The sequence below is a fragment of the Strix aluco genome, chromosome 4 (assembly GCF_031877795.1).
Source record: "Strix aluco isolate bStrAlu1 chromosome 4, bStrAlu1.hap1, whole genome shotgun sequence".
Taxonomy (NCBI): Eukaryota; Metazoa; Chordata; class Aves; order Strigiformes; family Strigidae; genus Strix; species Strix aluco.
Window position 1 is genome coordinate 90,672,423 of NC_133934.1, and position 71,893 is coordinate 90,744,315.

Genomic DNA, 71,893 nt, shown 5'->3' on the forward strand with positions numbered 1-71,893 from the left:
CTAAAAGTTTTGTTCTGGAAGGATAAATGCAAAGTGAAGAAGAACTGAGAGCCAGAACCTGTCCATAATCCACAAGAAATATCTTCTGAGAATCTACCCTGGACAAACTATACTATTAAAGCTATAACTTTTCAGCAGTACAGAAATAAAAGCATGACTATATCCAGAGAGCTCCCTTACAGGAACAAGGCAGGCATTCCACAGACACCTCTCCCATCCACTGACACTCCTCCTCCCCTGTATTTTAAAATAGGGAGCTGCATAGAGCACTTTTGTCCTTGTCTGGCTTGTCATTACAGAAACACTGTGTCCTGCTCCCTCTACCAGGCTCTGATGATGCTATTTAAAGCTTCAGAGTGACATGACTCAGCCAAACACACTGTGGGTACCTTTATCTACTCATTAGGAAAGTAGAGATAAAATCCTGCACTGAGCCTTGAAATGTGGCTGGAAGCCACAGAGGCCACCCCGGCAACGCCTCACCTTGCTACCAAAACCTCACTGTACAAACCCAGTCTGGATTCCTGTACACCAGGCACAAATATAAACTGGGAGAGGAGTGGCTGGAGAGCAGCCCTGCAGAAGGGGTCTGGGGGTGCTGGTGGGCAGCGGGCTCACTGGGAGGCAGCCGTGTGCCCTGGCAGCCACGAGGACAACCCGCACCCTGGGGTGCATCACACACAGTAAGTAGAACCAGCCGGTCCCCAGCAGGGATTATCCCGCTGGATTCAGCGGCGGTGCGGCCTCCCCTGGAGCGCTGTGTGCAGTGCTGGGCCCCACAGTTCAAGAAGGATGTGAAGGGCCTCAAATGGCTCCAGAGGAGGGCAACAAAGCTGGCGAAAGGGCTGGAAGGAATGTCCTATGAGGAGTGGCTAAGGACTTTGGGCTTGCCTAGCTGGGAGAAAAGGAGGCTGAGGGGCGACCTCATGGCTCTCTACAGTCTCCTGAGGACGGAAAGTGGAGGGTGAGGTGCTGAGCTCTTCTCCCTGGGATCCAGTGGTAGGACACACGGGAATGGTTCAAAGGTTTGGACTGGACATTAGGAAGCATTTCTTTACCGAGATGGTGGCCAAACACTGGAACAGGCTTTCTAGAGAGGTGGTCGATGCCTCAAGCCTGTCAGCATTTAAGAGGCATTTGGACAATGCTGTTAATACCGTGCTTTAACTTGGTCAGCCCTGAAGTGGTCAGGCAGTTGGACTAGATGATCATTGTAGGTCCCTTACAACTGAAATGTTCTGTTCTATTCTATTCTATTCTATTCTATTCTATTCTATTCTATTCTATTCTATTCTATTCCTTCTGCAGTCCAAATAATTTTAACATTGAAATGTAACCACAGGTGGTTTTAGTAGGCTACAAATTGTAGATGCTGTAATATTACATACACTGAGAAACTCAACACAACCTAAACTTCATCTTCCAACCTAACCTTCTAAAAGTACTACAGCATTAAAAAAAAAGAAATGCATGCATATGTTGAGTAGGTGTTATTTTTGAGATATTTTTGAGATAGTCACATCCTGTAAAAATAGGATGGTCCTATTTTTATTATTGCTTTCAATATTACTTTGGTTAATAACATAGATACCTATGAAGAATTAGGGTATTTCAACTGTCTATTAGTAACTAAGAAGTGAATGCTCTGGGAGAAACCTGAAATAACTCAATTGGTTCGCAAAGTATTACTGTGTTTTGTGTTATTAATTCAACCTAGAGCATGGGTTACCTGCAATGAACTTAATCAAAATAATCTGTTTGTGTGTTTGGAAAGAAATACCCTTGTGTACTCTATTCTCTTTTATATTCTCTCTAGAGGCTATTTCTCTACTGCTTTTTTTTTTTTTCCAATGACAAGTAAAGCATCTTAACCCTAAGGAAAAAATCAGGCAGTGAGACACATGCAAGAGGAGCTGGAGGATCTTCGCTGTGGGTGCAAGCAAAGTGCCCCTCTGTCTCCTCCCTCCTGGGAACAGTGACAGAAGCCTAGGTTGGACCACCTCTCATCATGGCACATTTGGCCCAAATGGGGAAATTATGCCATGTATGTGCATGTCTGTGCTGGATTTGGTGCAGAGCCAGTCCAAGAGAAATTATAGCTCAGGAGGCACAGATCCTCCTGCAACATCTTGCCATGCAGAAGGATGTACTTGCTATAGCAAAGCTTCCCAGAGATTCCAAGGATCTCTATAGGTCAGCACTTTCTTGTCTTCATAGCTGGCACAAGGCTCACATAAACACTCTAATTGAAACAATTTTTTTGCTATATCAAGAGGGGAAAAATAACATTCCTGGAGCAGGATATCCTCTTTAGATGCCCTACTGCAAACCACAAAATCTTCCTTCTTGCACCAAGACCATGTAAAGTCCTTTCTCCCCCATTGTCCATGCCTTTTAATTCTTCAGGTGCCGACCTCATGCAAGACCAACAGCAAGGTCAGGTGGAGCTAATAAATTCAAGGGCCTGCACATCCTTGCTCTTGTTTTGCGGGGGTTTAAAGCCAGCAGAGTGTTATTCTGTCTGGCTTGTATTTCTAGCTACTACACTACTACCGCTCACACCAGGGGTGGGAAGGGGGTTGGGTAGCCAGGAACCAGTGAGGAAGTGCACAGAGGAGCTTTGTGGTCAAGCAGTGGAGCACTTTATCAACAGTCTTGTGCCTTCTCAGTTGATCTGGTACCCATGACCTGTGCCTCCTCTGCCTCTGACCAAAGCCTCCCTTGGAGGTGATATGGGCCCACAGGATGCCATATGACGTGTGCCTTTCTTTCTTTAAACACTTGCCTACAATGTGCCATGGTCCAGTCACAAACCCAGCCCACCGGCTGCTGCTTGCCTCACCACCACCTCACAAACACAAAACACAAGCTGAGTTAATAAAATATGCTTTTAATGTGGTCTGTCCTGAACATGTTAGACTTAAATATTTCATACTCTTTCTCAAGGCAACTAGCACCATGCTCATCTTAGCACCTTCTTTGTGGCTGCTCATCCTCTGTACCATACAATGACTTGTAATCCACTGTTGTAGCTGAACTGTAATAAAAAAGTTTCTCTTCAGTCTCTTCTTCGTTCATCTGAGATTGCCATTTAGTGGGGTTGAGCAGGAATACTTTGAAGTCTGCTGGCTGATCTTAAAAGAGCTTCAGTCTCTTGGCAGGTTAAGGGACACAAAAGCATCCTCCCTTGTCTATCATTATTTCTTTTTCTGTCTTTTCCTTGCCACAGCTTTGTGCAAGGCCTGCATAATGAGGTCTTTGTTATTTAGGATGTTGTATTCACCCAGCTGAACCAGACGGTCATACACCTTCTCAGTGTATTGAATTGAATATGTTGAATAAGGGGAACAGCAACCATAGAGATCAACTTCACCATCTTCCATCTCTGACTCTAAGCGCTTCTGACCTAGGAGGAAGGGGTGACAAATCACTGCTGATAGATGGGAGTTACTCTGGTCATAAGCAAGCAAACAACATAACAGGGAAAGGAGATGTCTCTCCACAGAGAGAATTCATAATCTAAATTACTCTTGTGAGTTTAAAAAAAAAATTAAAACAAATAATTATTTTTCAAACTAACAGCTCAGTGCCTGGCTCAGGTGGATATCAGCTGCTTCACATCATGAGGGGAGAAAAATGATGATAATTCCTCTTACATGGGTCTACTCTGCAGTCTGAGCTCACGTAGATACATCAAAGTCACCTGCAAACTAACTAGTTTAAGGATTGAAACAGCACAGCCATGGCATCAAACCTGACATAGTAAAAAAAGTAACATTAAACAACAGAGAGGTTTGATGTATTAAAATGAGCCAACATTGAAGTTCAAGAGTTGGAGTATTAAATATACCTCCTTTAATAGGCTCTCTGTGATGTCATCCTTTTTTAACATGTTTGATTACTTACCTGGTGCTTTGTATTTTTGGAAGGTATCATTAATTAGTGGGAAAAATAGCAGTACTGGCGCTCCTGGAGTCTCAGCACCGTCAAAGAGGTAACACTCCTTCAGGTTTTTCCTGTCTTCTTCACTCAAGTCCACCCTGGGAAAAAGGATTCCCTGCTCTGAGCAGTACTTGCAGGTCTGGTCCAGAGCCTGGATCAATGAACAGAACACTAAGAACAATGAACAGAACTACTAAGACTTAAAGAGGATTTCAGTGCTCAGGATTTCGAGTCCAGTAACAAACGGGACATTTTCCAAGCTATCTGTGTGAAAGCACTGAAATCCCTGTTGGAAAGCACTGCATCATTTGAGAGAAGGTTTTTGTTTTCCTCAAGTTCTTAGCACAAAACAGTTGTATCGTACAAGAAAAACAAATGGGAATATGTACAGCCTATAAATGAAGTATCACACTGCAGCATTAAGCTAAAAATGCTAGTGGTTAAGACTTTTAGTAGGAGCAATGTAGAAAGCACCTAAGTGTTAAAAACTTCCAGGTATACAGTTGTTGAAGAAGAAGTAGAGACTGCTTCAATTTCTCTCACCTGTATCTGGGATCCTGCACTGTAATTTAAATGCAGGATGACATCCACCTTTCTCTCTGGTTTTAAAAGTGGCATGATGCTTGTATTGATGAAAAATCCCGTATCTATCAGAGTCAGGAATTCCTCTGATTGTGTCAGCTGGTTGGGAAATGTGTCTAACACAGTATCTAAAAGGAAAGATTTTTCCTGCTGTAATTGCAACAGTGCAAAACTGATTAGCCTGTTTTCCGCTCTTACACAATGACCACAGAGCCCTAACTGGTTAATGTCTTTGTGGAAGGGAGATTCGCCATATCCCTTTTCTGCTCTCCCAACTCCAGCCACATGCAGTTTTGGACCTGCGGTGGCAACATTCATGAAAGGGGTTTCTCGTGCCTCCCCACCAAGTTCAAACAGAGAAAGGGAGATCCACCATCAGGACCTGGTGCCCCTGCCTCAGGAGGTGTGTGCCACCAGCAAACCATTGGCATGGAGATAACACCATGCCATGCTACATCCTGGTGTGCCACAACTGGTTGATCTAATAGTGATTCTGCCCAAACCTCTGGCCTCTAACCTTGGAGAATGGGTTTAATATCAAATCTGGGTTTTTGGTTTTTTCTGATTGTTTATTCTCTCCTCAGGCAGACAGGTCTTCTGTTACCTTTCCATCTGCAGAAGTGCTTGTTCTCCAGGTAGTCATTATGCACCTGGAAACCCTTTAGGAAGTTGTGCTCCTGGGCAACGCAGAAGCGGTCGGTGAGAGCACTGCGCAGAGCGCTGCCAAGGGGGCCGGGGGGGGTGAACAGGCGAGTCCTCAGCTCATGCAGCTTCAACGGTAGGAGGGGTTCCTCCTCTGCACAGGAAAAGACTGTTAAATTCTACCTGCCTAGAGCAAGGCAATCCCCCAAGATGTCAAGGTAAGTAACAAAAATCAGCATTTTCTTTATTTAAAAGGCCTAGGATGAAGAGGCTCGATGAGCACAAGTGGCCAAATGAAAAAGAAAACAAAATGCTAGTCTTCCCAGCAAAATACCATTTCCTTACACAGTCCAGACTTGGATAAAACACAAGACCCTGTATCAGGCAGCAATAAAAATCTACACCAGGCATACACACATTTGTGGAACAGACTGAATGCAGGCTTTGGAAAAGGATAACTGTCGTATTTATTTGCGTTTCAGTAGCTACTACTTAATGTAGTCAAAATATTTTGCTTTATTAATAATTTACAGATCAGTCTTATTATTCCTGAACATTTTACTCATCTACCAACATCAGTGTTGAGCCCTTAGTGAGCATATAGATCACAGGACTGAAGATTTTTAAATTATCCAATTATGCTCTGCAGTATGTGATTTTGAATCCAATACCTTTCAGAAAGGCAATGTAGCCTTTGAAGAAAGACTCCAAAAAATGCCAAATGTACTGTGCACATGTCACATACCAGATGGGTGTGATGTTTATCTAACATTAACCCTATCTAACAATAAATACACAGTAAGAAAGATGATTAAAATATGATATTTACCTATATTGTCGATTTTGTCACGGGTCCACCTGTGCCAGAAATCTTCTGAGGAATGGGACAAATTCCAGATGTATAACACATTCAGTGAGAATAAACTACTCCACATGCCTGTAAAAGGAAAGAGCTTTCTAACTCAAATATTCACACATCATGAATCGCAAAACTCTTATCATGAGATGAAATCTGCAAGGTTCATGCTTTTTCTTAGTTTGTTTTAAATGGATGATATGTCATTTTTATTTGGCTGATGGCTTTTAAACCTTATTTTGGTCTTCAGTTTTTGTCTTATAGTACTTAGGGCTGGATATGTATTTTAACAAATGGTGCGATTTTTGTGAATTAATATGATTTAAGGAACTTGAGTTTTCGGAAAAAAACCAAGTATCACAAGGCTTGTATAAAAAGAAAGAAGGAACGTTTGCAATCTGAGAGATTTGATGGGGAATTATATTGATAAAGGTCTAACTACAACATGATCTTACAACTTCTGCTTTTGTAGGCTTCCCTTTTTGAGAATAAGCCTGTTAACACATGGAGAGATCAGTTTTGACTATACATTTTTGCGCTTGAGAAACAATTTCTTTGGTTATCCCATAGGGCACAAGTTCTCAGTGTTTTTTTGTTCAGGAAGTGCAAATGTATGAACATCCAGCATAGGCTTAGGCTAAAACAGTACAGTGTCTCCCTCACTCTAAGTGAAGTGGCCAGTCGAAGAGAAGTTTGCACCTCGAACTAGTCACAAGTTGACAGCTTGCCTCTTTGTCTGGAGAACACATATCCATGCTTCACTTCAGTCAGTAGCAAAAATTCTTCTGGATATGACTATGCTGTTTTCCACCCAGGCTTGTCCAGGCAATGTGGAAACTGGAGCCAATGATGTGTGGCCAAAGTAGACTGCCTGGAGCAAGGGGGACCTAGCATGCTCAAACACACCTCGATGCAGTGAGGAATCAGCATGAAGGCTCACATTAACTGTCTATAGGAAGCACACAAATTACTGACTACCCACGAGACAGGCAAGAGGCTCTGAAGTTCACCCCTCTGGAGTCACATGAGCAGAACCGTGGACTCCCAGGGACCTGAATTTTATTGTTGGACTGGAAGCAATACTATATTTCTATTCAAAATTAGTTTTAAAAATGAAACTAACTGTGTGTCTGTCACTTTGAATTTTCTTTTTTACAGTAAACTGAATCCATTATAGTAAGAATTAATTTAGCAATGAGATATTTATCCTCTCTGGTGAAACTGCCCTGTCAGTCATGCACTAGTGCTTTATTAGTGCTTAGTTTATATAGCTCACAATTTAAAAAAAATAAAATCATTCAGACGTTTCTAAGAGCTTACCTTCTAAGAAGCAGATCCGGGATTCAGGGACCTTCTTCATCAACCGACCCATGAAAAACTCACTGCCAAAATCCTCAGCACGAACAAAAGCTCCATATTTCTGCAATCCCACCTCATAAGGGGTGAACTCCACCCATTCTGTGAAAAGGAACACAAAAAAGAGAACAATGTTTTACTACAGCCACTTAACTGTAGATAAAAATGATGTTGCTATCATGGGAATGAAAGGAGTTGAAAATCAAAATAGTTTCTGCAGTTAAGTCTAGTGTTTCAGACCAATAACAATGAGTTAGAAGCACGGTACAAAATGAAAACTCATGAACGTGAAAAGTCTTTGAAATATTTTTGAGTCTGTTGCATTGACAGTCAAACCTTTCCCTGGCCACAAGGACATTATTCAAATACACATCTGCTGAGGTTCTGATCTTTAAATGAGAGGGGGTTTTTTAGAGTATCTAAAAAGACTGTCCCAGGATTTACCAGCTTAAATATAAAGACAAATAACCCTCAGAAGTGTCATAATTACCTTTGAAATCCAGAGTGCTATAGTTGTTCTTGACATTGACTGCAGTATAGATAGGCAATGGATTCTGACCACGATCAATGGCCCGTTGCTGATCAGAGAGTCTATGGTTGTCTTTCTGTGATTCCAGAAATACGGTTACACAGACGAAAATTAGCACAGGAACGGTTTCCCTGCATCTAAGCTTGTAGAGCAGAAAAATTTCTGCCACTAATGTATAATGCGTGCTGGGCTTAAATTCTGAATATTCCATATTTTTCAAAATTCCTGTAAGTGATCTGTTACTGAAATATCTGCAGGCATCCAATCTGATGCCAGATTATTTGATGACCCATTAGGATGAAAATGGAAGAAAACGATGAAGAGCAGAAAACAATGCTTTTGGTATAAGTCAGCTTAACATGTTTATGTACAACATATTTCAAAAGTCTGCAGGTCCACTAGTAAATACCTCTCAGAGGCATTAAGATAATGTCTGTAATTTTGCTATTTCTAAGTGAAATACTTGCAGAATAAGCAAAAAAATCTTAAAATATAATATTTTTTCAAAACATTTATCTTGGAGTTTTCTCAGAAGAACATATCCAAAATCTAACAAACAAGAATGCTGATTTCCACCATGGTTGGATATCTAAAAGACTGCTACCAAATACTTTGGAAACAGCTGTACATTTGCAGTCTCATAACAAATTACTTCTCTCAGAACAAACAGGAAAATATCTTCTCCAGAAATTAATTTTCAGAAAATTATAAGCCACTGTAAATGCTGCTTTATGACATACTGTACCCCATCATGCAACAAAGATTCCAGGACAAGCCCCCAGAGATCTATAAAAGATGTTTTGCGGCCCTCTGTCTTCCGTTGACACAGCTGCTTTTTGTAATACTTTAAATACTCCAAGGAAAGGGAATTTATTTTGCACTTTGTCATATGTTTTCGAGCCTCATTGATTTGCTTGTCGAGATCCTTTTGTGACCAGTCAGCATCTCTGTACAAGTTTGACATGGTCCTAGGAAGAAGAAATATATATTGAAGAGAGAAAAAAACCACACCAAAGTTTGAAATAGGCAATGGCTACATTTTGTGTTTCTATTTTAAGTTCTTGATTTGAAATTAAGTAAAGGTTTCCTGTCTTCAGCTCCCTAAGAAACTAACATGTTCCCTTAGAAGTCATAGTCATTATCCCTGTCAAAATGGCTTGAGAAATTCTCCATAAGATGTTCTTAGAATAACACTTGTTTTCATGCTGTTGCAAATTATGTGACTTGCCCCCATGTAAAGACTTTAATCTGCCAATTTTGGAAGAAGATCAAAAAAACTGGACTACTGAGAAGGTATTATAGGTAGACTACTGCATGTCAGCCCCAGCCTGCTTCAGTGCATCGGTGTCATCAGGGAGACTCCAGCCAAGAGCTGCCCGGTCCTACTTACCATGTAGTACCAGATAAGCCAGTCAGGTATGTGGCACAGTCCAAGATATTGAGTTTCTTGAGCCCCCGCAGACTGCCATACAGCGCGGTCAAAGATCTCATCCCTCCTCCCGTAGTCATGATGGCCACCACTGGGGTCTGTGCAACACACAAACAGAAAGGGCTGGTGTCGAGCAGCGGGCTGCAGCTGACTGTGGCAGAGACTTCCTACTGACACCACCACATGTGCCCAGGCACAGACTTCTTTCCAAATTATTCCTGTTGAAACATAAGCTACCACTGATTTCATAAAGAAGAAGAGGAGTAAAAGTAATGACAATTTTTGCTTAGATAACTGACAATTGTCTCCAACGTGTTCAACACAGACGTTTGGTAAAAAACAAATGAAAATGCGTTATTCAAAAGAGACAGTAAGAGAGAAAAAACCAGTTGTAAAGGCAGGAATTAAACAGAAACCTTCCAGGTCAAAGAGAGGAGGAAGGATTATCAACAAAGATAACAATCATAGGGTAAAGACTGTGGAAGAAGCCATTTCTATATAAGGAATATCTAGTTGGCTGGCAATAATGGTGTAGCAGGAGAAGAGTTAAACTCAGGATAGCAGCTGCAAAAGACACAAACAGCAGGGTGAGATTAGAGGTATGGGGCAGTATTAGAAGTGTACTTAAGTTTAAAGATGAGGAAGGACCAGAAAAAAAAATTAACTGGGAAGGAAAAGAGGTCATATTATGCTGTTATTCCCCCATTGCTAAGCTGAATCTACAGACCTCATGGTCCAGCAGATCCTGTTCCAGCTGCAGGACCTTCTTCAGAGCAGGAGCAACATAATTCTGCCTTTTGCGTAGAAAGTCTTGCTCCTGCACACAGAGGTCAAACCCTAAACGCACATCAAGGTGGTCTGGGCTGGAGAAGAGATCAGGAAAAAAGAATATTCCACTTTATTATTGGTAGACAAGCTGAGTTTCAAATATAAGGAAACACTACCACATTTACAGGAGGAGCCATTCCTACACTCCCAAGCAGATATACAATGCTGCATGAAAGAATGACAGAAAAAATGACCACTAAATTCCTAAGCAGTTATCAAAATAAAACCTAAGGAAAGACATTCCTGCAGATAATTTCTGAGAAATCTGCTGTCTGGATTCTCTCATACTTAAGCCTGCACCGAGAGCTATAGTAAAAATTTCTCATGTTTGTCTTGAATTTGGCAGCAAAGTTTACCTACTTCATGACCAACAGCACCAGGTGATCAGCTGCACTCTTACACAGTGTTAAAAAGATGTTAAAAACTGTGCTGAGCATAACACTGACTAGCATAATCGGCTTGTCATATTATTTCTTCTATTCTATGCATCTTTTCATTATTCATGTCTCAGTATGGATTATCTACACATATTGTTAATTTTGCACATATAGTTTGCTTTCAGCTCATGTGAATTCCACATCACTTGATCACACAACCTACTGTCCTACTGTGAGTGCCCCTTCCCTGGTAAAGCGCCAAGGGTGAGACAAGTTCATCTAAGGACTAGTTAGTCTCCAAGAGTGGCCAAGTCTCTTACCAGTCTTCTGCCTTCGCATGTAAATCAAATCCTTTATCCTGAAAAGCAAGAATGGAAGGTGTGTGACAACCTGCTTTAGCACCCCTCCCCTGCAGTCCCAGGAGGAATTTTAGCTTGTGCCATCCTAGCAATGCAGGTACAAATCGGGAGCTCTGAATAATCCAGCAGCGTGTGTGAATTGACTGCAGTGGTTTATTGTCAGGTAAGTGGTTCAGTAATTCCTAATGTTTTCTAGTGAATGTAACGTCTGAGGGCAACTGCTGTTTACAGAGGAAAGTAATGACAATGTATACCTTACCCACCTCTACCAACATTACCTCTCGCAGGCAGGCAGCCGGGCTGCAGCCACATTACTATTCTACAGAGCAGCATTTGCTCTTCCCTTTCTGTGGCTTGTACACCACAACAGCCATGACCCTTTCATTCTATATGGGAATTTTTAGCCATGAATCTAAAAGTGCTTTTCAAAGCATGGTCAGCATCACCACGAGACTGGTGCTACCTCAGTTAGTTCAGGTGACCCACTGGTGCGTGAGAAGGAGAAAAGCAAAGCCTCAAAATTTAGCATGAAGTAAGATCAGGATTGAGTTAGGAAGATCCCACACCCCTTCAAACAGAACAAGGCACAACCTAGCCTTATCACCTAAAGACCTACCACTGTTAGACTGTGGCATTTTTGCCTGCAGGCTTTCATCATCAGAAGGTACCCTGGTAATCATCAGGAGGATGCAGACTTCCACACCCAGGCTTCTCAACCTCTCCACGAAAGAGGAGGCACTCACCTCTGCTAAGATCATGTTTTTTCCACTTGGAAGGGAATGAAGTTCCATGTTTGGGGAGCCTGTATCATACACATGGGAACACTGAAAAAATACAAATATATCCAAGTTTATATTGTAAGAAATATTACTGTTTTTCCACCATGCAAATTTATGTTACTATTTATGGTGCATGTTACTTTACATGCCATTATTGTGTTTTATAAAGTCCTATTATAACATACAAAGGAGGGCTGTCGTTTCTTCCCTGGTAGTGTAACATCCAGTGTTGGCTGCTTGTATCTTGCATAGTGGAATTTGGCAGGAGCAGAGAAGCCGAAGACCAGATCAGATCCCAGCATAATGTCTTGGGTGCCCTCGTAAGAGCCTTGCACTTTAAAGGAGAATTCTTTCTCTAAGGAACCAACACAAAAGCAGACACAGAGTAGTTTTCTCATCAAAATTGGAAACAAAGGTTCTTACAGAGTCTACCACAAGGCTGTTCTCATGTTTTGGGTTTGTTGTTTGGTTGGGTTTTTTTTCCATTCTTACATTAAGCTAATTGCCTTCACAATATTAACACATCTTGATTTAAAAATAGCTGATGGAGAAATAACCTCACTTGATAAAGTTTTCTTCTGCTTTTTCTTCTTCTTCTTCTCAACCACCTGAACTTCCAAGCAGCAGATTTTGCGAGACTGTTAAGAGACACAAACAATAAAATACCTCATGGTAGGGAATTTTCCCAGTCTGAGATTCAGTCTAAGCTCCCACTGATGATGATACAAATGCTATACAGGCAGTGCACTTTGTCCTGAGGAAAACATTTTCTCTTAACCACAACCTCAATTTCAGATGCTGGCTGGAACAGGAGGGGACTCTGAGAAACTGGATGCAGGCAGGGCAAGGCTGGGGATGCAGCATGGATGAACAGGGCTTGAAGAAAGGAGAAGGTGAGGGCAAAGTGAAAAACAGCACTCCCAGGATCCTGACAGAGATGCAGAGGACTGATTTAAACAAAAATAATGAGGAAACAAAACTAATAAATGAGCATATGTCATGGTCAGAATGTCTCTGTGTAAAAAGCGTGGTTATGAATGCAGGAAATGATGTATGCTTGGGACAGGACAAACCTCGTCACTTTGGCAGGACGGAAATTCAGAAGCAGTGATGTCCAAGGGAGACTTCACTGCTGCATCAGTGTCTCAGACCTAAGCCACTTCCATGTGTTGCCTTTGCGACACCAGAGGAATGCTAGCACGGGACATCTCCCTGCTGCTCCAGCAACAGCCTCTCCACAGGTACCATCCACAAGGATGTGTTGTGAGGCAGATGACGAAGTGGGAAATTGTGGTGTTTCAGTGCTGTCTTTGCTCAGTCAAAGGGCATGTTGGCCTGATGACTGTGAGTCAAGTAAAACAAGTGTGGCAACAGGACAAGAAAGGTGACAAAGCATAACACTCACCACTAGTACTCCATTAGTAATGATGGTTTCAGGAGGGCCTGAACTAGGAAATAGAAAGAAAAATACATTTTTAATAACTCGGTATAATTACAGTATAATTCATGAGCCACACCCTTCTCCTGATTTTCCTCTTGCTTATTTTTAGTTGCGTATTGGATTTGAAAGAAAAGTCCCAGGAGACTTGTGGTACAAGTTTCCTCATGCTACTCTGTCAAGGCACAATCGTCATCCTACCGGCTCATCCAGTCCTGGAGGTCAGCAAAAAACAAAGGTACTGCGGGGTCAAACAGTGCAGTGATTTTATGCTGAGTCCCAAGGCGTGGCTGCAGATGATTTAATGGAATCCAGTTTTTTAAAAATTGCAGTCTGTTGGAGAGTGGAACAGAAAGGGCTCTAGACTGGAAATCTAGTGCATTATTCCATGTCGTGCTTTGAAGGGAGGTGAACTCCCCTGCTGATCTCAAAGATGAACACGTGACAAAACAGTAGTATTCTGGTCTTAAATAGTATTTATTACGTTAGGCAAAGAAAAGGTTTGACAGTGTTGTCCCTGTCTGCCTGAAGTTCATGGGAGGTCATCCTGGCATGCACCAATTCATCACCCAGCTCATAGCACAGATTCCTTGGGAAACCATGTTCATCATCAGCATCATCAAGGAATGATGCACTCTGGACAATTAAGCTAGATCATTTCATGCCTCTGAATTGCTGTTTCTTTTTGCTGCAGATTATGTTGCATTTCATGTTTACTCACATATTATCCAATGCAAATCCCACCTCTAGCTCCTCTTGTCTCTGGAAAATAAAAAAAGGAAAACAGTTTTGGCACTGTCTACTGGCAGTTCTCATAATGCAAGTTCTCAGTCTCACAATATAGGTACACATGCACTATTTGTGACTGGCAGAGCATTTAAAATAGAGGCACCCACCACCTCACATCAGCGAGTCTTGAGCCTCAAGATTCTTTATTGATAGCAAGTTTCTGGATGGCTGTAATAGCAGTTTTTAACAAAGAAAGTAGTTGGCTTGCCTGCTTCTGCTGGGACACAAGGGACAGACCCAGGCGGAGATGCTGTCTCATACCGAGTCTGTCAGCAAAGAGAAAGAAGGTCTGCTGAGGGGAGCAGCCAAAGCCTTCTGATGTAAGGAGGGGAAACGGTGGCATGCAAAGCAACCACTTTGGCAATGTGTTGAGGGCATTGGGGCAGAGGTAAATCTGACATTAAGGCCTGGTCTGTAGGGTGGTGGAGAAGACTGTAATCCCTAGGAGGAAGAAAGCACAGGAGAGAGGAAAACAAAGGTGGAGACAGAAGGGATGATGAACAGAGAAGTGAGATCACGCTGTAGGTTACTTAGTTGCTCAAATTACCTATTGCATTAATGACATCAAAAAGTTATTAATATAAGACCAAAAAAAATTACAAAGGCCTGAAGAATATGAACTCTAACTACTGTAGCTTTGCAAATGCAGTAATGAAAGGCTTGGATATGGCACCTATAACCACCCAGACAGTAATGAGCTGGGTTACAACTAGCCAGATGTTTCTATTTTACCAAGGGCTAGTAGAAGTCCACACACTGATCCTCTGGTATTTTGCAGAGAAAGAAATAGTCAAATAAGGCATTTAAAGATAATGAATTGCAGAGCGGAGTTTGGGTGTATGTAGATAATCAGCTGAATTGTGCATGATAGATGCACAAGAGACTGAGAGGGAACTGGAAAAGGAGAGGGATGGACAGAACATACTGGGAGGTGGGATGTACGACTTTCAGAGTCTTTCAGAGCCATTCATATTTTGAATGTGGACATTCAAAATAGGAATATTTCTTGTTGCCAAGCTGAGTGGCATGACTTAGACACCTTTTTTAAACACCCATGCCACAGTTCATAATTAGCAACTAGTCTGGTTCAACACTTGGTTCTGATCACAAAGTTATTACTTCCTAAGTATTAGGTTAAGTGACAAGTTATGACAAAAAGAATCATGGACTGGAGTGGACACACTCCTCAGTGGGGGCAGGCTCAGCAAAGTGACAATTTTGCAGAGATGCCTGAAGTCTGTGAGCTTCTATGGCCAACACCAAAACCTTCAGTGTGTCTACAGATCCAGATGTGAACAGGCTTTTCCATGTCAGAGTGAAAACCAACTCCCTTTTATGTGGCTGGGCAGTCCATACACAAGAAAGAAAAAAATGAAAGATTTTGCAAATAACATTTTAGACAGAAAAGCAGACAAACACATTCATGCCGACCTATTCCATTTCTTATTTCATATCTCACCTGTGAATCACACTTGAAGTGCATGAAGACTTGCTCTCCCAGGGAAAGTTTGGCTATATCGAAGTACACCGTGAAGAGGTGGTCATCTTGAGTAACCACATCCTTATCATAGAGTGCCAGTTCCAGCACATTCTGGGAAGAGAATGGAAAGACTTTAGAAATTTGTCAGGTTTCATTCAAAGCAGGAGATCCTGGGGACAGCTGTTTAGAGTCAGCTGTGAGGAGTGGGAGGACGTAAAGACAAAGAGCAGGAAGGGAGGGAGGTGGAGGGGAAATCACCACCATCTGGCATCTGCCTATGAGGAGGAATGAGAGGAAATCACAGACATCTCAAAGATCACATTCTACCCATGGCTGAGAGAGATACTTGTCTTTCATGGCATGGAAAACCATCATAAGGATATATGTTATTCTCATACCTTTCTGCATATTCCTTGCCTCTTGAGAAAATTACTTATGTCCCCTTTTCAAAAGGATAAAACCTGGCAGTTGCTCCCTAGGTCATGGTTAACAGGGAAGTCCCAGCTCAGTACCTTGACCTGACTCTGGATCCTGAAGTAGAAGGTTTCATTCCAGACTGGATCTTTGCAATTCTTGATGGTTTTAGTCTGAAATTTGTCAGTCGAAGCAGTTGGCAGCCATAGGCTCACATAGCAATCAGTCTGGCTTACTGTATGTTAAAAAAACACAAACGCATCTAAAATAAGGATTTGCTCTAGAAGAAAGAATGAATTGAACAACATGAAGCTTTGCTTTCAAAGAGATACACTATGAAACATGATAACATATTTGTCCAACATAAACATTACAATTTAGTATTATGAATGGAGAAAAAGGAAGAGGGACATGATTCTTCTCTGAATGAATGTGATTAGGGACATAACAAATGCATTAAACCCAAAGGGTTTTCTCCTCCTTTTGTCCTGGGCAATCAATTTAACCCAGGATAAAGTAATTCAGGACAACCACAGCACCCTATATCTGCAAGGGTTAAGGAAACAAAGTGATAGCTTCTATTTTAGCCAGACAGTTCATTTAAATAAAGCCCAAAACATTAAAAAAAAAAAAAAGCCTCTTGATTTCTGCATAAGTAAAACTATAATATTCTATTATATTTCAGTTGCAGGCCATCAGAAGTGAGCCTAGAAAATGTCAAAACATCTAATGGGGTTTTATCGTGAAAACTGGTACACAGGGAATCGGGGTATGGTAATTCGGATTACTTAGGTTTGAGTAAGGTTTGAGTTCAAGCTGAATTTGAGATAAGGTTACTCCATTTTCAGTATTTGCTCCATTATCCCAACTAGTTTGTGTCCTTTGTTACATAAATATTTTCCAGAGGAAAACACAGGATATCTTTCCACATTTTTTACTTTCAACAGACTGCAGAGTTTTCCCTGCTCCCTTTGGGGATGCAGAGAAATATGGGCAATAGGTACAGCTGTGACCTTATAGAGTTCCCATTGCACAGAACAGGACTGATGCAAAGAGCAACACACTGTGTTCACTGCTGGAACCAGTACGACAATGAGAGGACTTTCTCCATCCATGGAAGAACTCTAGAAAGCACTTTTGCTTTGAGCAGGACTAGCTAGTACCCCATAAAGGTTAAGAGGACTGTACAGAGCACTACAGATACTTACAGACATCTGTCTGGTGGATATTTCTTGCTCTTATGACTCTTATAGTCAGTAAGTAACACACAGATGATTCTATCTGCAGGGAAAAAAAAACCAAAACAAAACAAAACAACCAAAAAACATTCAAAAGACAGGAAGGAATGCTAAAGGTAGATAGCATATTGAGAAAATAGATATGATCAAGAGAGAGAAATACCTAAATCATGAACAACTTAGTTGACTTTGTTACATAAATATATTCCAGAGGAAAACACAGGATATCTTTCCACATTTTTTACTTTCAACAGACTGCAGAGTTTTCCCTGCTCCCTTTGGGGATGCAGAGAAATATGTGCAATAGGTACCGCTGTGACCTTATAGAGCTCCCGTTGCACAGAACAGGGCAATGTGACTATGAAATGGCCAATACATTTATTTTCCTACTAATATCTAAATCAAGTACTAGACTGAAAGACTTCTCTACTTTTATAGCATGGTATGTGGAATTGTATTATTATAGAGCATTTATTTGCTTTCTAGCTGCACAAAGTGGTAAGGTTCAGACTCAGCTTGAGAGAAGATTTACTTGTTAAATTTTCAAGGCAGAAAATGAAAAGTTGCCTTAGGCTTTTTACAAGTGATAAAACCATCATTGTGGGAATCACCTCCCAAGAAGTCATTACACATGTTCAGTCTCCTGGGCTATGGAATATGATTTTCTCATATTCCTGCTCTTTTAAATGTACAGTACTCCCCAGAATTAAATGTTTACCTCTGATCCCTACACTGCTTTTAATGTCAGAGATCGCTGCTTTGCCCTTTCACCATGCTACTCACTATGCATGTGTTTTTCATTTACAGGGTCATAACTGCCCCCCCTGAGCTGAGCTCACCTCTAAGTTTTTCTTGTGAGAAGTTTTTCTCTAGTTTTGAACCATGTAAACTCTTCGTGACCAGAGTTTCTTTGCACTGTTTTGCATAAGAAGTGAAAACAGTGTTCTACACCTGATGAGAAACTCTTGTTTGTTCCCTTTGGCTTTCCTCTTTCATACTAGCCCATGTCTCCAACATTAAGGCCTCATGCTTGAGTTCTTAGCTGCTCATATTGCTGTTCTGGTCTCATGTTAGAGTCCAAACATGAGTCCATATCCCTCCTTCTTTTACCATAAAATAAAGAAATACATACCATTGATCTCCATTTTCACCTAACCTTTAATTTCTCCAGTCACGGAAAGGGGGAAAAGACACAAGATGTTGGAATATAAATCAGGAGGAAAATTTTGCTCAAAAAGTTCTAAAATGCAAAAGGCATTTAGTGCAAGTACAGGGCCACAAACTGGTAGTGACACCACCTGCTCATTCCACCTACACTGCAAAAGGACTATAAAAAGACCATTGCCAGTCCTGAAGTAGCATTAGATGACACTGACCTCATTAGTCCCACAGAGAAGGATGTGTGACACAGGTACCATGGGAAAGGAGAGCGGGACTTTTGCTCTAGTTGGCCTGTCTGAGCAAGACAATTTTATATGTGCCACGCTTACCATCTGTAAAAAGTGATCAGTATTCATAGGCTCGATGGAATGTATGTCCATGTGTGATGTCTCTCATAATATTTAACCTGAGTGTATTCATGCATGCAGCCAGGGCTAATGAATATACGTTGTTGAGATTGGGGACAGTTAACAAGTAGGCTAATGAAGAAACAGGTAACATTAGCCACCAGGTAACCAAAGCACCCTATTCTAGGAAAAGGCATCAACGACATTTGTGCTGTTCAGCTGCACAGCAGGTGACCACGTGTGCAAATCAAGGATGTCAAACCACTGCTAAGAGTCCAAAGAGTAGCTGTGGATAAGCCTATCAAAGGCACTTCTATTCATGTCTAAACCCCAACTCCTAAGACACAGAAATGAGGCAGGTACAGGTGGAAAGTGTTCAGTAATTACAGAGCCAGTAACTGGTGCTGCCAGTGGCTGGCTTTGGAGAAGGCTCTTTCCTGGAAGGGCTCAACTGAGTTTCAGGGATCGGGTCCCCTGGAACCACCTTCGTGGTTTGTGGTCATCCCAAATCACCAGGGAGGGAGTACAGATTAACAAAGTACTCAGGCATGTGGCTGTCCCTGTCATAACCAGCTAGCTTTGGCTTAAACGTCACAGAGGTATAAAGCAAATGGCCAAAACCCGTCAGCTGTGTGAGTTTTGCCTAAAAAATTTGTGAGGTCTGGTTTGTTCTTCTGAACCTGCTGTGATCCCTGCAGTGTAGAGAGCTGCATTTTAGGGAATATTTTCTCATCTTTGGGCATTGTATTCAACTAATCAACAGAAAGGTTTGGCTATGCCTTAAAGTGTAAGCACAACACTTGTTTTTCAGCAGCTTAACTCAGCTCAAAACAGAACAAGGGAGAGATCCAAACTACTACTAAATGGCCTCAAACTAGAGAGAACAAGGTTAAAAAATCTTTTTTGGCACATCTGATCCTCTCATTTCCTAAATTTCCTATAATGTGTCTGAAGTCTTCTGGAAAAGTATTAGTTTTTTGTAAAGACCAAAGGAAGGATTAATCCAGGAGATCAGGTGTTGAAAATCCACTTCAAGATTGTGCCACTCTTTGTGGGAGTAAGTGGCACAATTTCACATCTACACCGACAGTAAATTTGCCCTTGTACTTTAGCAAGATATATGCAGCAGAAAGCCTATTCAAACCCATCCTTTTCAAGATACTGGTCTTGTTAAAACAGGGTTCATTTCCCATGTGCCAAGGATAAAAAACAGCAGTAGGACTTTAACGTGAAGCAAGACTGCCTAAGTGAAGTGATCAAAATGATAAGCGGGACAGTGTTTCACAGAGGAAGCTGGATGGGTTATGGCAAGTAATTAGACTGTTTGGCAGATGATGAACCCTATCTGTTCTCACCCAAGCTCCACCCAGCAGGAAAGTCTCTTTTACAGTTTTCTTTTGAAATTCTCTTGTGCAGTACCTTTGTAACAGGAGTCCGCTGTTCCCTGTCAGGATCCAGCTGCATAATTCCTTCTCCTAGCCAAGTGGTTGGAGTGATCAGCTCCTGCAACAAGAAGGGCCAACGTTACCCCTGGAAAAACCATTCTGTCTCTTAAAAGCAATCCTCATTGGGAACTGAGAACTGCAGGACAGGAGTAAAGGGTGGCCCCTGGTCAGTGCTGGCCACAGAGCCTCGGCAGGTACAGGTGTCTCCTGCTGTGCTCAGTGCCACTGCCTGCACCAGGCTTGCCCCAGTAAGCCTGAGCAGAGGCATAGCAGCCAGGAAGGTCCACCCTTTGCATGACACACAGGGGGAAGGCAGATCCTGTCCCTGGCTGTTAAAGGAACAGCAAACCTGTCTCCTGTAAACACACCCTGACAGTAATCTTTCACCTTGAAGCACATCTCCATGCTATTTAATACTTATTCTAAGGTTACATACATCTCTAAAAGAAAGAAAAAACCCTAAATATACAAAATGCTCCCTTTTTAAATAAAGTCTTACTCCCCAAGTAGTTTTCAATTCCTTCCTACAGCTTGCTACCATTTTTTAAATTTCAATAATGAGTTCCTGAAGCACTGACTTTCTTCACCCCATGCAGAGACATTTATAGCCAATGGTAGTTCAAGAAAGCAGTACCATCTTTGCACTATGTGCAGCATAACCAGCTCAGATCCCAGATGCCTTGCCTTGCTCTGCACCCTTCTTACCTGAGACAAAACGCCATCTTGCTCCATTGTGGTCACTGTCACATACACGTCCAGTGTTATCTGTGGCAATGCAATTTCACATCTCCCAACTTTCACAGACACCGATAGTTTAAATGTCTTATATGCAGGTGAGCAGCTATTTATAAACTGACTCAGAGCCCCACCTCTGCCTGATTTCTTAAACCGAGTTATTCCCCTCCCATTTTCTTACGCTAGGAAGTTGAATCCTATGGTCGAATAAGTAGGAAAAAATACCTTTGCCTGTACAGTAGGTGGAAGTATGCTGTTTGAGTCACTTTGCCAAATATTGGCCAATGGCAGCTTTATAACTAATGGTAAGAGAAGGATGTCCTTTTATCTGAGTACTGAACTATCCACTTAGCAAGACCTCAAAGCTTACAGAAATACATACTCTGCAATAAGATGCATCAACAGTACATTAATTTGATTTAGGTTATCTGTGGCAGTAAGCAGACAGGATGAAACAGCTAATGAAAGAAAAGAGGGACAACACTATTGCTCTCAGACTAAACTGGTTCTTGCAGAAGCCATTTTAAGGCTTTCTGTACCACATGTCCCTGCAATCTTAGGTCTAGGTGTGCAGAGTAGACACACTCATATGGTGGTTTATATCTGCTCAGCCTTGGTCCAGCAGGCTTGAGTCTTTGCTCAAGTCATTGTATTTTTTGTCTCTTCTTTCCTATGCCTTGTTACTATTATTTTTGTTTAGACGAAGAATCCTGAAGCAATGACTTTCCTTAGCTTAGCTCCACCCCCTGTAAATACTTCTGCTCCGCTTTCCAGCTCGGACTGACTCTGCCTGTAATCTAGCTGCATTTAAGTACCCGTGACTGACCCAATGAACCATGCCAGCCAGAGGCAAAGCTCAGCACCAACTGCCCACTGCCCTCTGCACCATCCCTGGCACACCTGTGAAGCCACCACCTCAGCAGGACAGCCACACCTGCCCCTGTGAGCACCGAGCTGACCCCTATGCCATTGAAACCAGCATGGCTCCCAGCTCACTGGAACGGGGTTAGAAAGGGCAGCCAAAGACATGTATCCTCATCAGGTCATAACAGGTCAAAATCCCTTGGCTCCCCTGCTCTCCTTGTATATTGCCTATGACCAAAAAGCTACCCCTTCCCTGAACGTTCTTGAGATTACTGGTTAAATGTTGCTACCAGCCAGCACAGTTCCCCTTTGCACATTCCCATGCAAAATAATACCAACAGTCATCACGATCAACTTGGTAGAATAAATTTTTGCCATAGGCTATGTTATTTCACAACACCATGAAGAGTTGTGACTACACACATGACATGTTTCCTCCATGTGCCAGCTACAATGATGTAGCTTGATGAAATGCATTTTTCATTAGGTCACAGAAAACCTTGACAACATTGGCATCTTTCAGTCATAGTTAAAGGCAGTGCTTTATTACGACATCTCCTTGGAGGGCTAAGCTATAAACCAGACTGTCCACCAGGACTGGGGCTCTGAGACTGTTGCTCCCACAGTGCCAGTGGCCAAAAAGCTCTCATTTTCACGAATAACAATTGCAAGCCACATCAGAGACAGCCCTTGAGGGAGGGGGGACCATGGCTTGCTTTGTACCCCTGCAATCTGTCTCTGAGACATTCCTTTATCCACAAAGCTCACAGCAAGTATTTGGTATGCTCTTATGCTCTTTGCAGAGATAACAACAGTTTTGTTTTTCTGAAACAAGGAACGCACTGTGAACCTGGAGCATATTACTGAAATGCCTGAATATGTGGAGCAAGGCAGAATTTTAATTTTGTGAACAAGCCTTTATTGTCCAACATTGTATACACGAAATATTTGCATGTAAATAACATTTCTTCAGAGCTAGAGGTGGAACGGGTTTATGGCCAAAAACTGTGTTTGATTTTTCACACCAGGGATTTCAGGTTCAAACAGAGGCAATTCCCAGGTTATACGCAGACCACATAGCACCATTATGACTAGTGAAGCTACCATAAAACAAAAAAACCCAGCAGAAAAGTGCATATTTTTTCAAAACCTAAAGAGCTTCAAATGTTAATATTTATGTTTTGATCTTTAGGCTTGCAACATCAGGCTACAGTTGCACAAAAAAGAAAGGTTTGGTTTGACATCATAAATGACAAAAGTGTTGGCAAAAGTAATTGTGAACAAATTTGTAGAGATAATTTGTCATTGCTTCCTGCCAAAATGAAAATCCTCAGAGTGTCATTTTGCGCCAAGCCAAACATGTTATTTGACTGTAAATGAAACCTGTTATTTTCAGGTTGAGTTCCCTGGGCTGACGAGGTAGGCGGTCTATCAAAAAGAAGCTGTGTTTCAAAACAAAGAACTTTTGTAAAATATTAACATGAAATGTTTCAACTTACCCAAGCGTTTTCCCTGGTTTATTTTAGCCCCAGATTATGACATTTAGTTGATAGATCTTTTTCACTGAATAGACTCTTTGTTCAAAATTTTCCCAGTTGTCATTAGGACACAAAAAATTATTAATAAAAAAGTATACTTTCAATTTGACTTGCTCCTGGAATGCGAAGTTTGTTCTGGATTTATAATTTTTACAGCTCACCCTCAGCACTTTCAACAGTTCAGAAAAGACACTTTCCATAAAAGGGAAAATGAAGAAAGTTTAAAATGCAAACCCACAACAAATGTTATTGGTGGTTTTGTGCTAGATGCCATGGAGGGTCTGTTCAGATTGTTTTAAGATGGTCTTAGTTGTTGCAGACTACTAACTCACTCCTGCTTATCTGCATAATTTGAACAGGCAGAACTAAACAAATCAGAATTTTTGTTGAAGATCATATGTCCTAAACTGTTTAAACAAATTGCATTGAGTAGAACAACAAAGTTTTCATTGTGTAGTGGAAGTAAAATATTTTCATTCCAAGAACTTTTTAATTTAAGAAAGGAAGTTTAATATGAGAAGTAATTCAACTGGGAAAAAAAAAATCCAGGGTGTTTTATTTTGAAAGCTTCAAAATAAAATGTTAACTTTTTTGTGTACTGTCTCAACATAAAACAATCAAAACTGACATAAGTTCACAGGAAATTTTCATGTGTCCAAATTACACCTTTCTCTTTAAAAAATCTTTACGTGAAAAATCTTATGCCACTTCCTCCTAAGTTGCTCCTTCCCATCTACATAGGAATCATTCACAGCCCAAGACAGCCCAGGAGGTGGACATAATTCATGGGGTTGGCTGTGTGCACACAGTTGTCCCTCTTACATTTCCAGCCTCTGCAGCTGCTCTTCAGGGCACTTGCAAAACAGAGTTGATCCAGGGATCCAATGCCAGCTTCCAGTTGTGTCTCAGATATTCTTCATTTTCCAGGGTTGGATGCACCTTGTGTTCCACAAAGAAGAATTGTGGGGAGCAGAAGTTTATACCCACTTCTTACGGCCTGTAGGGGTGTTGGCTGGGTTGTATTACTGTAGCACTGTGGTAGTAAGAAATTATTTTCCTATATGTCATACATTATAATAAGAGGCTTAAAATAGCACTATGTTAAAAATCTAACAAGGATTTTAGGTAAGGAGTGTTCTACAGACAACCTTAATTTAGGGAACAAAGCATATGCAAAAATGTCCCAGGCAATGTCTTTGCCTATAGAGGCCACTTCTTGGGAATGGAGAAGAAAAAACAACAATAAACCACTGAGCCACCCGGAGTAGTTTCTTTCTGTAGTGCAGAATGGCCAGTGTTCAAAAAGTTATGTCTCTTCTGTGTCCTAGAGTATGAAAAACTCCTCTGAGAAGATAGGGGCAGTTGGAGGGTTGATTAGCACATGTTTTGCCTTCTCCTTTGCATCGCTATCTGCAAGGCCTGCATAATCATCTGTGAGTTGTTCAGAATGTTGTATTCACTGAGGTTCAGCAGCCGGCGGTAATTCTCATCGGTATACCTAACCGAGAACATGCAGTAGGGGGAAAAGCGACTGGTCAAATCAAGTTGTCCTCCCTCCATCTCTGAGCAACAGCGCTTGACACCTGGAGAGAAAGAGAAGTTGCTGCTGTGAGATGGTGTTTAATTCAATCAGTGACGAGCTGTCCACAGCAGCCCAAAGAGGGAGACTTTTCTCTGGAAGAAAATTCACAGAGTTTAAATGTATGAATAATGCAGATTATGTATCTCCACCTCTAGTCAAGAGAATGTCATGTGCCTGAAGTGATGAGGGCAGATGAAGAAGTGAGGGATTGCGTTGTAATGATCATCTACAGCTTACTCATTAACACCCATCTCATTAAAGCCATGGATCGGTCAATGGTATCAGCCTGAAAGGGCACTCCAATAGCCACTGCCAGCGCACTGCAGGTCTTATCCTGAGCAATCGGGACCTCTACGAACCCCAGCTTAGGGAAGGGAGTTGCTAGTAACAGAATAGAATTTAAGTGAGAAAGGAGTAGTAGAAACATACGGAAACTTAAAGTTCCTGTAATCCTGAATGTAGTCTCAGGGGACTTGCCACCAGGATCCATCTCTGCCTTTCCATTTCTTCTGTCTCCCAAATTCCACAAAAGCAGAATTTAGACTTTAGCTCCCTGCTACCAAGGAGCAAAGCAAATGCATCCTAATAACTGACAGTAAAGAAGAGGAATACAAAGCAGGTGGCCTGGCAGAAAAAGAATGAGAGGCCCCAAGCACAGCACAGTGAGCAAAATGACCCCTGGGCTGATGCTATACCAAAAAGGAGACACACTGATCTTGACATTGCAGACTTCAGCCTGAAAGTCAGGTTCTTGCTCCCCCACCATTCATACATGACACTATGCCTTCTCAAGTGTAGAATGAAATCCCTGGAAAACAGACAATATAGGAAGAGAAGAATAATCTGAGCATGCTGTACTTTTCCCAGGAAAAATAGTTTACTATTAGCTAGCAACACTTTATATTATGAATGGGAGAGAGATGAAGGTAAACACCATCCAGAAGACAAGGGCTGTGTCAGTCCTCTAAGGGTCACAAGGATGACATGAATGAACATAGTTTTGCCAGGGGGTGCGGAAAACAAGTTTAATTAGCTAAAGTACTCCCCCATGAACCCAGCCAGCAAAGATAGCCAGCAGCAGAGAAAAAGGGTCTGTCTGAGCCAGGGAAGCAGGTAAGGGTCTTTTGTTTAATGCTTTGCCACTACTTGTAACTTACCAGGTGCCTTGTACTCTCGGAAGGTATCATTCACAAGGGGAAGAAAAATCACAATCGGACATCCTGGCAAATCTGAATCGTGGAAGAGGTAGCACTCCTTCAGGTTCTTCTTATCTTCATCAGTCAAAGAAATTTTAGGGAATGGGATTTTCTGTTCTGAGTAGTATTTGTACGCCTTATCTAGAGTCTGGAGTATCACAGAAACGGTCAGCATTGGAATTCAACTTGGTTGTTTCAAAGCCCCCAAATTGTTATCTAGTATTGAGGTTTAGTGACTCAGATCCATAGGGTGGGTTCCTTCTTATCAAGGGTTACTCTACACATAATTACAACACATAGTAACCAGAATGCTAATCATAAGCTGTAAACACAATTTTAGAGTTAGAGAATTCATCCAGAAAACTGCTTTTTTAAAAATGGAAGCAATTTTCAGAAGTTTAGGGTAAAGCATGTAGTTTTAGTATATGAAAGAGCCTGTGTTTAATATATTGTATAGAATTAATTAGAAAATAAAACCACAGCAAGAAAATGTTTAAGGTATATTATTAAGTGTTTGGAAGCCAGGAGAGAAGAAAGTTAAGTTTGAATGTGCAATTATGTCTCTGCATGTGCAGACTGTATGGCACAGTGTTAATTGAGGTTGATATTTTACTGAGAAAGTCTGAAGTACTAGGCTATACTGTACCTTTCCCCTGAAATGTTTGCTACAATACTATGTCCTACTATGTACTCTGCACCATCTAATAGTGGACGCTATCAAACAGGAAACAGTTTCTACTAAAGTGCTTAAAATTGCAACAGCCTTTCTTCATAAAATTAATCTAGACAATGTATGAGTTTGAAATGAAACTTCGTTACACGTATGTCTCATGCATAGTATGGCTTATTAACAGTATCACAGCTGTTCTCATTCACAAAAAGTAATTCCACTTAAGCTGGCCAAGATGCTTAATAGCAAGTTTCTAACTAACCTCAGTTTCTGAGATGTAAAGACCCAAACTTCTTTTGGGCAAGGCCTTGTAGACAGCTAATTAACTTTATCTCTATGAAACTGGAGCTTCTGCAGGAAGATGCTTGTCATTGAATTTTCCTAGTAGCATCTTATTTGTTAGGTCAGAAATGATCTGCCTCTGACTATCCACTTAACCCCTTTTGTATTCTGACTTAAGTCAGGAAATATCGCGTCCTCATCTTTACGCATATTCCTGTGTGGGATCTGGAAACCTGTTTGATTCAGCATAAAGCAGAAGAGGCTCTTCCCATCATTCTGGAAGAGACCGTGCTGATGTCCTCTTGAATAATTCAGCATGTTCATAAACCAGCAAGAGAGATTCCAGGAGTGGCAGGAAGAAATAGCAACAATATTAACTAGCAGTTTTAGGCACCACAGGCTAGACAAAAGGAGAGACAACACATGGTAACAAGATTGTCCTCACCGATGTATGTGATCCTGTAGTATAACTTAAATATATGATGACATCCACTTCCCTCTGTGGCCTTAAAAGTGGTGGACTGCTGGTATTGATGAAAAATCCAGCATCTATCATGCCCAGGTGATCAGCATTTTGCATCAGCTCATTGGGACGCGAGTCTAACACAGTGTCTAGAAAGAAATTTTTTCTTGGAATAAGAAATGATCTGTAGGTATTCTGACTGGAAAAAGAAATACAAGGTGGAACTGACCATTCCAGAGGCCTGGTTTAATTTGATTGCCACACTACTGGATTGCAAATAGACATGGGAGGGACCGCAAAACACCACCTAAATTCTTGTTCTGAAAAATCTTCTATTTTGAGATTGCAGGCAATGTATTCCAGTAACTTGTCATACTCATTATTGCCAGTAAACAACTTCTAATAATTAACCTAAATCTGCCTTGCTTCATTCCAGTCACTGTTTCATCTTTTATCCATCATTGATTTGGAGAACAAAATATTCCCATACCTTTTTACATTTGGATTTCTGCCCCCCTCCCTCAGTCCCCTCTTCTTCGGACTACAAAGCTCCATTCCTTTCCAGTTTTCTCTCCTATGTCATATTTTCCAGGATATTCCAGTTGCTTCTGAAGTCTTTTGGCACAGTCTTGCCAAATTAAGCTTTCTTCCATGTTCACTCTGCTCTTTCCTACTTTAAATTCAGTTCTGTCAGCTACAAGTCTACCTTCTCAGTCTGGACCACAGAGATATCAGCTAAAGCACATAAACACATGTTTATATTTAAAAACAGTCTTAAATACCTGGCAACACTGAAGTCTTAGTCTCTTCTCTCCATTCAGAGAAGAAATGATCTTTCAGGAGATTTTTTTTCCCCTGCCAAGCCTGACAAGGTTTTTTCCTGAATTCCCCATTCCAAAACCACCTGAAAATGATGTTTATTAAATCTTGGTCCCCATTACCTTTCCATCGACAGAAGTGCTCATTCTCCAGGTAGTTGTTATGCAGCTGGTAGCCCTTCAGGAAATTGTGGTGCTGGGCGACGGAGAAGCGGTCAGTCAACGCTCCCCGAAGGGCACTGGACAGGGGGCCAGGAGGAGTGTACATTCGAGTCCTCAGCTCATGGGGTCTTGTAGGCAACACTGGGTCTTCATCTAAAGGAGGGGAGAAAAATTGGTGAACTGTTTGCTAACTGATGTTCATTTCTGGTTGTCCTGGTGTGTAGGAGACCTCAGGGTTTGTTCTGGGATGATTTACTAAACACACAAAAACTATTCTGAAGGGGAGGAGTGGCTGCTGGACCAAGCTCTGCTGATGGTCTTAAGCTTTGGCCTGAAGACAGTTCATCAGAAGCAGTCTTTAGTCCTAGAAAAGGGACACCTTAAGGGAACTAAGCAATTCAGAAAAAGTCCTGTCAGAAAGAAAGTTACATACCCTCACAGGGAAATGGCATGAAACAGAGGCAAGCATGGAGTAAATGGGGCTGAAGCATATGCTCCCACTCAGTCAGATGGGCTACAACAGGGCACCACAGGGTCTATTGCAACAGTGGCAGCTTCTACCTGATAATCATCCACAGCTACATGAACATATGCTTAATCAGTAGAATGAGAGCACCCCAGGACAACCTGAGGCATACATTCATATTTAGAAACTACAGGTAGTTTTCAGGGTGGCTACATGGCAGAACATGTGGGTGAAAAATAGAAATGGCACAAGGTGTGGTTTCCTGAATTCACAACCTGCTTTGCCAGACGAAGTGGTTGATGGTGCAGCAGGAGAGACTTGGTGGTTTCCGTGATTGCACAGATGTATTTCTTTATTTTCAGGATGTCTGTAATTATAGTTACTATCATATTAAATGATTTAGCAACGAAACCATGGTTTCTATATTGCTTCAGAAAATACCCTCTGGGCATCATTTATCTTCGTGCCGGAATGAATCTAATGCAGTAATTGCTGTACTGAGTAATAAAATAAAACCCCAGGAAATATTGATTAACCAATTGATATTCAGGTTTATCTTCTGCACAGGGAGTAAAAATAACTTTATTCTCTGCCAATGGTTCTTGGTTCTGTATGTCTGAGTGAGAATGGGCAATGCCAAAACACTTCCTGAGAAACGTGTGACCCCTCTAAAACTTCCTCTTAAGGACAGAGGCTTTTAATCCATAGGGGTTTAGTAAGTCTAGTAATTACAGCAGCATTTCCCTGATTACCCTCTTCCTCTTAGTCTTTACAGAGGGAGGGAAGTTGATATCCTAGGAGGATCCTATGGCTTCAACGTAGTTGACATGATGATGCCAAAAGGCATCCAGAAGAGTAAGTGACCATAAATGAAAGGCTTAATATTTTCTCACCAACTTCTTCTATTCTGTCTTGTGTCCATCTCTTCCAGAAGTCTTCTGAACTGTGGGACAGTCCCCATATTTGTAATAGGTTCACAGAAAATATACTGCTCCACATACCTGTAAAAGGAGTTAGTGAACACAAGGACACATTCTAACAAGAAACTGCCTTTTTCCTTCTATTTTGACTTCCTTGATTAATTTTTGAATAAGCTTAATTTAAATATTTCTAAACTTTTGAGCTGTTAAATTCCTCTTAGCTTTCTATGGCACTGGTTCAGGTCATGCTGCTGTCAGTTTTGTGGCTAACCTACTACATGGTTCTACCATGTGGTAAAGAGAGAGAAAAATGGGAGAGCAGTAAAGGAGAAAAAAATGCTTGCTTGAGAAGCAAAATAAGAGCTCAGATAACACAAACATGACAAAAACATACTTTCCATCCCTGTCTTCGTTACTGCAGCTTCTCTTTTTCTGCACACATTCTGATCAGCTTTCATACAGCCTGAATTGTTTCACAGCAGGATGAACTGGCTCTTCAGCCATTTGGTTTGTAAGAGATCTCACATAGCAGCATGTAAAGGCTTACAGACACAGTGGGCTCCTGCTCCACTGTGCACTCTTTTCTCCATCCAGGATTGCCCCTCTCTTCCTCCCCACAGAGGCACTGGTGGCTTTGTTGACAAAACACAATGCCACCATTTCATCTGCTGTTGTAAATTTAAATATGTGTTCTAATTAGTCTACCACAATTGTACTTCTTAGTTTTCAGTGGGGCACAGAAGCCAGTACAGCATACACAGTATGTAGAAAATTAATTTCCCAGTAGTGAACCAGGTAAAAAAGGGCCAGCCCAAGAAGTAGTATTTTAAAGATACTCCTCAGGGTTATAAACTATTTAATATCACCGCATGTTTACTGAAACCAAGGAGCTTCTAAGCAGCAGCATGAGTGTAAGAAGTGACAACTGAAACTGAACTTGCACTGCTCTGTGTTCACCTGACAGTGATTCTGACTCCTTGGTAAAGTGATATTATTGCTTTTACACACAACCCATCAGTACAAGTCAGGGACTGACCAGAGAGATTCAGAGACCCTTTGCTTCTGGTCTCATTTTTCATCCTGGGCAGCCTGCATCTTTAGTAGATGGGATTCTCTACATGGAGTAGAAGTTAAACCTCACAGTAGAAGCACAGCTGTTTCAAAATTTTCATAAGTTGGAGTGCATTCAGAAAGGAATCGGAAGAATAATCAAACAAGTGGGAACTATTCCTTACAATGAAGGAATTAAGGAAATTTATCTAGTCCACGTTAAAAAGTTTGTACATACCAAGACAGTGATAAGAAACTGAAAAAATATGTGGGATTTTTTTACCGTATTCTTTTTGCCAAACTACCACACACCCCCATTTCCATGCAGGCGATATCATAGCAGCTTTCAGTATGTTAGACCAGAAATATCCACCCTTTGGTTAACAGTGTTGTACCCCTCCAAAGTGCCTCTGCCAAGATAATGCAATACATCACCTTGAAGGTAGCAGATCCGGGATTCGGGGAGCTTTTTTAACAAGCGTCCCATGAAGAATTCGCTTCCGAAATGCTCCGTGCGAACAAACGCGCCATACTTCAGAAGTCCCACCTCGTAGGGGGTGAACTCGACCCACTCTGCAATACAGCCACAATGGGACACTTAGGGGACTGTCAGACGGGTGTGGGGAGAGGGGCAGCTAGGGCATGCATTGGTCTCACTTCTGTTTGCTACGTTGCCTTTCCAAAGCCTTGCCAGACTGCTGGCAGCTGAGCTCTGCCGCTGTGACCATGGGGAGGCAGAAGCAGTTATGCTGCTGCTCACGGTGGTGCTGCCAGTGGCACACAGCGTGCACCGGGAGCACGGCAAGGCTCCAGCTCTTACACACCCTGTGTGCACGCACCAGCCCAGGGTTCTCCAGCATGCATGATGTTTCACTCTGCCCTTGCATACACCACAGCTAGGGGAAAGTACTTCCATTGTTATCAATACAGTTAATTTAACTTCCCTTGAATTACTTGGTTATGTACAAAGACAGGTACCCAGCTCTTCAGAAATTAGTTTTTGTAAGAGACCAATTACACTCTTTATGTGTGGTACTAAGGAAGACAGAACTAGTCCTTGGCTTTCTTGGTTAACCTCTCCAAGTGAAGTGCAGTTGTCTGATATAACTGCAGTGTGAGCAAAGACTGGGACAGAAAGGTCATGGACCATAACTTCCTTTCCTTCAGAAGTGGTTCAATTTTCACCTCAACCATAAAAAATTTAACCTGAATTTCTTCTCCACCTCTTCTCCTCCAGCTGCTTCTCTTCATGGAAAAAAATAACCAAAACAATGAGCAAAGCAAAAGATTCATTTGAGAGTAGGTTGGATGTTTTCCCAAAGTTTATCTATGTGGTCTTTCTTCATATTGAAACTATAACTGGGCATTGACAAAAAGCAGTATCTAATTCTCAGACAATTCCAATACTTCTTATTCTAGGTGGATCAGATAGTTTTTCAAAAATGGCCTTTCTGGCAGGATTTCAACTGTGTATGTCTAGACAGTGAAATACTGATCTCAAAAAACTCTTGTACTGAAATTTTAAGGCATGGAGGTGATGGTTATTTTTCCAAAAAAACAACTAATGCACCAGGACTGTTTTCTCCAAATGATACCAAGCACAGAAGAGCAAATCACAGGAATTCAGTTGTGAGTTTTAGCCCCACAGGATCCGAAACATCATTCTCACCTTTGAAATCATTGGTGCTGTAGCTGTCCCGAACACTGACCGACACATAGATGGGCAGTGGGTTCTGGCCATCACACAGTGCTTCTTGCTGCTCTGAAAGTTTGTGAGGGTCTTTCTGGTTTTGAAGAAAAAGAGTTATGTGAGAAGAGATGGAAGCAACACATGGTGAATTTGATGGCCCCAGCGCTGGAGGGACCGAGCACCTCTGCCCCCAGCACGCAGGATGGGCCATGGCAGCGCCACTGCACAGATCACCACAGACACCCACCCACTGGTGACAGACCAGTCTCCCAGCGTCTGGCCTGACTTTGTGCACGGGTTCACAAAAAGACAAGGAGAGGGAAAACTACTTCTGCATACGTGTCTGTACGTACTGGAAAGTACTGCCCTGGCAAGTAGGAGAAGGGGTAAGCTGCCCCTTAGGATGAGGAGCTGTAGCGAGCAGTCCTTGCTCTCCTGGGGCTGAAAGAAGCCCTTGAGCATGTCAGCACTGAGTCTCCTTTCTTAGTACACAACAGCTATCACAGTCCAGCCTTGCAAGGGGACTGGAACATGGCAGCAAATTATTTGCATCCCACCCAGCTTCTTTTCTGGAAATGTATATTCTCATTGAAGAAATTTGTAAAAAACATAAAATCTCATGACCCGCTGACAAATTTAAGAGCAGCTAGTTCTGGCAGATTAGGGAGAGGTTAATGGTTACATAGCAATAGTCAGCACTGCTCAAAGGGAAAGATGCTCAGCTAGATCATGAGGGGGACCTCATCTAGCTGAGATTAAGAGAGGCAGCTAGTCAGCTTATATCTTTGTTTAATATGTAGCATTCCTCTCTGTATCTATTTATTTTCTGTTTACATATATATAATACTATATATGTACTTATATAAAAATAAATAAATAAAACCAAAGGTATGGCTGAATGACTGCAGCATTTCTGCCTCCTCTGGAGGACATTTCTGTTCAGTCCTCAACCACTCGTCCCTTCCCACTTTCCAAGTGCCAAACACTCATCCTTGAACTGTGGTCCAGCTGGAGAGAAGAGGGAGCAGACTGCTCTACTGTAGGGGCAGAAACCACTTCAAATAATAGAAAAGCAAATTTGTTATTGCTTGTAAAAATTGATATCACTTAAACCAGCTACTGTCTGAGCAGTCCTTTTCAGCAAAAGTAAAATATACACTTGCCTCCAGTGTACCTGCAGATCAAGTTACCTGCCAGTGGATGCAAATCACCAAGCACTCTAGCTGTTTCATGCCTGCTTCAGATAGTTTTCACACTGTTGAGATTACTCTGCTTTGCATCTTGAACTCTTTTTGCATGCACAATCTCCATTTTAGGCAGACTGCCCGAGATTGTCTCCACTTCTGCTTAAATATCAGCCAGAGTTCAAATGGCTGCATCCACAACCTAATTTATTAACATATAGGATGAGTTTCTCCCTAGGCAGACTATTAAAGGAAATAAAATAATGTGAGCATTTGCTGACATGGAGAACACCACTCTGTTTTGACGTACATTCCCTGAAATAATGGGCTAGTTTCCTCTCTGTTCACTAAGAGAAAAATACATGGCTCTCTAAGAAATGGAAATACATTATACCCCATCATTTAGTAAGTATTCAATCATGAGCCCCCAAAGATCTATAAATGATGTCCTGTATCCCTCTTCTTTCCGCTGACAAAGCTGCTTGTCATAGTACTTCATGCGATCCATAGAGAAACAGCCCATCTTGCATTTGGTTGCTTGTTTCTGGGCTTCACCAATATGTGAGTCTAGGTCCTTCTGCGACCAATAAGCATCTCTGTATAAGTTGGCCATGGTCCTGGAGAAAGATAATACAGACAGCAAAAGTCAAAAGGACCAAAAAAAGACTTGAAATTTTGTGCCTTTAGGGACAGAGGTTTACATTGAGGGATTCACTTCTGCTCATACATATTCTGGTTTTGCTGCTCTGTCCAGCAGAATGAACACTCCAGAATTTCTATGACTGTTTTAAATCCCTGAAGGATAAGGTGGTTTTTTATGTTGTTAACCTTTTTTTTTAAGCAGAACTGACAGCAGCTTAAGCGATAAAATTGCCAGGTGTGAACATAGGTATATTTCTGAAGTACAAATTAGAAAGAAAATTATAATACATTTTCTTTGCTTGTTTTCTAGAAATATAAATTAGTTCACACCAGCTGCTGTCTCCTGGCTTTGTACCATTTAGTGTTAATCTTATGATATCACTATGCTTCCTTTTAACGCCATCCTCTATTTTACCAGCCTTCCCTACATGGAACCATCAGATGTTGGGCAGTTGTAGGTCAGTTGTAGTGAGCAGGAAATAACGCTGCCCAGGGGAACTCAGTCCTTTCCCAAACTGACAGGTTGCAGGGGTGAGTGTGCACTGTTCTGCAGTTTTCTCTGCATGACCAGTTAGAAAGCAGAGCCAGTCTCAGAAGTTATTGGGAACAACAACAACTGGGACATCAGTGGAGGCATGATGCTATGGGCATCCACAGTTACATCCACAGTAACTACTTACTTAGAAATCATTTTGACAAGTGTAATTGTCATATACCTATTTAATTGCTGTAAGTGTGGAGTTGATAAGCATGGTAAAGAATTGCTAATAAAAATTCAGTGCCTCTGATCAAGCTAATATGTAGTGTCCTGTTACTGAGAAACAGCTTGTTTCTACAATGTTTGAAGAAAATCTCCTGATCTTGTCTGCTTTCTGCAGCAGCATCACCTTCATAAGGCCTGGTCAAGCCTCCTGCATGAGCTGGCTTACCACGTGGTGCCAGACAGCCCGCTGATGTACGATACACAGTCCAGGAGATTCAATTTCTTGAGTCCCATGAGGCTGCCGTATAGTCCTGTCATTGATTTCAGTCCTCCGCCTGTCGTAATGATAGCCACAACAGGGACCTGTTGGGCAGAGGAGGATGGGACATTCACACTGACAGCGTTCAACATCACATCCCCAACTGCAGTGGGGTCTGGCCACCACCCAGCCCAGCTCCTGATCTCAGAGACCAGGTCCCTTTTCAGAAGGGACCAAAAGCAAAACCAAAACCAAGCAATGACTGCTACTACTGCTTCCCTTTGGATAAACATGGGTTCAGAGGTTAACCCAAACCTGAGTTCTTGCCCATCTCCAGGGCAAATATAGGCACAGATGAACAAGAAGAAACCCTTCTGTGGAGGCAACAATGTATTTTCTCTAAATTTCCCACTCCTTTGCCACTTTTTTCTTATTTCACACATCTACTACTACTGTATGAAAACCCATATGCCCACCCCATGAAGAAACACACTTAGTTCATAGCCAGTGTTTCTAAACTACCGTCATCAATGCTGTTATTCTTCAGTATCATGAAGTTACTTTAAAATAAATTATATTTACTTTAAGGAAATTCAAAACTGCAAGAAAGGGAAGATATTATAAGAAGCACTCAGATGTTTATCCTAAACTCTCACAAAGGATGACATTTGAACAAGGGAAGAAATCTTTACTATGTTATGTATTTAATACGCACACAGTAATTCTGAACCAAGCAATTTATAGCATAGGATGGCAGGGTTGAACACACCTCAGATCTGACAAATTCCAAATTGACAGTCATGACGGATGCAATTACTGCAACTACTGTTTCTTGCAATAACAAACCTTGGCAACAGAAGCAAATGTACTTAAGACACGTGGACAAGCTGGTACCTGCACAACAGATATATGCAGCCCATTTTGCTGACACTCATCTGGAAGAGTACATGAAGGCACTAGAAATTCAAGATCTACCCTCCCCAACAGACACGTACTTCAAAATCCTGCAGATCCTGTTGTAGGTGAAAAACATTTTTCAGGGCACTTGCTACATATCTTTTTCTTTTCCGCAGGAAAGTCATCTCCTGTGAACATAATTCAAACCCAAAGCGCATGTCCAGGTCTTGGTGGCACGAACAATTACTAAGATAAAAACAAGCACATATTTTACATATTAACACACCCATATCAATCTTAGGACTTCAATCAAAGATAATGTACAGCACCCTTCCTTTCAAACAGGGTGATGCAATATGACAGGAGCAAGAGAGAATATTCTATATTTAAAAGTAAAAAAACTTATTTCAATTAGTAAGCTTAACCAGGGCATTATACCCCACTATTACTATTTGATGAAGAAACAACTTACAGTATTTACAAATGAAAAGGAATATTTAAATTAATATTTTAAAACTAAAATAATTTCAAGTTTAGAAAATCTGTGAAAATGGTCAAAAGTGAGTGCACTGATTCCAATTTCACGGGATATTTTCTCATTCTAAATCTAAAATAAAACCCAATTTTCAGATGTTGGCATTTCCAACGTGAAGGAAAGTTCTCGTTTTGAGCAACTCGAGTGGGAACGCATCCCCCTCTAGCGGTGAGCATGGCTGGGGAGGGAAGACATCCACCCGCCTGCCAGACACGGGTGGCCGTGTCACCCTGCTCGCTGGAGGGATGGCCTCGGTGACACCCAGCCCCTGGACGGATAGAGATGGGTCACAGAGTTTCGTGGGGCAGGATTTCACCCCCACTGCTCTGATCTGTCTGCACTTGCACAAGCTGTCTCACAGGTCAATGGTGGCAGTTGTATTTCACACCAACCTTGACTCAAAAATTGTAAAACATAATATTCCTCAGAGGAAGATTTCATTTGCATCAGTTTTGAAGTGTAATAAGTCATTCCTTAAAACTCCACTGTTGTAGCTTATTTCCTTAGGCATTTGTGCTCTTCTGCTCATTAACCTCCTTCCTGTCTCTTCCTGACCTGCGCCTACAAGACATCCATGAGCAAGAGGTCTGGCATGGTGTCATCAGGCCAGAGCTACCCATGGACTCCCTGGCTGACCAGCTAGCCCTGGCCAGGCTTTGTAAAATGGGAGGGTTTGCTTTTTCTTTCAGTGACAGAACTTCTCTCTTCTATGGAGTCCATAATTTCAATGAAACTAGTAATGAAATTTATTTACGAGATTTCTCCACCATCAGACTTGGATAAAATCAGCCAAATGATTACAACTGCATTTGTAAATGAAGACGTGCAAAGGGGATTGAGTTAGGTGGAGCTGAAAAAAACAGTTTCCATTGTAAATCAAGATACAAACAAACTGTTTTTAAAGTTATCTGAAAGTAAAATAAATAAGTGGGAAGCATTTTTCCTGTCCTGGAATAATGCTGGTTTCCCTGAGTCATTGATCACTTGTCTTTCTGGAATGAATGACAGAAAACTCTAAAATAATTAAAAATTATTTTTACCTTTTATTTCCTAGTCAGGCACTCACACACAAAAAGGATCAGTTTGCCCAGTTCTGTGTGTCACATATAGATACGGATAACATAAAACATCTTCATGTTTACTGATGAGTATTAATGAGCATGTCTATAGATGTCAAATCACTAGCCACATTGTCTACCTTAGTTTCTACTCAATATGCAGTATAACTGGACTTAACAGAATACAAAGTTTATTGCTACTGAATATTGACAGTTAAGAAAAAAATGTTCCCAATTTCTGATCAAGTTTAGTGTTTACTATCTTTTAATGTTTACTGTCTATTCTGTTTTTTTAATCAGCTTTGTCATTTTTGTGAATTTCAGAGACTGACATTGATCAAAAATAATATTCTGTGGTAAGAAGGGAAGGGATAATGCTAAAATAAATACATGTTCATTAACATTTATTGATTAAAGCCAAATCTTCCTAAGACTAATTACATATAATAAACTGTGTATGTATTTTATGTTTTATTAAAAGCACATTTGAGTTTTCAGACTGAGAATGCCTGCTTGTGTCATTTCCATGTGGCTAAAACAGTATCAAAATCAATAACCCAGGTATTTAGGAGTAGAAGAAGATCTCTTACCAGCTCTGTGCTCTCACACTCAAGTCAAATCTTTTCTCCTGGAAAACAGGAATGTGTACTGTAATTTTTTAATTTTAATTTTAAAATTTCTTTTTTCCCTTTCTGTGTTGGGGTCAGAGCTTGATTTACACCCCAGCAAGGTCTAGATATTGCAAAGTTAAATGTCTGAGATCTTGCCATATATTTCCAAAAGCATTCCCTTATCCTTAGTGGAACATCTCTACCCACAGATCCCAAATGCTTCAAGGCTGCAGAAACCTTGGTAGCAACAATCTTGGTGTAGGAGGTTCTTGAGACTTATGCAGTAGGTCTCATTTCCCGTGTTATTCACAAGCTTTCTGCAGCATCCTGAAATACCATTTTTTGTATGCTTCCCGTTCTTTATGCTCTAATACACAGCAGATCTTTGACATCCTGGCCACAGTCTCACAGTGAAGAGACTGCAAGTCTGTGTTTGCTTCTGCCAAGACTTCATCCTGTCTTAAATCATTATTGCAACTTTCATATCAACTGTCAAAAAGTACTCTGTTCTGAGAGGATGTTTTAGTGGCCCTGAAATCTGACACTCTCCTACTTCTTCACAACATAACAATAAATATTTGTAGAAGATTGTCCCTAATAACCTGGACATCTGTAGATGTTTTTTAGCAGAAACACATTTTTTATACTAAGGATCTTTTTCTTCTATGAATTTCATTTAAAATTATACAACACATACATCTATTTCAAGCAATATTCTCACTACATTCTTTAAAATCCATATGCTATATCTAATATTTTCAATGTATTTTCACATATTGTCCTTTGAAGCACATGGTTAACTAAGGGCAGGTTTATTGACTTTTTCCTAGCTTGTGTCGAGGGAGCAACTTTCAGTTTGGACCCTAAGCAAATGAGGGGTCAGTGAGCCTTTGGGTAAACAGGGAGAGATGTGCTGAAGGAATCATCGTATTTTCTGACATCACTGTTGGTCTTTGTATCCACTACTTGCACATAATGGAGACTAATGGAGGGACAACATACTTCTGTGGAGAAAACACCTGGAGAAACAAAGCTCCTGTTTGTTCAAGGTCTGAGAAAAAAATCAGAATGTTTCTGACCCTCTTAGCTGCCTCTGGGACAATATTATGGGGAATGGTTTCTACTTGAGTGACCTTTTATTCCTAACAGCTGAAAGTGATGCTCACCTCTGCAATGGTCATTTTCCTTCCCATGGGCAGTGAATTCAGCATCACGGCCGGGGAGCCCGTCTCTGTAGTGTACTTACAGGTCCACTGAGAAAACAACATGCTTTAGGACAAAAACGGTAATGGGTTTACCCTCTCCCCCTCCTCCCACTTTCTAAAGAGGCACTCATGGTCAGTTCGTCATTAAGGCCACTTCCAACATACAGGGTGGTAGCGCCTCTTCTTTGGCAACATGACATCCAGCGTTGGCTCTGCATACTTGATATAGTGGAACTTGGTGGGACCTGATGGGCTGGCCACTCCATCGGGGCCCAACATGATATCCTGTGTCCCCTCAAAGGAGCCCTTCACGGTGAGGGAAAGCTCTTTCTCTAAAAAGGCAAAACAAAGGTCATGAGAAATGTCACTATAATTTAACCAGAAAATTATGCTGGCTTGATTAAAAGAGGGGTACGGGTAGCAGAAATGTAGAATTTGGACTAATGGAAAGGGCTCTGAAGGCAGTGCTGGCAGTGAAGGGAAAGGAGCAAAGCAGATCCTATTTTCATAGAAAGGGGACTCTGAATGTTCTCACTGTTATATAGAACTGGGATTTCAACTTTAATGCAGATCTAATAGATCTTATTTACATATACCTAAGGGAGTACAAGACGCAGTCGTTGAAGTCTGTAACAACCTAATGTGTTTACCTGGTGTTAACTGCACTGAATACTGTAAATACTATTTATTCCACTAATATATTACACAAAAGGGGCATCGTTTCATCAGTAAGCATGCAATTATTGGTAAATAAATAACAAAGCAATAACATCACTTGATTTTTGTTGCATCTTCTCTGTCACTTCAACTTCCAAGCAGCAAAGTTCACGACACTGTAAAAGACAGTGAACAGAAATGTATGAGAAAGATTGTCACATACCAACCTCATTACTGGGAACTGTGAATCACTCAGCTTTTGGACATGTCCAGTTACCTGAAGTACCTAATTCCCTGGCATTTCTGGACTTTTGCCCAGTAGCCACTGACTAAGGAAAAGGAAAACCTTTGGAGTGAGTTGTAGAGCATCCTGCAGTGACAATGTCATATGATTGGGCATAATAAGAGGAAGATACAAAGGAAGAAAAACAGGAGCATTTTCAGGATAGTAGCATAGATACAAGGGGTTAAACCAGGAAAAACATAAATGAAAGATATGTTGCTGAGAGATCAAAAGTCAGTAGTAGAAAGGGTTTCCTGAAGAAATATTGCTGTTAACACTTTGGGTTAGGTTTTTTTATGGCACTCACTCTTCTTTCACATAATGTAATTACAGTAGGTCAATACTTAGTGCTAAGCTTACCCACCAGGCATGGCTCATCTCCCAGGGGAGGAAAGGGTTGGGTAGGTTGTCAGCAAGTGGGTTCACAGTCTTTATGCCATTGTACTTTGATAGACAGCAGTACATTTTTTTGAAGGAGTACTAGTACCAGAGAAAATCTGTGTGTGTGTGTGTGTGTGTGTGTGCGTGTGTGAAAATATGGGACAAATGGGAAATAATAGGATATCACCAATGAACAGGGCAATAAAATATCCTATTTTCAAGGTATCTAAATAGGAAAGAGGGAAGAAAGAGAAAGAACTGGCCTACTGGCTTCTCTAACTCCCACCCTCCCTTCACTTTTATATTAAGGAAACACTTATAGAAAATTTCTTCGGGAAAAGATACGTACCACCAGGACTCCATTGGTAGCAATGGCTTCATGAGGACCAGAACTGGGAAACAAAAACATAGATTTTTTATATCAAATAAATGCCCACTCATCCTTGCCCAGGGTGTTGCCCTTTCTCCCTATTTAGAAGAATGACGGCCAGAGGGACCCCAGCAGGTATGTAACAAGCTCCTTTCCATACTTGCTTGGACTGAATACTGCTCTGAGGGGACTTGCCTCTGTACCAAAGCTGAGTGATGTTTATCATGGCTACTTTTTTGCATTGCAATCTCATGATCATCTAAAATGGAATCTGTGGTTAGGCAGTCAAATTCTTCTCCTCACTAGAACATGTAAAGTACATGTATTTCAGCAGTAACATGCTAATATGCTTGCATGTACCCTTTAGGAAGCCCAGTTCTATGTATTTACTGGTATGCAAATATAAACAAAGGGCACAGGGCAGGGGGTACCAACTACATGGGGAAAAAAAAAAACTTTCCAGATCATTCAGGTAAAGTCAGGAGATGGTGTGGAGTGACTTGAATTTTGGTCTTGGCTCTTCACTAGTAGAAGGGTTGACCTTAGGCTTGTCGTATAATTTCTGCTGTGTCTTAGTTATCTTGTGGCAACACAGAGACAAAAATACTGCTTCATACAGATGGTAGGATAACCATGCTGGAGGAACAGCCCTGCACTAGAGCTTCCAACACATTGTCATTGTGTTGGGTAGAAAGAAAACAGAATTACTAGGACCAAAACAGTGCTGCAAGGTAAAATCAAAGGAGTCAGAGATACACTGGAAACCTAGCCAGGATGGTTCAACATTAGGAGTCTGTCCAATGGATAAGCTGAAACATGCATGGAGAGATTGATGGACATGTATGCACACACAAGTGCATGCACACACACTCAGAAAGTCTTCTGAAATGTCCTTAGGTAGACAAATCTGACAGGGTGGGAAGAAGAGACGGTGCTGGGAGGTGCGTCTTTGAAAGCAACTAAATTACAGAACAAGCTGATTGAAGGGATCAGCTGTGTGTCTGAGACTGCAGTAATGATGTAGAAGTCTGGCACTTTTTTACAGAAATCCCACAAAGTGTGACTTCTAATGCTATTTCTCTGGCTTAACATTTAGTGAGTTCTGCATTTTTAAAATAATCTGTATATCACTTACGCAGCCTCCAATTTGAATTCAACCTCTAGCTCCTCCTTGGCCTGAAAGGAAGAACAAGAAATCAAATAAGTAGCTACATAATGCTTTCTCCCTTGTCTAAACCCAGGTCCCTGGTATGCAATTTTGAAGTAATTGGCTGCAATGCACACCCTGTGATAAGTATCTCAAACTGGAAGTTCTGAAATAACATCTCAAACCAGACAGTTTAACGATTCCTTCCTCACCTCCTTCCTTCTTCAAGGTATCATCAAAACAACCTGTACTTTTCTCTTAGTGTGAAGCTGCTGCAGAAAGACAATTTGCAACTTGCTTTGACTTTTGAATTCTACCTTTTTCTCCTAATTATTCCTGTCACTGTCCTGCCATGACTCACTCTCCTTGTTATTAGCTTGGAAGTTAAAGATACTTTCCACCCATCACATTAATATAATAAACAGACAGGTATTATTGAGTGATTCAAAGTTACAGTTATGTAACCTCCTATAAGGCAGCATTGATATGTATAAGCTAGTTGTGAGTGACCTAGTTTGGGTACCAGAAGCAACCTGCCCAAGAGAGCAAGACTTGCATGCGAGATATTTCACTGATCTCATCCATAGATCTCAAAGGGAATCAAGACTCTTTTTCCCATTTTATAGATGAGAAACTGAGAAACAGAGTAAACAAGTCATTCAGAGCTCCAAAACCTCACTAATTCCAATAGACAAGTCAGCAGGCTTGGTCCTAGCTGAGGTATCACTGCAGGGGACAGTGCTGGGATATGCACAGGGGCAACTTCAGTTTTGCTTTTGGGGTGAAAGTAGATACAATCAAAGGGGCAGAGGGTAGTGGCTACTGATAACACGGAAAAAAAATTTACAGATTATTCACCCTGCAACAACTATGAAGCCTTGGTGTTGCTCAGAGATATCTCACAGTCAGATCCCTCCCCTTCCTACCGCACTGTTTCAGTCATACGCTTTTAGTAATTTATAAAAATACTGGGAAGAGGGGCTCAGGCTCTCAAATTCAGATTTTTTACCACACTTTTTGTGTTTATATTCTGAATGGTAATTCATGTACCAATTTGGGGGTTAAGTCATCCATGGCAGAATCAGAAAGCTCACCCCAAGGTTTTGAAAGTGTTGTATAACTCTCCACTGGTTTCTTAGTTGCTTTATTTTTTGCTCTCACCTTTGGGCTGGGCTTAAAATACAGGACCACTGTTCTTTCAATTGGAAGTTTAGCGGTATCAAAGAGTGTACAGAGCAGATGGTCATCTGGAGTAGCAAAATCCTCATCATACACTGTCAGCTCCAGCACATTCTAGAAAAAGAAGGAGAAGAGCTTTTTATAGTTTCTACAGTCTGGACAACATTAGCTCTAGGGAAGAAGGAGTGTTGGGGATGTGCTTGAGAAGAAAAGTGATGAAATTAAGTATCATCCCCCTTTAGAAAAACATACTGCAAATCGAATTCATTCTTCCCTGGTTCAGTTTAATTGCTGTAACATGAGTAATACATTGGCTGTACCTACACGACAGCTTAGTTAAGTCACAGATTCTGTATCCATCTTGCACTGATTCACATGAATCTCTAGTTTCCCTAAAACTTCAATATTGAGCTCAGTTTCTGGCCCTCCTAAACAGCACCATCGAACAGGCATGGGAACGCAGTCATCTATTCTGTTAAACAATTTGAACAGTCCCTTATCATGTGCCATCCCTTAAACAATTTCTGGGCACAGTTCAGGAGATAGGTCGGACCCACCATGCACAAAATCTGCTTCAAGCAGACAACTTTGGCTTCTTACCTTGACCTGACTCTGGATCCTGAAGTAGAAGGTTTCATTCCACACTGGATTGTTGGAATTTCTCACAGTTTTAGTGCGGGACCTTTCACATGTCGCAGTTGGCAGCCACAACGACACATAGCAATCAGCCTGGCTGACTGGGTAGGGAAAGAGGCAAAACAGTTGTTACTGTGGCAAAGTCAGTGGTACTGCATAACTCTGGAAAGGTTACTGCATGGTACCAGCAGCAAATATGAGTTATATAAAGGCAGAAATGCCTGATGTAACGTAACTCTTTTCAAGATATCATTCTGAGAGGGAAAAAGCACAGGCCATAAGATCACCTAGAACAGGAGGTGGTTTCTGTTCTTCCTTGTGTGAGTTACAGACAACAACAATGTTGTGTATACAAGAAGGTGGTGAGAATTTCCTCTTCTGGTCAGCCACTTTCTTCAGTTTCTCAACCAACAAGCGTTCCTATGCATGCATGCACACACACACTAACCCTCAGCTGCTGTCTGATGAGAGAGGCCTGGGAGCCTCCTCCACCTTTTGAGAACAATTGCAGAAGGTCTCCATCTCTGCCTTGCCTTCAGTGATTTTCTTGGTAAGGGTTTGTGAAAGCAGCTGCAGAACTACGCCTGTTGTAGGAAACGGCAGAGGCTTCCTCCAGAAGGTGCTCATTGAATTAGACATTGGATCAACTAACTGCCACCCTCAGGAAGAGAGGGACCAAGTCTCTCTCCAGAAATGCACCTTAGTGAAGGTTATTCCATCCCATTTCTCAAAGGCACCTAAATTAAAGCATATCTCAAATGGCTACAGCCAAAAATGCAATGTACATTGTGCCAGCAGAATGTAACGTTTCTTCCTGCAGGTTGCACAAAATACGTCAGCACCTTGAACCTCTCTCTTACACAGTTCTTAACAATAAAATGATCAGATATCATTTAATGCAAAAGGTAACTAACTTTGAGAAGGGATGTCCTTTGATATGAGACTTCTGAGAGAGACAAGCAATAGCAGCAGTAAATGGAGAGGACCCGTCAGCAGCAGGTAAGGACTCTGCAGGTAGATCAGGGGAACAAGAGCTTGCACATCAATTTGTGGGGAAAGGCAAAAACTTGCCTGGCTGCAACAGGAGCTTTTTCTTGTCTTGTCCTTTTCTTTCCTTCTCCAGCAGGTTTTGCCAGGTGTCACCCTACAGCCATTGGCTCTGTCTCAAACTGGGTGGAGGCTGCATTTTATGTTGCTGAAAGTGTATTTGTTCAAAAAAAAAATTGTTGCTTTTCTGTCCAAGTCAGAATGAAGAACTGAAATTCAGAACTGCTTGAGAAATTACATAGTGCATTGTGATATGTCAACCTACACCTTAATTATTGGTTTTATATTTTTTAACGTTATAATGCAGAAATGGAAAAACACTTTTAATTAGGTCAATTTTTTCCTGAAAAATTGTGGAGAGATCAACACATTTCTGCAGAGTCAAAAAACCAATATTCCTCTGATGGAAAAATTTGTTTGGAAAATATGCAGCAGGCCCTAGCCCTCTACCTCTCCTGCTCTTTTCCACCTTCCATATCTTATTCTGGATTGAAAAAAAAAAAAAAGGGTTCTGACAGCAGTTTAACTGTCCTTGTCTGGAGTCATATCTTCTGCTTTAATTCAATTCTACCTTCCCACAACTCTTGTCTCTTAGTCTCCTTCCTCGTACTTTTCTCCTGACTGTGTTAGTTGAGAGGACATTTCACCTCCAGCAGTCAGTTTTCCTCCTTCCCATTCCTCAAGGAACAAAATCCCAAAAGAAAGGAAAATGGCTGCTATAGGCTGCCTTCCTGCTCTGTGTTCAAGCCCACAGATGGAAACAACAGAAATTACCCCAGTAGCATCTGTTTCCCTCACACAGATGGCACAATGGGTTTTGCAGACTGATGACTCTGAGAATCATGATTCCCAGGGACGTCTTTTCACATCAGACATTTTGGTTGCATACTACATCCCTTTGTCTCCTGCTCTCCTTTCACCCATGCCCACTTTGTGTTAAGGTCTGGGAGAGATGCCCAGGTCTTTACCATTCCCATGGATACAGATAAACAATAAGCAACATCAAAAGCCCCAAAATTTAAGAAGAATATGAATGTCCTTGAATGTGTCCAGAGGAGGGCAACAAAGCTGGCGAAAGGGCTGGAAGGAATGTCCTCATAAGGAATGGCTAAGGACATTGGGCTTGTCTAGCTGGGAGAAAAGGAGGCTGAGGGGCGACCTCATGGCTCTCTACAGCCTCCTGAGGACGGAAAGTGGAGGGTGAGGTGCTGAGCTCTTCTCCCTGGGATCCAGTGGTAGGACGTGTGGGAATGGTTCAAAGCTGTGCCAGGGGACGTTTAGACTGGGCATTAGGAAACGTTTCTTTACCAAAAGGGTGGTCAAACACTAGAACAGGCTTCCTAGAGAGGTGGTCAATGCCCCAAGCCTGTCAGTGTTGAAGACACATTTGGACAATTCCCTTAACATCCTTTAACCTGGTCAGCCCTGAATTGGTCAGGCAGTTAGAATAGATACTAGATGATCGTTGTAGGTCCCTTCCAACTGAAGTAGTTCTATTCTATTCTATTCTATTCTATTCTATTCTATTCTATTCTATTCTATTCTATTCTATTCATAAACAATGCAGAAACCCTGCAGTACACAGATGATGCATGCTGCAGCAGGCTGCCAGGAGACATTGAAAACATTGGTTGGTCATACCAAATGTCTCTCCAGTAAGGGTAGGTCTAGTCAGCCTGGCCAGTCTGGCTGTCTTACACAGTGCCTTGCTTAGGTACATCAGTATCTCTCTGAAGGAGAAACAAAATGTCTCATCTGGAACTTTTCCATGCAAAGGAAGTTTCTTGTCTTTATTTCATTTATAGACAGAGTTGATTTAAGAACTAGATTTAAGGCTGCCCTTCCTCTGTCTTAAGACACCACTTTTAACTGCCTACTATGTTTCAAATTCCAGCATTCAGTCTATGCATTTCCAGGAAGCATGTCTGTCTTGGACTGGGTATTTCTGGAAAGTCTCATCTGGAAGAGTTTAGCTTTTTTCTAAGGATGAGACAGAAGAAAAAAACATTAGGCTTTTTCACGTTAGAAAATAAATTCTTAATCATTTCACTGCCATGTAACAGTTCCTCTACACCTTCCTCCAGTGTAGAAGTAACGATAATTCTAGAGCAGTACTGCACCTGATCCAGCATACATCATCCAAGCAATGCCAGACTAATGATCTCCCAAACCAGACTTTGCACTGGGAATTCCGTGGTTAATAACCCTTGCTAGACTTATATGCTCAATGAATAATTTTTTTTCTAACAGATGTATTTTACCCTCCATGCATGCCTGTGACAATGAGTTCCTCAATTTACTTGTATATTCCTTTTATTTGTTTTAAACCTCCTGTTTCATAGTTTTATTGGGTGCTTCTTTATTCTTACATTGTGAAAAATGGTGAGAAATAATTCCTTATTTGCCTTCTTCCTCCTATTCCTTTTTGTAGAAACAGATTCCATGTCCTCCTCAATAATTTCTGTTTCACTCTTAAGGCCAGCCTATTTAGTCCCTCTGAATGTAAAAGTTCTTTCAGATCTGTCATCGCAGTTGGTGCCTTTCTACAGCTTCTTTTGTTACTCCATTTCCTCAAGTGTCAGAGGCTTTTGCAGTGGACTTACCAAGTATATCCCCCCTCAGAGAACTCTATGAGCATTAATTTGATTCTGTATGACTGTTATTTTCTTTTTTTTTTTTTTTTTAATCTGGGAAATTCTATGCAGATAATAATGCTCTGAAGAATCTTGAAACTGCAAAAATAGGTATTCGAATATGTTTGGAGATCCTAGAAGTAATTATATTGATTTTAAAATGTTTTAAAAGTAATTCTGTATGACTACCGCATGACTTCAGGTTTATCATTGGAGATCAATGACTGTTGGCTGGCTGCCAAAGTACTCTGTTCTACTGATGTGATTCATCATTCTTGTATCTTAACTGTACTTTGAGATACAAAGTGTATCAACAATCCTTAATTATATGAGTACATGCAGGCAAACTAGTCAGCTGTGTATTTAATGCAAAATATTGCTTCAGTTCTGCTTGCACAATCTCTACAACCTAGTTATTTGTGATTTTGCCTTGTTGTCTGACATGCAGAAGATATGAGATGAGTCCTTGATGAAACCTTTCTGTGTTATTGCATCATCACACATGTGCCACAGCCATGGACCAGGAGGGATGTGCAGGTGCAGAGGGTGCAACCCAATGATATGACCTAAGATACGGCTAGCATATCCCTGACTCGCAGCTGTGACACAGGGAAGTCCTCTGATATACCTTCCAGAAAAACATGTGACAACCACAAGGTAAGATGGGAATGGTACTGCATGGTAAATCCAGATCTTCGCTTTTCAGAACATCTTCCCTCGCTCTTCCTGTGCAGGAGACTATAGTGCCAATTGCTGCTGCTCACAGTGAAACAGAAGAATCAAGAGGGATGTCAGGGTTACACCATTTCCCTTCCACACTCACCCTAGAGCTAGTTTCAGCATTCTGTCACAGGTAGTCATGTAGCTGTATTGCTTTAAACAAAACAAACTCTTAACTTGCCTATTTTGTGCAAAAAGCCTCCCCTCAATGCATGCGTGGGTAGTCCATGTCCTTTAACTAAACAGTGGTATTTTCCTTTCCTGCTCACTCACTTCCCACCACTTTCCTGCCATGTGACTCACACAGTTGCACAACTGCAGGACTGCTACGGAAGCCTTAGAAGGGACAAGGCATCCAGCTCTCAGTCAGCAGTTTTTTGATAGTCATTTCAGGGTAATTAATAATGGCATTAGCCTGGTGGTAATGATTTTGGAAAGTTTTTTCTCGTTCATTTCATCTGTGTCAGAATCAAGACTGGGAGGGATGAAAAAATTTGCTCCTCCCAGCCACAGTTCCCAAGGTGCTACAACCCAACAGCAAAATTACCCCTTGCTTTTGAAAACATGGGATGTGATCTTTTATCCGTGTCAGAAACTCTCCTTTCTGTCAGAGAAAGTACTTATCCTCAAAAACACATTCAAGTCTTAAAATGAACCAGAATGTACAGGAATAACATATAATGAAACAGCAGCAAGCAGCAAGAACTGACCTGGTTTATAACAATTAGTTTACACAAACACTGGGTTATTTCAGAAACACTCGGAAAAAGGTTGCTATACAATTATAAAAAGAACAACTTGTTGCCTGTACCGAGATACTGCTAAGAATAGAGATACTTACAGGTGTCCACTCGCTGGAGATTTCTCATCCGGATGATCCTTACAGTCAGCAGATAGCAGGGAGAGGATTCTATCTGGAGAAGGGCAGTTCAAAACAGAGTATGAATAAGCCTTCAGTGGGGAAAAGTGTCAAATGTGCAAACTAACCGAGTGCTAAAAAACAATAATACAGTCAGTAAAAATTGTGTCAGCTGTCTCACTACTCTGCAGATGAAAATCTGCAACAAACTTCTGCTATTAAAGAAGTCTTGTTTTAACATTTTATACATTTAACTGTCTTTTTGCTGTGTTACATGGAGACCCTGGACTGCTCATCATAGCAGAAAAGAAAGGGATAAATCCCTGCCAATTGATACTGTCTGAGAGACACTTGCAAAACCCCTTGCTCTGAAATTGCGGGAATTTAGTTCTACAACATTGTTACAATAAGTGTCTTGAACAGAGTAAATGCACTGGTGAGCACCATGGTGGAGCTGGCATAATACATGCAGTTACAGTCAATCCCCTTAGTAACTTCCCATGAGGTCCCATTTCATTGAAAAGAGCACTGTGGAGAATATTTGTTGTCACTGACTCTCACAGGATATACCCAAAGTACCACTCTCTGAGAGGTGTTTTTGCCTTCTGCTTCAAACACATAGATATCTCTTTTTTCCCTTTACAGTTGTACTGGGAAAACAGTAACAATAATCTAAGCTTTCGTAAATCAAACTATGTGATAAACCAATGGCTGAGAATTGTTTCCAGAGGATTTAGGGGGTAAGGAATTAGGTATGGGTTGCCTTTGGAGAAAGATAAAGAACAATACTTCCCTTCAAAAAACCCTTAAGATTGAAAGTGCTTAACTTCCTTTGGTCCCTTTGAATGTCTCAACCATAACCTTCTATAAAACAAGCCTCTTCAGATTTTGTGACTGCAGGGACCTCTTCCTATTTACTATTAGAGGATAATGTGATTTCCTTCTTCTAAAGAAGGCGGTTTCCTGCTGGCTCATTCCATAAAGCTGTCTCTGGCTCAGACCTATCTGCAAAGGCTACTATGACAAAGCCAATAAATAAATCAGCATTTCCTGTGGCTGTGACACAGGTTCATTTCCTCACACTCCTAGAAAAATTTCCACCTGAATAAGTGGTTACAGAAGAGCCCTCCAAATCATTCTTTTTGACAACTGCTATTTTTATCAGCTGATTTCCTCTCATTTAGGAGCATCCTTCTATTTCTATAGCACTTCAGAGACTTCCTAGAATGACTATAAACAAGCAGACAGAATAGATGTTAAGGCAGATAAAGAGATGCTGGAAGAACCTCACTTAAAACAATATGTGTAATGCTGCCAATTTTTTTTTTTTTTTTTTTTTTTGTAAGAGAACAGAGCAAAAAGGGTCTTATTTTCAGATAGGAAGACAATTAGGCCTTCTTTGTCACAACAAATTATTTTTTCAATGTTTTTTTAAAATGTCTTCTCTCTCCTAACACATCATGTTATGTTAAAATGGTTTTGCTGAGATCTTAAAAATGGTTCCTGCTTTCACCCCTCCTGTATATGCCTCAAGAATTCTTTGTTTTCTTCCTTTTTTAGTACTTCTACATGAAATTCACCCTCAGCAATCCATCCACCTTCTATTTCCAGTGTTCTCAAAGGAGAAACATCCTAACAGAAGCCGCAAAATTTGCAAACAACTGATGGAGGGGTATGTCCTCAGAGCTACCCCATGCAAGGACACTGGTTCACATTTCAGAAACAGTATAGCCATATTAATACAGTACTCCACCCAGTTAATTAACCCTTCTTCTCAGCTGGGTAATTAGCAAAGGTGGATCACCACACTCACATGTTAGGAATGAGCTTGGGCACCTCAGCATATGCCCTAGAAGGCAGAAACGCGTTGTTTGGTAGGACCTGCATAAGCACAGGGCAATTCTTGAAGCCGTTTATCTCCAGAGATTGCGCAAGGTGCTGCCAGCTCCTGGATCAGCTCCAGCTATGCTTCCTCAGGCAAAAGTCATTGCTTGAGTGAGAACCGATGGATTCAATATTTGCAAAGCAGTTTGAGATTCTTAGATACAAGACATTAAGGAGGCGCAGTAGGTTGGGGTTTTTTTAAATGATTATTACGCGGTTTCTGCCATCTGATCACCTGTCTCGTGGTTCCCATGTGATGGCTTTCTAATGTGTTAGCCAAATTTCCCCACCTGTCATGGGGAAATCAATTGTCAGAGCTGCAGGTTTCACAAAAAGACTTACTGAAGTTTCACCAAAAAAAATCAGTGGCTTCACAGAAGCTACAGAAATCAGGGCCTGCGCTTGCACCAGGGGAGAGGCAGATGCCACCAGCCAGTTACCCGAAGAAGAGGCAGCAGCCAGGTATTAGCCATCATGGCAGCTCCTGCACCTGCTGGTGGGGGGGTAGCAAAGACAACAGGGAGAGCAGAAATCATGCTGTGATCAGGCCTTGCTAGTTCTACTACTCCCAGGAGGATTTCCTATTTTAATTAATTCCAGTAACATATTAACCAAAAGAAATGTCTTTAACTAGCAACTGTGACAACCATAACATGATATACTAGGGTCTAGTTATACAAACAAAGAAAGTAGTAGCTATGCATGCACAAATCAAAGGATAGAAACTCTGTTATTCTGTTTACTAAAGCGTATTATGATCTCTTTAACAAAAAAAAAGGCTGCTGCTGTGTCATGATGTTCCACATACGGAAAGGTTTCCACCTTTGGTGGTGGAAGACCCCAAGCAATGTCTTGCCCTGGGGCTAACAAGGACATGCTACAACAACTGTTTAGCACTGTCACATTGTAGTTTGCTTTTGATAAAATCAAGATTGATGTGGTCACTTTGTGACTGTTTCACTGATTGTCTATCTGTTGGTTTGTCTTCAGTTTGGTGCTTCCCAAATTGTGCTCCCATGCGCTTCATGTACACATGTGTATAGCATAGATACGTGCAATATGGCACACTGCGATGGCAGTGCACAAGTAGGGTGTACACTGCTAGTTTCTCCGTACTCCCAAAACAAAGTTTTATTGGGATTTTCCACACAACAGCTCCATCAAACATAGAGCAGATCTCATAGTCTCTTCATCCAATTTTCCACCACTTCCCATAAAAAAAAAAAAAAAAAAATAACATGGTATGATACTTGGCACCAAATTACTATGCTGGTGGGAGTAAAGGATTTCTCTGTCATGTGAATGATTCCAACTTTCTCCCACCCGGGTGAGTAAGAATTTGAAAACAGAAATTTCTCTGTCATGAGTGCTCTGGTGATGCAGGCTGTCTGCATTCTTGGCAGATTTTTGCCTCTGTAGGTCTGTCCCAGCCCTCTTTAAAGTCGCTTATATTCAGATGTAGGTATGTGTGGCATGCATCCATCTCAAGAAGCATTGCTGTAAATTACTCCACTATTTTAGCTGTTTAATACATCCTGTCACATCACAAGTGGCTGTGTAGCTCAAAAATGTACTCCTTAATGAGACAAGAGTCCATGAGACCACAGGATGGCTATTCCTCTTTACCTTTTTTTACTTGCTTTTCTCTCAGTACCTTTCTTCAGTCTCTAGGCTTCTTCATCTAACAGACTCTTCCAGCATGGGCTATTGCTATCAACATCTTCCTGGCTTGCAATATCAATGGTACGGACAGTCAGCAGTCCACCATGCCTACTGCAGACTACCCCAGTCTCACAGTTCCACAACAGTGCAGCCAAATGTATGTTGGGTCAATGCATATTATGGTTTTGGGTGTTAACGTCTTGGTTTGCCATACATGTTTGATCAGGTAACAGAATGTTGTAGCCACCTTCCTAAAACAGAGAGCAGTCACCCAACAACACTGATCTAGAGAGGAGAATTTACTCTTGAATCAGCAGGGCCAGCCAACACATTCTCAGTCTTGATTGTTGCCCTTTTTAGATTGGTACTTATTTCAAAACAATCATAACAGAAAAAAAATACAGAGAACTTTAAATTCATCTTCAATGTGTGTGATGAAAACTGTATCACCAAAAAGCAGCTGTCCTCCAAGCAGGTGCTCAGCTGTTGCTTCTCTACATGAAATGTGGAATGCCTTTCATCTAGTCTCACGAAGAGGTGGCCTTTGTCACGCTGGATGAAAAATTATGATGAGGAAGCAGAAAAAAATATGTGTGCCACAGTATGCTGGTACCATTACCTATTTGAGTGCAACCACACTGCATGCTATTCCACAAGCCATCATGCAAAGATCAGACAAGATTTTAAAATACCTTGAGGACAATCAATTTACTTTTTCAGCAGTTGAAAAAGGCCATTTCTGCAGGCCAACCTGAAAAAAAATGTGTTATCTATGAAAAGAGCTTCCTTTCCACCCACACATTTTTCCTGCAGTCACCCAATAATAATGACACTATCTGTTTCTATGTCATCTACTGGCACAGCAGCCTTTCCTGGCACAGATAGCTTCCCTGACTTGACTAAGGTCCCCCTGCATTCCTGGCCCAGAGAAGCATTCTGCTGAGATGAAATCACGCACAGGATGTCACCAGGGCACTCTTTTCTTCATCCCCAGGTGCTAATTTAACTAGATGGTAGCCAGGGATCAAATCAAAAGAACTAAAATACTTTGCAGCTGACGGTGTTTCTAGAGCTGGTGGTGTGTGAAGAAGTGCCTATCTTGAGCTGTCTGAGAGTCACCTTTCCTCAGAGAATGTGCATCCTCAAATTTTTAAAGTTGTTAATCGGAATGCTTCAGGCTGTGAACATCACTCAGACAAGTCCTGCCCCAGCCTCCTGGCGCCTGTCTCCCACTGCTGTGGGATGTGCCAGGGGACCCCACTGTGGCACACTGCCTGGGCCGAGCGTGGTTGGCTGCTGTTTAGTCATGTCTCTGAAGGTCTTCCTCATTCTTGACAAACCCAGGCTCCACGACAGAAAAGCAGCCACTCTAATTGCTTCCTTCCTTTGCCTCCTCCAGGCGCTGGGGCTGTGGCAGCTCCATCGACAGCTGGCAGGGCTGTGCAGGGGCTGGGGGGTGCCGAGGACTGCTGCTGTCCCCGGCTGGTTTTCACAAGCCATGTGTTTCATGTTTTTTATTAGTAACATAACTTCTTCTAATCAGACCACCTTTTCACCAGAATTAGCAGAAATCTTGGTTGGATATCGGTGAATTAAAAACTCCCACAGCTGGATGGAAACACCCCTTTCACGCATGTGGCCACTGTAACCCTTGTTCCAGCTGGGAAAATTTATCTGTGTCCACAGGAGCATGACAGGTATATGCAAGGCCACAAGAATGGTGTCCTTCAGATCGTTGCTTCCTCATACATACATCCACCATGGGAGTCTGAACACTTTCAAGGAATAAGACTGTGCAGATGATACTGTGCTTGAAACACATTTCCAAAAAGCAGAACTTCAGATATTGATCGACACGACATGGATACTCTCAGTGCACAGTAATACCAACTTCTGCAGAGATTTATTATTTGACTGATAACTCAGGCTAGTTGCATAGCCCTTTCAGTAAACATCATTTTCCATCTCTTAGTGTTCCCATATGTTTAACAACCAGATTTTTTCTGATTTTGAAAAAAAGCTCCATTTGAAAATGCAGAGCATGCAACTGCATGTTCAAAATTATTTCCATATGTAGAACTGTAGCCAGGGGAATAGAACAGTCCACTCACGAAAAGACAGAGCCCTCTTACGTTGCTTTGCCCTTCACAACAAGAACAAATATGAGAGAAAGAAACTAGACTGAGCATTAACCATCTGAGGGTTGAGACTCATCACATCTAATTCCAGATAGCTATAAAATAGGTGTTTACATCTGACAGCTGTTAGGCATTTCTGAAGTCTCATCCTAAGGTAGACATTACCACAGGACATGCAACATACTCTGAAAATCTCTATTTTTCTGACTACTGATTCTCAAGGGAATCTACAGGTCTATCTTAGACACAGATGTTTTACATTTTTGAGGTCAAATGTGGATAAGACAAACCATATTTCAAAGTTATGAGCTGATGGGAAGTGGTCTCCTTTGACTTTGCAAGGTTCATTTTTGAAGTGGGAGGCATGCTGGAGAATGTCATTTCAGCACTCTGCATTTTAGGCATCCCAGACATCCCCATACCACCACTCGGGGTGGCAGGTGAGGCACCTGGGATCAGAACAGCTTCTGCAGCTGAGCAGAGCCACTGCTAGTGCCATGCTCCTGCAAGAACCACAGAGCTGGGGGTGGCTCAGGAGTTGCTGCCAAGCCTAGGGCTGGAGCTGCTCCTGACAGCAGGCTCTTGTCTCTGTGGGACATGCCTGGCACCAGCTGCCTGCCTCAGCTCCTGGTTCACATGCTGGAGTCCCACCTGCAACAGAGGCAGCAGCTGCAACTTCCTCATAACCTCACCATGCAGCATGGCCGCTCCCCACTGTTCCCATGATCTCAGGAGCTGCTTCCAGCTTCCAAAACCCAGCAGAAGCCAGAGGTCCTGCTTTGCACAAGGGTGAGGGTTTAACCTTCCCCTCTTCTGTTCAAGTGCTGCTGTTCTCACAGCTGCACAAACCCTGCAAGAACAAGGAGCCCTTGCCTGGCAGGGAAATAAGGTACCACTTGACCTGAGGTATGAGGCACCTTACCGTTTTTAAGACATGGCTCATGCTGAATTCAAAACTATGCATCCAATTTTTCCCCTCCCCTTCCCTCATGCTAATTATTGTATGAGACCTGCTGCAATCCTTAAATATTTTAATATAAGCATTGTTGTCTAAAATACCAGAGCTGGCTCTGCCTTCTGCTTTAGCGTGGGGCAAAGGACCAGCCAAGGCCTGAATAATATAGATTTCTTAATGCAGATAAAAATCATTATGTTGGCCTAAAGGCACGTGCAGTTGCTGGGATATGCTGTGGTATGCTTCTAACAGATGATCCCTCTTAGCAGGCAGAGACCCTCATATTTAAGTCTTCTGGTAGTTTCAGGGATGAAAAATTTATATTTGAGAAAAACTGAGCAGAAGATAAGAGCATTTATGTGTCCTTCACATAAACACATGATTTGCTACAGTAATCAAGTCATGATCATGCAAGTGCATAGGATAGAGTACTATGTTCTGATTAGAGGAAAAACAGTGACTGTAACCAGATGCAATAACAACTCGTCAGTCCATTACCAATGGATTGTCATGAATTTTTGGAATTATGAAATGTTAAAAATAATCCTTAGGTGAGAGACAGGGGCAATATAGTGGTCTAGAAGAAGGTTATGGTCCCACATGCATAAGATGATTCTTTTGGTCCGTTACTGACACACGTGCCCCCTTGAAATTTCATGACCCTTAGATGTCTTTGATCTAAATCTGAGTAGATAATGGAAAAACAAACACATCACTATGTGGGATTAAGAAATGGAGACAAGAAGCTACATGTCGTATCTGTAATTATCATAGGTAATTATAACCCGGAAGATCAAATCTTTTTGCTTTCTCTCATCATGATTCTAGGTTCCTTACCCCTTGTAAGGAGCAGGCATTATACCAAAGACTGATCAATTAATTGTTTTTCGGCCTGTTTTAACTATCCACAAAATTATTCATCCTATACATGGTCCAGAATTTTGGTATCTCCACAGGCTGGAGATACCAGATATTGTAAGCTAAATATTTGCAAGATGAAATGCCACAAAGACCCAGGACTGATAGAATATATCCTGAGAAAATACAGTATAATCTTTTAATGCCACTGATTTTTAATTTTTTTTAAATGAAAATCCTAACACTGGACAAACATGAAAGCTAAACTTTGAAAAGTGTGTGTGCAGTAAAAATACTGCAAATGTGAAATAGAATTTGTTTAAATTTCTCAGTGTCTAAATTGTACCGGGACTACCTGATAACTAGCTTATCACTAAGATCACCTGACTGCCTGTTTACAGGATTACTTCAATTTCCAGATAAAGTTCCTTTTCAGCTTCATTTTGTCTCAGTTTAACTCATCTGCATGGATTATAATGTAAATTTTCATAGAATTATCTGCCTCAGAAGTAGATGCTTCTTGGGACAACACAGTTATATGAGTCACAGTTCTCTAATCCTCACAGATAGGAAACAATGCCTGTACTTACTGCACAGATAACAAAGTGGCAGAATGAGAACCCCTATCAAAATCAGTTATTTGTAACAAAAATAAACCTATGACTGATATTTAAAAACAAGAAATACCTCTAGCACATTCAAGCATCACTCCTTTCACAGAATCCCCTGTTACAGTTTTTTTCTAATGGAGCACAGAAGAGGTGGAAAATCAGGGTTCGATAATCCAGGACTCCCCCATGAATCGCTAGGATAGAGATGGCACTTCCAAAGCCATTACAGCAGAATATGCATAACTGTTACTTTTGGCCCTTACAAAAATAATTGTGAAATAGAAAGCTCACCAATGCATTTCTTTTACAAGCAAGTGATTAAAACAGTAGATATTCTGCATGCTCCCAATAAAACATAAGAGAAATACAACAAGCAATTCTGAAAAATCATAAACATAAGTGGAATAAAATGATCCAAACAATAAATTTAAGGGTGTTTCCCTTGAAACACTCAAACTGCTGCCATCATTATTTATCTACCTGAGCCTTCTCCCTTTTTGAGCAAAACAAAACCATCCGCCCTCCTTGGTTCTAAATGTTCTTGTTCATAATACCTTGAAATCACCTTTGTCTGGTACAGTACTTCCTTCATTTTCTTCTTTCTGTTCACCATCTCCCAAAGAATTGATGTCTGAATCTTCATCCTGAAGAAAGAAAGAAGTAATAAATGATAACATTAAAACAACAACAGCAGCATTATCAGGGTAGATAATTAATTCCTACTTGCAATAACTTATGCTGAAACCCCAGTTAGAATAGCTGTTGGTTACACCCAGCTGTGTTACAGTGTTCAGCACAGTGAACAAACCACCACATATACTTCCAAAATATTTTACAATGTAAGGTGCCCCCTTTTGAAACGCTTTGTAGGAAAACACCATTAAAGGACAGTCCTTATAAATATTATTGAAAGTATTCTGTTTCTGTTTCCCGAGTACTTCCTGAAGCTACATGCCTTCATCCAGTCAAAGAGTACACAGAACAACATATAACATACTACAGTTAAAATTAAATGCAAATGTTGAAATGACCCAGAGAATGAAAAATAAAATGGAAAATTCAGAACAAGAATGGGAATGTGGAAATAGAATTCCATTCCCTATCCCTATGCTCTATCCTGTCCTTATTCCTTTTCCCATAACAAAATATGGGTTTGTCACATTAATATGCATGTCAAAATTTTGCTGTTAGTACATATATATTAAGCTTTTAATAAAAGTAGCATTTAATTATGGAAGAAAAAAGATTTTTTAAGACTGGGTCTGAATTCAGGCTGATTATTCAATCCCCTAAAAATTGTTTCCTTCCTTGTTCATTTTTTCCACTTTCTCTTCTTTTTCTGTTCTCTTGCTATGCTGACTTCTCTCATTTTGCCTTTCAAGCTGAGATCTTTGGCTCCAGTGGAATTAGGAAGACTTTTACCACTGGTAGCCGCAAAGAGAACATGTCACCTTAAACTCCTTCAGGCAGAGACATTGCTGCCTAGCTCCATCAGACAGTAAGTTTGTACAGTAGCTTCTATATAAACACACTCACAAAGCAGGATTTTGTTTTCTGTCAAATGCCGTGGACCTTAAGCAAATTTCTAAAGCTGTTTTCTTACCTGTAGTGCTCTTGCTTTTGATAGCATCATGGCCTTCCCTGGATTCATGTAAGAGAGTATTTCTGGCACCTCCACGGGCAGCACTTCCTGAGACATGTTTGCAGGATTTACTTCTGTAGGAGTCAATGACAAGTTATTTTATAAAATGACCTGAGGCCCCACCCATCTCATCTCTATAAGTAAAGGACTCCCCTCCCATTGCCGAAGACAGTGGATTGCCAAGGATGAGTGCTCCAGGGAATGATCTTACGGGGCAAGCACAACAAAAGGGATGCAGTACCTTCCTCTGGTTGGGAACCTCTCCCAGCCTGCGCTTGCCCCTTGGGTCCTGCACTGTTGCCACCCTTCTTCTGTGGTGAGCAGAGTCCTGGCCCATCCTGCCAAGCAGAGAAGCATGGAAGGCACCACTGCTGAAGGCTGCTCCTTCAAACCCAGCTCTTCCCCACCTGCAGCACAGGGACTGCCCTGAGCAGAGAGTGATGACAGCTCCTGTGTGTGGGAAACTGAGCCCTGGAAAAAGCCTCCATGTGTAAATAACTCCCAGTGACCTGCCTGCATGCAGGCACACCTTTCTCCACTTTGACCAAAGCATCCATATAGGCAGGGGGATGCAAACTCGCTGCCTGCAAACATGTGCTGCCCTGTGCCACACAGGAACCCCCCTGGAAAGGGCCACCCCCACCACCTGACAGGTTACTGCATGGACCAGCAGCTCTCAGCTCCTCCTGGGCTGCTCCCATTACTTCTTCCCAGGGGAGCAAGGCCAAGGCGAGGGCACAGGACTGGGTCTCTGGTTTGCAGAGGTGAGCTGTAGGTAGGGGAGGTGAGTGAGGGGCATGGAGTAACAGTACCAGATCGTGTGCAATACAACAGCAGGGGAGAAGGAGGTGGACGTTTGCAGAGGGCAGCAAAGATGTTGAGGTCAATACCTGTGGTGACAAGTGTTACCCAGAACAACTACTGCACCTGGCAGTACCTTAAATTCGACAAAAAAAAGCAAGGAAATATATAATAGTTGTGCAAAGCAGATAAAAGTTATGCTTTTGTACATTTTCCAGAGAAAGGCAATTGAACTTTATACAGAAACTGCAGGAAACTCATGTCAAGATGAATGGAATATAGTATTCAGTGGTTTAGTTTTATTAGTTTTACTTCACAGAGATTTTGTTCAACCGAAGAACATGAACAAAAGAGAACATGAACATCTCCAGGCATACCCAGTGGAAATTATGATCTTCAAACACAGAAAAACAAATGAATAACAAACTATCAGCTCCAGTAACAGTAGGCTGTGTCATAGCATCTGCATTTCCAGCATGAAAAGTAGCTCTGCCCACACTTGAAGTACAAGAGCATCTTTTGGCCTCAGGTCATGGACACTCGGAGCTGCATCCTGGAGAACTCCTCTTGCAGCTTAATTTAGAGAACAATCATTTTTTTTCAGCCTCGTCAGAAAAAAAAGACCTGTCTGACCTTGGAAGACCTGACATGGTACACTAAAAATACCAGTATACTTGTTATTAGAGCAGGCCAGCTTTCCCAACGTTGATCAATTCAGAGGACCATTGACATAAGTGATGATATACACCTAGAAATCCCTCTTAAGGTGGTGAATCTTAAGAAAGTTGAGATTCCCTGTCCTCAAGGAAAAGTGAAGAACAGACAGATTCTGTGTACAGGCTTCCATGTCTGCAATGTTCATTCTCCATTATATGCACACTCGGTCAACTGGAATGATCTGTATGGCCTTCGGCTAAATCGAGGTATTCTGCTCCCACTGAGCGACAGGGAATGCCATAAAGAAAGAAAACTATGAGGCTTTCATTAACAACTGAACTAGTGTTATCTAATTTAAAATCTGAATGTACAAGGCTGGATGGTCTCAATTTATAGAAAGAAAAGCAGAGGCTCCAAGTGGAATTATTTTATTTCTTTACATTTCATATTTAAGTAATTCAAGCAGAGATGAAACAAAATAACCTATCTGCTTCAAAGATCTAACTGTAGTTGCCCTGGCAGCAAACAGCACACTACTCTCGTCCTTTAGTGCTTGCTAGACCTCGTACTCCCTCTAATACTTAGGTTTCTTATTCACGCTACAACTCAGTTTGTAGAAGCATCAGTCACTTGGCAAAGGTACCTGTATTACATCTGACTGTAGAGACAGGCTGTGGAGAAATGGAACTCCCTGACAAACTTAAATTTTTTCAACATGTTTAAATATAGCTTCATGATTTCTTTTATCACAGTCTTGGACTGGACCAAAACTGCTGATAGCCAGCATCCCCTTAACTGCCTTGCAACTGTATATGCTTGCCTAGCCTTCGAACAGGCCGGGCAAAATGAGCCTGGGGTTATTCTGGCAAGCTGGAAACACAACCAGGACTGGCTGTGACCGCCTCACTGTTCTCAGACAAATAGGTACTGCTATATAAAAAACAACATTGGAGAGCAGAGTCAGATGGGCATTCTGGCTTGGATTTGTCCTCTTCCCGCAGAAAGAGCGGTGTCTTACACCATAACTTGTGCAGTTAGTGAAGGAAGGAGATGTGGAGCAGGAGGGGAAACTCACAGGAGGCAGGGGCACTGCTGCTGTCTGTCATCTTATCCCTGTCACAGGTAACAAGGAATCTTCTGGGAAATTAATTTTAAAGCAAGCCTTTAACCAAAGAGTTTAAAAGTACTGGAATATACTTCTGTTAGGACATGATGATCATACTGGCACTTTATATCCATTACATATATGCATCAGCATTTGTATGCATCTACGATATAACTAGTACACAACTCTGATACTGACAGGTATTACTTTCCCAGTAGAGAGACAGGTATCATTAATGACTTTTTACATCACTGCACTCACAGTTAAATGCTTGTCTATGTTTATTTCCTGTTACAGTTACTGATACACTGGATAAAGCCCAGCACTTACCATACCAGTCTTAGAGCAGCCTAATTGAAGTGGAGATTTATGCTTCATTTTATTATCTCTCTCAGATTTTATGCATGTTGCAAATGTACAGTCCTCAGTGGTTACCTGTACACTGAGAAAGTCCTCTGTGCCTGGAGTTGTCTCACTGTGAGACATTTTCTGTACTTGGAGAAGGTTTCCCAGGAGTGCAGTAAACTAGAAGAGTGGTTCCCAAAGTTTTCTGAATCACTGTTCACTCTCTACATTTCTGCAGACTACATGCAAGTTCAGCATCTCCTCACGAGCTGGAAACCAGCATGAGGGCAGAATGACCAGTACGGTGCTTCCTCCCACATCCCAGACCAGCTGTGGGTTACAGGCAATTAGCTCCTGCACAAGCAGCAATCATGGACCAGAGCTTAAGAGTGACCAGAAAAGGTATTTGTTAAAGATCTACAAAGGATTTTCTGAATACTGTTCTGCACATGGGACCAAAACATTTAATCTGTAACAAATTCTGGGATATCATATCATCTCTCAAATCTCAAAAATAAACTACCTCGTGTTTACAAAGTAGATATCAAACCAAAACAACGGCAGCTCAAGGAGAAATTTGGAGCATGGCTTACTTTCAAGACTGGTTGGAACGATTTTGGATGTCAGCCAGCTGAGTAACAGAAATTGCAAAATTAAAGAAACAACTATCAATTGCTCAAGATTTAAAAGTGCATATTAATATATGTAGAAACTTGCTGCTCCTTACCTGATTGTTATCAGCCTCTAAGGATGCTCCATTACCTCAGCAGAAGAAAGGAAATAGGAGTTGAGAAAACATTTCATATATTTACAACTAATTTACAGATTATTAGCTGAGAGAGAGAAGGGTGCAATAAGCAACAGCTGACAGGAAAAGTTGTACTGCTAGGGGCTGAGGGACTGACTTTTCCTGGTGTTTAAGGGCAGAGAAAAGAAGAGAGCTGGGAGCTAGAAAGCACTCACAGCATGCATATCAGACATCTGTAAACCCAGAGAGGTCAGAATCTCAGCAGTAGGATTTAATGTCATCATGTTTTCTGGATTAGGGATTTTTACGCGCTATTTTTTTTAAGGGAACAGCCTATCAAGACTGCTTTGAAGAGGAGGGATATACCTTTAGCTCCATTTTAAATTTGTCTCCACCACCCTTTTGTTCCTGATTTCCTCTTTCTTTTCTTCTTTCCATTCCCTGCCACCTCTTCTTTCCTATTGACTTCTTGACTTTCCAAAATATCCATTTGCCTTCCTTTGTCCATCTCAATACCACATAGCTATAGTTCCATTTTTCACTTTTATTTGGGTATTATAAAAAATTTTCCTTCTCCCCTTCCTCCCTGCCTTGCTTTTCACACTATCTCTTTTCTTAATCTTTCCCCTTTGTCTTACATATCTTCTCCATATTGCAATGGTACCTCCAGACGCTTCAAGTCTGAATGATGGAGGTTTGGTCATATTTGGAATGAGCACGAATCCTACAAGCATTAGGGCAGCTGGGATCAGGCTGTGACATCTGGGTATCACACCAAACTGCATGGAGGAAAGTGGATAAGCAATAGTGGGTTGAAGGGAGTGCCAAGAAGACCTCAGAACCCAAGGAGGAAGAAACTGGAGACATGACAAGACATCCCAGAGTTTTGATATGACTAGCTGAAGGGGTGGGAGGAGTGCTGGGTAAGTGCTTTATGAATGCTACAGTTGTACTGGGGTCCAGTGGGAACCCTGCAAGGGACAGACTTTCAGGAGGAGCTCAAAGGTACAAAAGTTCAATAGCATGAAAGACACACAACTCTCACCCATTGCAACCTGTTGACCAGCATACCATGATCAGGGCATGAGGAAACCAGCCCTGCTGGAAATGAGGCTCTGATGGACTTCGCTGCAGCTTTATCACTCTAGTAAGACAGTGGAATATTGCACATACACAAAAGAGCTATGAACAGGTTTTGGCACAGGGTTTCTCAGAAGCACTGAGTCCTGTTCTACCACCCACGTTCTCCTGTATCTGCTGTGGCAGACACAATTCCCATCATTCATGTGGCGCAACCTGTAGTCTCACAAGCAAATAGCTCACTTCACTTAGACTGCACTAATCTTTTGTTTGATCACTCTTGGGGCTACAATGTAAAATGGTGCTGCCAACCATTCCATTAGTTTCTGCTTCCTCAGCAGCACTCACCTGACAGGACTGTCCAAGTACTCACATGCCTCACGAGGGGTTAAAAAATCCCACTGCTGCTTTCCTTAGGTTCCTACTGGCTGACTCACCTCGCTGAGCTGCCCAGTCTTTACACCTTTGTGATAATCGGAAGGGCTGGGGCAAAGGTGCAATTGCATGCTAATCCCTTCACTTACCTACAGATAATGAATAGGTAAGAAGGAAAAGCCAGACACAGAAAATATGCAGAACATATTAATTACAATTAAGGAGGTCACCGTGTTAGTGTTTGTAGTTCCTATTACCACAGCTATCAAGATTTCTGTCTTTTAAAACATTTAGGAAAAATCATACTAACTCCTGTCAGTGTTAACACTGTGATAGAGCATGGGCCTGGATTTTTGCAGTGCTTCTCCCCCCTAGCTTATTTCCTCCCGTGAAGGGATAATTCCATGAAATTACTCCTATTTCCTGTAAAAAGGGACACTCCCAACCTGCAGAACGAAAAGATCTTTTAAATGCCCATATCTGCAGCTGTTACCTACATTCTTCCAATGCCTCAGTACAGCCCAGAGGCTGAGCATGGGAAACATACCCCATTAGCAGCTAAACCAGACAAAAATTGCCAGAAGACAAAGCCACACAAAGCCTTCATGCTGGCCTGCAAGAACTGACAACCAGGATCTTCTGCAAGTGTTCTGTGCAATTAATTAATAATTTTAATGATAAAAAGCAAGGTGAGCCTGACAAATTAACCAACCCCCTAAATCACAAAAAAATCACCTCTATTAAACATGGAACAGGAGTGCTGAGTAGATGGGATTCAGGAGAACAGGCCACTGCTGAGGAACAGGCACCTGGAGACACCTCTACAATGTCTCAGAGAGGAGGAAACCAACTGTAGATGGCATGATGGGGCTGGTGCCCTTCCCCTCAACTCAAGAGCATTACCTATGTGGCTGCTACATATCTCCAGGTGAAGGCCCCCAGTGCACCAGGAAAAGGATGGCTGGATGGAGGATTAAGCCAGACCTTTTTCAGGGTCTACAGCAATGCAGGACATTTAGGCATTTTCTGGGTAACAGCAAGGACCTTGCTGTGGGACTCGTGTGGCTGTCGGTGTATCTGAAAGAAGAAAGTCATGGATATTTGAGGATTGCAAGGGGAGAATTGACAAGAAGATCCAGTTCTTGTCCAAGAGCTTTACCCATACTGAAAGCACCACTAGGAGCTATCATCTGGGCCTGGCCAGACTTCTGGGATGGGCTCAGCCCCTGGCTGGTACAGCAGAGCATGCCTCAGTGGCACACTAGGAATAAATGGGGCTTCCCTCTGTTAAAGCAACAAACAAAAAGACAGCAAGAGAATCAAAGGGGCATAGTTAAAGACAGGGATGGGAAGAGAGAGGCACGGTTCTTGAAATCTGGTGTTATCAAAAGACTCAGATGGCAGGAGTGGGAACTCCATTTGCAGCTCCTGAAGATGCCCGAAACCCCAGCTGGAAGATGTGCATGTAGGAGAAGCAAACGCGTGTGTCACCCTAAATGGGTTTGCCATAATGATAAACAGAGAAGGTCGAGAGGGAGTTAGAGCTGGGACAGAGGAGAGGCAATGCCTAAAGGGACTGCATGACTCAGCAGCAGAGATCACAAAGAGAGGAGCCCTTGATGAGCACCAGCAAGTAAACAGCCATTTCAGCACACTGGAGGTTTGAACCAGGGCTGCAAATCAGATGGAGGTGTGAGGGCCTGGAAAAGCAGCTGGGGCAAGGACACACCATCCCTAAGGGGACTGAGGTCATCAGAGGTGAGTGTGGGAGACTAAAGATGACGAAGGCTAGTGGAAGACAAGGTATAAAGGAATGCTTGAAGAGAGACAGATGATGATAACAAGAGGGAAAAGAAATTTTCAGACTTTTAGAGGTTCACATTTCATTTTGAATTAAGGATTTCTTTTCTATTTTGGCTATGATTCATTATTCATAGCTCTATGTTTGCCAGTACATGTTACCTCAGCACAGACAAGTTACTGCGTTTCATTTAAATTTGAAGTAATTAAGGGCAGCTGATACTGACTGAAGCATTATACTTTTCTTAGATTAGTATCTTTGTTACAATGAAACAGGCTTACAGAGTATTTGCATTATTAAAATGCTTCATAAAACAAATAATTATTTTGGTCTTCATTTCAAAAATAAGCAGTTTCAACAAATTGCCTTGTGCTATTTATAGTAGTTATACAGAGCATGTGTTGTTTATATACAGTCAGGGACTGACAAAGTTATGCAATTACCTATGAATTACTCATGAATGTCAGTGTAAAGCACTTAGCTTGCCTTCTTACCACAAAATCTGAATGCCTCTTAGTTTTTGATGTTTTTATTCTCACAACATCCCATCCTGTAATAACAAGAAATACTATCAAACCTGTTGAAATTAATGGGACATGGATGCTGAGCTGGATCCTCTAAATACCATGAGTGTTCAGTGAAAAGCACAACTCCAGGTTAGGTACTTACACATGCACCAGAAGAGCTGATCCTGACTCACAACAGGGTTTGAAATGGTCACTTCCAAGGGGTTTTTGCAAATCTAAATATTGCTGGTGTGATAAAACTTGTAAATTCAGAAGTATAGAACATTTGTATTTTCCATGTGAAATCTCAGATTTTCTGTATATCTTATGTTTATTTTTGCATGTTATTTTAACAAAATTTCTTGCTGACACTATAGAAAAATACAGTTTTCTCTTTTTCTTTGAAATTGTCCACATTTATTATGTATTTTTCTGTTGCTCTAAATTTAAAATTAAATATCTGTAGCTCATTTGTCTTCACTTCACATACAACTTCTACTAGTATAGTAAATTTTGAAAGAATTTATATTGCTGTCCCACATTCATGCATTTAAAAAGCTTTTCAATAAGCCCATATTTCCTAATCTTTGATTTAATGCATATACATGTACATACATGAAAAAAAAAAAAAGTTCACCAGCAGTGAAATCCAACATAAACATAGCATGAGACTAATCATTATTTTGTCCCATCGGTTTATCTAGGATCGCCATATAGTGGAGAGGAACCACAGGCTGAGACAAATCTTTGTACTTTCCCAAGTGTGTCATGCTCATTCACAAACAGGTCTTGATTCTTCTACAGGAGAAAAAAAAAAAAAAAACAGGTATCTTTCTGAAACTCAGGACGGCATTTATTTTTTGTGCTGTCGTTTCTGCTCTATGGCTGAATTCAAAGCCTGAAGGATCAGATGTTTGTTGTTCTGAATGTTGTAGCTGGTCAGTTCTACCAGCTTGTCAAACTCCTCCTCTGTATAGGTAAAGCTGTTTAAGCAGTATGGGGAAAAAACACTCGAAACATCCACATTTCCCTGAGCCATCTCAGCAGTGCTGCGCTCCACACCTGAGAAATAAAGAAAGGTCATCAATGGGGTATAGATACGGTCCCAAATCCTGCTCTCCAGATGGGGTACAACATTGCTCCTCACTACCCAGACATACGCATTGCTTTCCCATGGGAGCCACAGCAGGGGAGGGAGGGGATCATGCTAGGCCATGTCTCCCATCCCAACACAACCAAAGGGCGGCCAGGTGGTGGGAGGACCATCTCTGTCCTATGGCTTACCAGGCTCTTTGTATTTTCTGAAGGTGTCATTCACCAGCGGGAAAAACACCACTGTCGGTGCCTCTGGGGTCTCTGGGTCTTCGAAGATGTAGCACTCCTTCAAATTATTCTTTTCTTCTTCACTCAGGTGGATTTTGGGAAATGGGATTCCCTGCTTTAGGAAGTACTTGGAGGCTTCCTCCAAAGGCTGCATTCAGACCAAAAAAAAGAAAAGGTCAGAAATTCTGCCACCTCCATAACTTTTCCTAATGCACAACGTGTCCATCAAAGGCCCTTCACAAAGAACCAGGAGCAGAGTTCGCTGTCAGTATTTCCTCTGGCCTTTGTCTCTTGCATGAAATATTAAGTCCTAGTTATTAACAGAAAACAGTTCAAGACCCAGTCTCCATCTTCCACTCCTGATTGTTGTCCTACCTCCTCCTCTTCATCAGCCTTTATCTGCAAGATAACTAAGATGTTCATGGCTACGGGCAAGGTTGGCCTAGCTGCTTAGGACACAGAAACATGCCACTTACCGAAGAAAATCCTGAAATGAGCAGAACTGACAGGAATCTGAAATGGTACAGTTTTTAAATAGATTCACAAAGGTACAAGCATTTTGTTGACTTGGCAAGAAATATTTAAAAGACTCTAACTGTCTTAGATGCCTTAAGACGGTTGTGAAAAGTGATGTAGGCATTTGGGAGCAAAGATGATCTTGACTGAAATGTTAATTTAATCTTGTGGGTGTCTAAGTCATTTTTGAAAATAGGATTTTTGTTCCTGAATCTAGTTGGCACATATGAAAATTTTAGTCTTCAAGAAATTCTGTTTTATCCATATCTAGTAATAGGAATTATAGACCAGGTTATTAGCTGGTATCTGAAACAGTAGATATGGCATCAAAGAAAAATGCATAACATAAAAAAAATCCAGTTACTATTCTAAAGACAACTGGACAAATTACTTCTAATTCAACTACATGTAGATATCTTTAGATGGATATCACAAGATAAAATGAGTTCATCAGTGGTGGTACTAGTTCCAGAGAAACACTCCATACAGATTGTAGCCTCGATAGCCATACCGAGATCCCGGGAGCATACAGGGTTAGGAGACAGCATTTACCTGTCAGAGGGTTAATTAAAATAAAAGATTTAGAAAACTGATACTACTTCTTTTTTCCTTAGGAGATTTTCCATGGTATACCAGCATCACCGAGAGACCCAGGTATCTACAAAATGGGAGCTGTACACCAAGAATCCTTTTCTCCCAGAATCAGTTTCTTCTACACAAACTATTCTGACTCCTTAGGAGTTAAAAAGGGCTAAAAGGGCTAAAAGACAGCAGTCGTTATCAAAAAAAATAGAGTGGTCATCGCACCGATGTCTGTGATCCAGAAGAATAGTTTAAGTGTAGAACAACATCCACTTTCCTCTCTGGCCTCATGAGCGGTGGGTAGCTGATATCGATATATCCTGCTGTGTCTGCCAGGCACATGAACTTTGCTGCTTCTGTCAGTTGGTTGGGGAAATTCTCTAGTACAGTATCTAAAAGGAAATATTTGTTATGATGAGTGATTCAATGAAGAAGTAATATATGTATTGTTTGGCTAATAAGGGAGGAAAATATGCCTCTTGTCTCCCCATTACTTTTGTTTTCCAAGACCCTGTCACACTATGGAAGCTCAGTCTTGATACAGAAAAGAAAGACCTGCCCAAGGTAAAAAGACAGAGCTCCTTCACTTCTCATGCTGCTCTTCTTCTGTCCCCATTAGCAGTAGCTGGCCTTCCCTGGAATCAAGGGAATTCTTGACGCTGAAGAAAACACCAGCCATCTAAGCAGAAAAAAATTAATATTCAAGGATGTTTACCTTTCCATATACAGAAGCTTTTGCTCTGGAGGTATTCATTGTGCACCTGGAACCCCTTCAGGAAGTTGTAGAACTTTGAAACCATCACCCGCTCAGTCAGGACCTGACGAATGATGCCCATGATGCCACATTCAGGGGTGACCAAGTAAGTCTCCAACTCATGGCTCCTGGCTGGTGGGGAAGGCTCATCTCCTTCTGAAGGGTAGAGGAAATGAAAAAGTTGTTGTTTTGATACAATTCTTTGCAATACTTAAAATACCAAAAGGCATCTAGTATTATCTAGAGGAAAGAAGGTCCTAATAAGACATGGCAAGATACAGTCAAATCAGTGTCAAAGCAGGAAGAAGAAAATCAATCTTCAGTAAAGCATATTCCATTAAAAACAAAGTCAGAGTGGCAACAAACTTCCTAAAGCTGGAAAAAGTGATCTACTGCTTGATAGAAGTCATAGGTGGATTCCCTGTGTGAAGGTCAGCATAGGCTGAGAATCTGGACCAGTTTCTTTCAAAACTAGTACAAAAAGGCTTTGAAAAAAAAAAATGCTGCCAGGAGACACTCAGAAAAGAACAGAGATAAAGAGTTGTGCTAAATGGCACCTCATGAGATTGGGAAAGAGGGCCAATGACTTTCTATCACAAGCATTTATTGAGCTTGGGTTCTGCAACACTTCCATGGAGAAAGCGATGAAAAGCCCATAAACCAAACTTGCTAACCACATTTGAACACAGGAAGGACAGCCAACATCTCCAAAGAGAACACAGTTTTACAACAAGATCAAAGAAAATTGGAATTAAATTCCACGTAATAGATATATCCAAGTCCTTAACAACAACATACAAAAAGAACTATTTGCTCAGGTAGACAGAGAACACAGCACTGAGATATTTGTTACAACATGTAGGTTCACTGAAAAGCTGCTGGCAAAGATGATTTGTTAGAAAACTTCAGTAGTTTTATATTTGGTAGAAAAACATCACTTGCATAAATTCAGTCCAAGAGAGACTAATGGATATAATGTTGCTATGAATGAGCTCAGAGAGGAAACCTAATTAGATAACACTGGCAACATGACACCTCTGGGGGGGAAAAAAAAAAAAAAAAAAAAAAAAAACAACAGTGCAGTTTTGGCCTCAGTTTTAAGATTTCAAAAGCTTTCACAAAGATTTCACACTATATGCATCTGAATGTAACATTCATTTAAAGATTCATAAGACAACAGGTAAAGTAGAAACAGAAACATAACCTACCAACATCAACAGTCCTGTGTTGGGTACACCTCAGTGAGCGCCTTTTTGTTGGGTCCGACGAATGCCAGGCATCCAGCAGGTTGTAGGAAAAGACATTGCTCCACAGGCCTGCGCAATGGTAGAGAACATGGAAACTGCTTTGGAAACATTTTAATGGAAAATATCCCTTTAAAAAAATAACGTTTCAACTTTGTAAGGGTTATCAGAAAGCCTCAGGGTTTCCAAACTCTCACCAAAGCTGTACAAAGTTCTTTTGCGGCAACTCACATTCTGTCCTCAAAGAGGAACCTCAATAGTTTTAAACATTGTGCCAGGCCTTCAGCCACTGTAATTCATTGTCACATATAGCTGTTGCTGATACACTGCAAGCCAACATTTTCTGTCCTATTAGAAACTGTCATCAGAGAGTAAAACCATGCCATTTCCCATAAAATAAGGATTCGGTCTACAAAGTATGTCGTATACAACCATATACTCAGTTAAAGGTTTGGAGGCTGCTCCTGAACAGCCACGATTCAAGTGGTTAGAGCACAATTTGGGATAGTTTGTGGAGTAGTCCTCTAAAACAAGGCATCTTCACTGTCCCGTGTAAGATTTCTCTTGTAACAAGTTCTTTTGAGTGAGAATCCTCTCCTTCTCCTTGTTATTGTCATCCCAATAGTCCTTTTTCCACTTTTGCCCTCTCACTTAAAAGAACATCTAAAAATGTCTTCCCAGTATAGAAATCTCCAAAAGCCTCTTGGATCTTGAAAAGTGTTCCTTCCTCCACAGCTCTGCCGCAGGCCCTGAGAACTCTGCCAGAGAAGACAGTGCTGAGCTTTGCCTTGAAAGTCTCTACCAGTGCAAGCTTTGCAAAAGCATACATCATAAAGGATGCAATAATTTGTATTGGACAATACAATAATTATG

General features: G+C 41.4%; 3 protein-coding genes across 3 annotated transcripts in view; all 3 read right to left on the minus strand.

Moving 5' to 3' along the window:
• Positions 1-3,102: 3,102 nt before the first annotated feature.
• LOC141922159 (cytosolic phospholipase A2 epsilon-like) lies at positions 3,103-21,564 on the minus strand. The gene is made up of 22 exons (XM_074821293.1): positions 21,553-21,564; positions 20,697-20,756; positions 19,966-20,049; positions 17,009-17,081; positions 15,899-16,035; positions 15,366-15,497; positions 13,839-13,879; positions 13,085-13,127; positions 12,242-12,317; positions 11,865-12,034; positions 11,644-11,724; positions 10,862-10,899; positions 10,064-10,199; positions 9,298-9,434; positions 8,653-8,875; positions 7,869-7,983; positions 7,343-7,480; positions 5,996-6,103; positions 5,129-5,320; positions 4,486-4,652; positions 3,907-4,093; positions 3,103-3,406 (listed from the first exon to the last, which is right to left on the minus strand). The coding sequence occupies exons 1-22, from the start codon at positions 21,562-21,564 to the stop codon at positions 3,198-3,200; spliced, it is 2,559 nt and encodes an 852-aa protein (XP_074677394.1). The 3' UTR covers positions 3,103-3,197.
• Positions 21,565-24,502: 2,938 nt separating this feature from the next.
• LOC141923296 (cytosolic phospholipase A2 epsilon-like) lies at positions 24,503-59,240 on the minus strand. The gene is made up of 21 exons (XM_074824179.1): positions 59,145-59,240; positions 58,096-58,185; positions 49,416-49,488; positions 44,139-44,275; positions 43,521-43,652; positions 42,348-42,388; positions 41,192-41,234; positions 40,297-40,354; positions 39,687-39,853; positions 39,483-39,569; positions 38,296-38,333; positions 36,211-36,358; positions 35,183-35,319; positions 34,006-34,228; positions 32,407-32,521; positions 31,173-31,310; positions 29,661-29,768; positions 28,263-28,454; positions 27,304-27,470; positions 25,868-26,054; positions 24,503-24,711 (listed from the first exon to the last, which is right to left on the minus strand). Exons 1-21 carry the CDS (start codon positions 59,238-59,240, stop codon positions 24,503-24,505), a joined length of 2,586 nt encoding a protein of 861 aa, XP_074680280.1.
• Positions 59,241-66,774: 7,534 nt separating this feature from the next.
• The window catches only part of LOC141922160 (cytosolic phospholipase A2 epsilon-like), a 20,802-nt gene continuing 15,683 nt past the window's right edge, over positions 66,775-71,893 (minus strand). The window contains exons 16-20 of the mRNA XM_074821294.1: positions 70,985-71,092; positions 69,738-69,932; positions 69,248-69,414; positions 67,886-68,072; positions 66,775-67,663 (exon numbers count right to left, since the gene is read on the minus strand). Coding sequence (XP_074677395.1) covers positions 67,455-67,663; positions 67,886-68,072; positions 69,248-69,414; positions 69,738-69,932; positions 70,985-71,092 — 866 coding nt within the window. The 3' untranslated portion in view covers positions 66,775-67,454. The remainder of the gene's footprint in view (positions 67,664-67,885; positions 68,073-69,247; positions 69,415-69,737; positions 69,933-70,984; positions 71,093-71,893) is intronic.

Bases quoted from the DNA above. Each gene is read 5' to 3' on its own strand.
- LOC141923296 (XM_074824179.1), bottom strand. From the start codon at position 59,240: ATGTCTCAGGAAGTGCTGCCCGTGGAGGTGCCAGAAATACTCTCTTAC. The intron at 34,229-35,182 runs GTAAGCCAGCTC...ATCTTTCTCCAG, and splicing joins GGGCTGTCTGGCACCACGTG to GACCATGGCCAACTTATACA. The intron at 26,055-27,303 runs GTGAGGACAATC...GTGATACTCCAG, and splicing joins CTACAGGATCACATACATCG to ACTCTAGATAAGGCGTACAA.
- LOC141922159 (XM_074821293.1), bottom strand. The intron at 9,435-10,063 runs GTCTGTAGATTC...TGTGTTGCACAG, and splicing joins AGGATCTGCTGGACCATGAG to ACCCCAGTGGTGGCCATCAT. The intron at 4,094-4,485 runs GTGAGAGAAATT...TCATTGATCCAG, and splicing joins GTGCAGGATCCCAGATACAG to GCTCTGGACCAGACCTGCAA.